Source organism: Hippoglossus stenolepis, chromosome 6 (genome assembly GCF_022539355.2).
Source record: "Hippoglossus stenolepis isolate QCI-W04-F060 chromosome 6, HSTE1.2, whole genome shotgun sequence".
In the NCBI taxonomy this organism is placed as follows: Eukaryota; Metazoa; Chordata; class Actinopteri; order Pleuronectiformes; family Pleuronectidae; genus Hippoglossus; species Hippoglossus stenolepis.
Genome location: NC_061488.1, coordinates 24,790,685 through 24,855,735, shown reverse-complemented (window position 1 = coordinate 24,855,735; position 65,051 = coordinate 24,790,685). Strand labels below are relative to the sequence as shown.

Genomic DNA, 65,051 nt, shown 5'->3' with positions numbered 1-65,051 from the left:
CAAAACAAACATTGTGCTTTTACTTAGAGGAGAAATTGCCAAAATGGAAGTGATTCTGTGAATGTCCCAGCCACGACGAAGATCTGCACCCGAGACTCCCAAGTATGTAGTCCAATGTAGTACAATAAAAAAATGAAATCATCAAAATGATCTGGGGGTGATTTTGATGCTGACCACTGCTGTAGTTTATCTGAGTCCATAGACTGAAGGCACACTGACTGCTACAAAGCGCACTGACTGCTACAAAGCGCTGGATGCCTGTTTATTCAAAGTATTATTATACTTATATAGTACAAAATATTAGGCATATCACATGCCCTCATCGCACCAAATTTGACACTGCACTTCCCTGGGACATGAACAATGCACATGCCAAGGGGGAAGCCGAAAAGAGATAGATGTGTTCCACATACAGACAGACAGATGTTTGTGGAATTAGTAGGTAGATACTTTTAAATGGATTTATAATGTTGAGACATTTGTTTTTACTGTACCTTTATTTTCTTTTGTTGGTGGGTTATAGTTATATACATATAAGGTCCTTACTCTGTGTCAGGTGGACAGTAACACTGATAAACCAGTGAAGACTGTATTGACTGTGTCCTCAGTTGGCTGCAGAGCATATTTAACTTTATTACTGGGTTACTGACTCATTACATAAATAAACATGGTTTAACCTTTTCCTGTTGCACTGACACAGTAACTTTGACCACGCTGATAAAGGGAACTGTCATTTCTGCTGAAGAACTCTGCAGGACATGTAATGTGTTGCTGAGAATCAGAGGCTGGTACTTTGTCAGAAATAAATACAATGAATATAGTTTCTCTCATTGTCTCAATGAGCTGTGTTATGTTAAACATTCTAAAGAGACAACATGGCAAATAACTGATTTCAACTAAATGACAGTGGGTCCAAAGTGGTCTTGTTTGGTCCCTCCTCTTCCATCTGGAATTATTCAGATCACTTAGGATGCCTGGTGCCCAACCTCCATGTCCAGGCCAAAACTCTTGGTGTCATCTTTGATCCAGCCTAAAGATTTGATAAACATATTAACACTGTTGTGAAAAGTAGCTTTTTCCAGCTCAGAAATATAGCCAAACTCAATCCACTCTTCTCTTTGAGGATTTGATTTGAGGATCGTCCTTACTGCCTTGATCTCCTCTCGATTGGACAACTGCAATACCTTCCTTTTGGGCGTTCTCGTTTGCAACTGGTGCAGAATGCTGCTGCTAGACTAACTGGTGCTAGAAAGAGGGACAGTATCTCTCACGGTTAGATACAGGATTGATTTCAAGGTTCTTCTAATTGTTTTCAAAGCTTTTCACAGCCTGACACCCCAGTATATCTCAGAACTCCTCTGGCCCCTATTCATCCCCAGATCTCTTACATCCTCAGACCAACTGCTCCTGGTGATCATGCGTTTGCTGTAGCTGCCCCAAAGCAATGCAGTAGCTTACCTCTTTCATTTAAGTGTTCCCACTCTGCTGAGACATTTAAGGCTGGACTGAAGACCCACCTGTTCTCTCAAGTCTTCTTTACTCATTCATTTACTTTGTTTGCATTAGGGGTTGCTTTGTGTACTCATCTTAAGCTTAGGTGGCTTTTACTATTCTTTGATTTTGCTTTCATTTGCTCTTATTCTATTGTGTATTTATTGTACAGCACTTTGGTCAACTGGTTGTTTTTGAAAGTGCCTTATAAATAAACTTGATTTGATGTTCTTACCTTAACCTCCCTTGATCTGCCATTCTCCATCTGCCCACCAGATATCTCTAGACTTTCTTCCTGTCCCCATATCCATCCGTTTTTCACTTTCAATCACTTGGGCCTCCCCATCTTCCACCATTCTCAGTTTCCTCATCACCCCAGCCAGCTTTAAAACCTTCCATTGCCACCAGCTCCTAGTTAAATCATCTGCTTATGTGTGTTTCTCTGTGTCTCTACTACCTGCCTGTAGCACCCTTATGTCTGTGCCTGTCTGTCTGTCTACATATTTTCATCCATTAATACATGTTTTAGAGAGATAATTAAGAAATGTTTCATTAACTCATCTTGAGGCCAAGATGCTGTTGTCACATCAGTGGAAAAAAACATCCCATATATACATTTAGCTTTTAATTAATATTCTTAACTTACTGTATTTTAATATCTGTACCACAGAGGACTAGGGCTAGGCGTTATTTCACCATACAGTAGAAAAACTGTAAATCCAGGCTTCTTAATCAGGATTGATGACATGTCTACTAGTTGTCACCTGTTCAACCAAAGAAGAAAGTTACATAAATACATAATATTGAGCAGCAGAAATACAAATAAACACTAGAGGTTGTAGACACATCAGTAAAATGATAATGTTCATAAAGAAAAAAATGATGAATAGTTTTTATTTAGTCAACTTCATAGCAAAGTGCAAAGTGCAAAAATGTGCAGTGACCAAACTTTGCTTTTAAGACAGCACCAGTTCTCCTGGAGAACTTGAAAGAGTTGTTCTGTGGACACTTTATTCTCCTCTTCTATGAAATGACTTTGTTCTGACTGTGGCTGCATGTTTGGGCTCGTCGCCCTGCTACACAATGAATTCGGGGACCGGTCAGATTCCTCCCTGATGCTACTGTGTGATTGATAAAAACCTAGAGTGCCTAAATCCTATTTGCACAGTGCTTTATATTATTTATTTCCTATTTGCAACCCTTCACCTGGAACATGCAACCCACTGTGAGACCCTGACCCCCAGACTGGAGGTATTCATGTATCATTCATACTGCTTTCAGACATGCACAGAACTCTGGAGATCTTCCAGACTTTCTCTGGAGGGGCTGTATGTGTGAATGCAAATATCCGAGTAAGAGCCTCCGGACTTTCTGTGGACTTTCTCCGTCCAGTCCACTAGTATGAAAATCACAGAATGTCTGGAGGAGCTAATGTGAGAACACCACAGGAGATACTCCAAAGGATTCACCATGAGCAAGGGGGTGTGTTGATGACGTTTTTAACACGAGACAGATGCAAAAATGGAAAAAAAACAACCAATAAAGAAAACACAAATATCTCAGGACTGATTTCAGGGAGAGCTGGACACGGCACGTGCACGCTGAGGAATGATCACCCTGCAGCTGGACGCCTTTGTGGAGGGTGTTCAGTAATGAAAGGCTGAAACACCTAATGACACAATGGCACACTACTGACGATGTGTCCTGTTCCCAGTTGTCCACAACCTAATTCAGGCCAAGATAACCCCACATAACTCTGAGAACCCCCACCTGTCATCATCAACCACTCTCATCAACATGGCAAATCTTGTGAAAAGTGCTCAGCAGCTATTGGCACAAGGTAAAGATTTCAACATCACTTTTAAATGTGAAGACAGGGTCGATATTAAGCCCCTGATTTCTAGTGTGCGGCCTACTGACCAAGAGAAGGCCTGTTTACCACTGAGGCGCTTGGACACCATTAAGGTCTTTAGAGTTTCTCAAGCTACTTAGAGCACACAGGCTGACGTTCAGAGTAAGCTCAAACAGATGGAGGACTCTGATTGGCTAGTAAAAACAACACCGTAAACACACACAAACATGACGAAATGATAAAATATTGTTGTTAATAAAGCTGTTCACATGTGCCCGTGTCTGTTTAGTGCGAACATGTGGTCCGTCGTTTGTGAAAACCTGGTCACACCAGCAGCAGCTTGAAAAGTGCTGCGCGTCTATTTTTGGTATTACGGTACAGGTGCATCGCGCGGAAAGAAAGGCTGAAAACAAAGGTTGCAAGTTTAATGTCATTTATTATAAACGATTGAGTTTGACAATTACAATGAAATGTAATATTTTACGTATGTTTTTCTCAGAAACTGAAATCGAAGTCATCTCAACTTCATTATAACATTCATAACTTGCTTTAATTAAATTATATATTTCTTTAAATGTGTAAGAGGTGACAACGATTTTCACCTCACTCATGCTCATGGTGACCCTTACTGTCTGCATGTGAACTTTCAGAGGATTTAACAGTAGAGAAATTGAGAACATTACTGAAAAGTCTTGTTACTAAGGCATTCATAACTTACTCTAAGCTAAACCCTTTTAAATAGTATTTATTCAAAATAAATCATTAATAGGTCACCTAAGGAAAGGTCTTATTTCTTACAATTTACAACTCAAAAGAGCAAGTTATGAATGCCATACTGAAAACTGAGCTTATTTTACATTTGATTATCTAAACATGTCTACAGTAAAATCTTCTGAAACTTGACATATACACAGGGGGGTCATCATGAACACGAGTGAGGTAAAACTTCTTTGTCCCCTCTTAATAATTTAAAAAAAATAATATTTAATAGAAGCTATTTATGAATTCCATAATGAAAATTGAGACATTAAATGTTTGTCTTCAGCGCCAAGCACCCGTACCGTAATACTACAAATAGACGCGCGTGGTGTGATCAGGTTTTGGCAAATGACGTGACCGCGGTGTCCTTCTGAAGCCATGTCGAGCTCCAACCAATCATCGGTTTTGTTGCTAAAACCTCATCTGCACGGTCAAAGAGGTGAGCCAATCAGAGGCAGCGTTGTGGGCGGGTCCTCGCGCACAGAACGTGGGCCACGCTCCCTCCTCCTGACCGTTATCTGTGCGTCCTTTGCGCGTGACGTCAGAGCGTCAGCTGGCCGAGTGTTTACATCCAGCAGTTGTGTTTGTGACGGATCCTCCTCTTGCTCCTCTTCCTCCTGTGTGCACCAGCAGCAGCTGAGAGGAGAAGCAGCGCAGACAGACAACACCTCCTCCTCTCCTCAGGTAGGACTGCGGCTCGCTGCGGGGCCGCAGGAGAAGCCGCGGGTTCGCTCGTTTTTAACAGCGACGCAACTCCGCCGTCTCCATTTCTCCTCTCGCCAGCGTCGAGGACAATGCGGTAGTTACCGACGGCGTTGACCTTGCCGCGGTGTGCCAGTGGGCGAGCGGGTGTACCGTGTTGTTTCTAGAGGCTCGCAGAGCTCCGCAGTGTGTTTTGTGCTTGTTGTTCACACTGGATCACCTGCATGGCGCAGACCGCCGCGGCCGCAGCGCGGAGCGGGCTGTGGACGTGTGTGGTTAAACCATGACTGTATATGAAGAGGGTTGCACTGATGCACAGCTCCACGCGGACTCCACTTAGCGACCACGTCAGCGACAGAACAGACGTGGAAACCTCGTGAAACCATAAATGAACTGCAAAGCTCTGATCTTAGTGTTTACAGGAAGTGTGTTCCCTAGTAAACCTCTCAGTTTGTCACAGAGCCACTCACAGCGCCCCCTGCAGGCATCCTGTGCTAATACTATCCTAAAGAAGCAGCAGGGGGCTCATGCTGGATTTCTTTCCTCCTGGAAATGAGCACATCTTAAATCCCATTAAGATGCCCATATTCACTAATATAATATATACCTTCGACCAGAGTGAGGACATAAAAAAAGAAACCTCAGAGAGCTCAGGTGAGGGATCCCTCAGGACGGACAGAGGTGCAATAGATGTCACGTGTAGCAGAGCACATCAACACAATAACAATATTTACAACATTCATGAGAAAAAATGTGTCGAACATAAATTGAGAGGTGTATCAATGTTTGAAGTATCTATACACAAGAAAAACTGAGGTGAAGGGAGCAGCAATGACAATTGTAATATAGAAGTATTGCCAATAGTTATATCTAAGCAGTCTAGATTTAATCATAATTCACAATCAGCGACCTACGATAGCACAAAGACTCCAGGGAGAAGGTCAAGTCAGTAACATGTGTGACATCAATGTGCCTGGCATTCTAGGCCTATAGCAGCATGACTAAGATCTGCTCCAAAACAGACATGAACTAGCTCTAACTGTTCGCTCTATCAAAAAGAAAACTTTTAAGACAACTCAAACATAGAGAGGGTGTCTGCCTCCTGAACTGAAACTGGGGGATGATTCCACAGGAGAGGAGCTTGATAGCTAAAGGCTCTTGCTCCTACTCTACTTTTAGAGACTTTAGGGACAACACGTACGCCTGAATTCTGGGAGTGCGGTGCTCCAGTGACATGCTGCTTCAACTCATCCAAGTGCCTTCAGAGGCAGCAGGAGGTCCAGACATTTAAATGCTCATAGAGCTTTGTTCTTTTACAGCCCCATGGCTGTGGCCAGCATTTGGCCGCCCTGGGATCTCTGTCTGTGGTGTTGCTTTTGACACGCCTCTGAACCACAGCTACAGCAGCAGTCATACCTGCAGCTTTGCTCTGCCACCAAAAGCCTTCTTTAGGCCTCCAGATTTGGCTGAACCGGTGCACCCAGTGAGCCTTGTGCCGTTAATAATGTCAATCTCAACCACTTCATGGTGTTTGTCTAATCAGAAATGTATGTGCGTTTTAAGTTATTGTTATGTAGTTCTTTATGAATATGTTAAAGGTTAAAGGAGACATGTGGAAATTTGAGGAGTGCAACAAATGAATGTTTTCAGTATTGAACTGAATAGTGATTAGTGAATAGTGAAGTTTTGAAGTGAAAAAAGCAGATTACAATTTAATTGTGTTCGTGCCCAGGGTGATGTCTTCATACTGATCAAAACCTTTAGGTGTTTCATTTTCTGAGAAAAAGCTCTGAAAAGGATGTGAACAGTCTTCGGATTTACGTGCTGTACAGTAACATCTGCTTCTCACAACGTGTGTGAGTGGGTGAGTTTGTGAGTGGGTGAGTGTGTGAGTGAGTGTGACAACATTTTGTGTTCCCTGGTTCCTGTGCGGGTCGCAGAATGGTCGTCACTGTGGGATAGTAAACCTTCTCTTTGTCTTCAGTCAGGATGGGTGGAGCTGTGAGTGCCGGCGAGGACAACGATGACCTGATTGACAACCTGAAGGAGGCTTATTACATCCGCTCCGACCTGGTGGAGCGAGCTTTTCGAGCCATCGACCGGGCGGACTATTACCTGGAAGAATACCGGGACAACGCTTACAAGGTGAGCAAATTTGAAAAGAAACCACCACACACACGGTCCTCTGGTTTGTGGTAAAACTCTGGTTTTGTTATTCGTCACTGGTTATTCATGATGTTTTTAAAGGGAACAGCTGTGGTGAGTTTTGATTGGCTGTAAGATTTTATCGGTGTTAATGGAAGCGTATACTATTGTGCTGGTTAGGACTTGGCATGGCGCCATGGAAACATCCACTTGTCGGCTCCGTGTATCTACTCTGAGGTGATGGAGGCTCTGGATCTGCACCCCGGCCTCTCCTTCCTCAACCTGGGCAGTGGGACTGGCTACCTCAGCACCATGGTTGGCCTCATTCTGGGTATGTTCAGTATCCTTTATTTCAACTTCATTCATTTACAGGGTTTTTTATAGCTTGACAAAGTGGACCCACCCCCCCACCCCCACCCTCTCAGAGCTTAAGTTTTGGTGTAAGTAAATAGGAAGTATGATGGTGATATCAGGGAGTTGGCTGTGGGTTATCTATGCTAACATTCAGTCAAGCTGGCACCATTGAAAGTATGTGGAGTTATTAACGGACACGGCTGCTGCTGCTGCTGCTTGTTAAATCTTGTGCAGTGTCACTGGCCCCCTGCACAGCTGGTATTAACATGTGGTTTTTGTGATCTGATCACAAGTGGACAGCTCTCAGGGCTTTCGTTCACACCTGGCATTAAAATGTGGTCCCACATGTGTCTCGTGATCGGATCTCAGATTGGATCTCACTTCACCTTTTCAGGAAGACCAAGTTACGTAGTTTTTACCCAGTCTGAGTACAAATGTGTGTGTGTGCGTGCGTGCTCTTGTACAGCTATCTTTGTGAAGACCAGTTTGAGTCTACTACCTACGGCGTGAGGACATTTTGGGAAAGGGAGGACCTTTTGGCCGGTCCTCACTTTGTGACCTGCCTTTAATGGACTATTTGGGGGTTAAGACATTTGGGTTAGGGTTAGAATCAAAGCTGTCCACTTGAGATCACATCACAAAAACCACATGTTAATACCAGGTGTGTACAGGGTCTCTGTCTCGTGTCTCCGCCGTCACAGTTTAAAAAGCTAGGTCTAGTGTGTAACTGAAGGTTACAGGTATACACTGGTGCACTGAGCATTGGGCACTATTTTTCAATTTTCCAATATAATTCCAGTTGATTTGCCAATAGTAATATTTTTGCCAATAATGAGGCTGAACCTGCAAGTTAGTTCTGCAGTCAGCTAGAGTTCTCCACAGCCACGGTCCACATGACATCTCGTAAACTCTACCTCCACGTCACCTTCCAGCATTAGGCTCTGAGAGCCCATTCAGACCTGGTATTAACATCTGTCCTGAGTGATCCAATCACAAGTGGACAGTACATGTGTGAACGCATCTGAATGCGTCCTGAGATCCGATCCCTCGGTCGCTTGAAGTTGGTCTGGGCCACGTGGCCACGTTCTCGTGAGGTCTCGACCTTAGTGAATGAGTGAAGAAGTGCCTTGAGATAATGTATGTTGTGATTTTGTGCGATACAAATGAAATTGAATTGAATTCTTACAGCTGTGTAAACACAAATGCGTCCTGGGCCACATATGAAGGTCCGCCTACTCAGCTGCCGTCCTCTGACCTACTACAGTTCCACAATGAATCAAATGTATTTTTATGCTTCTCAGTCTCCAAACAGCGACAGACCACGTCCACAATTTCAGCACTGTCAACCGCATAATGATTCACATTTTCTTTCAAATGGGTAAAATTGTAGTCCATAGCAGAGCTGTACACAGCTCATTGATTAATTCAGCCCCTCCTGACTTTGCTCGTTCTCTTGCTTGCAGCAACACACACACAGACACACAAACACAGTGACAATGGACACATCTGTAAACTCAAGCTAGGTAAAAACAACATTATTCAAATGACATACATGATTGTCTGCATATAGAGCAAGATCCAATCCCAAGTGGTCACAGGTGACACATTCAGGACATGTTATTTACTAACGTACAAATTTGGAGCTGTCCACTTGTGACTGGATCTCTCAGGATGGAGCCTGTATGCCTCTCTTCGTTTGCTATTTCCACTATGTTGCATTAATGTAGTGTATGTGGTTTATTTTTTTATGTGAAATTGTCTTGAACCAGGACTGCCTGGAAGAAGAGATCTTGTATCTCACTGAGACCTTCGAGGCAAAATCAAGGATTCAAAAAATTATGATTATAGTAAAATATATTTCAAACTCCACTGGCACAGGCCAGCACACTGGCTGCATTTGTGTTTGTAGCAGACTGGCCTCAGCGTGCACGAGTACTTGAAATGATAGATGTCTGTAAAAAAAATTGTAAATCTGAAAAAGAAATTGTTGTACAATTTGATTAATATAAATAGAAGACAGACCTGGTATTACCATCCGTCCTGAGAGATCCCAAGTGGTCAGTGCTAAGTACAGGTTTGAATGCACCTAAATGCATCCTGGGCCACATATATAGGACCAACTACTCAGATGATTTTCCTGACCTGCTTCAGTTTAAACCTCTATGGTTTAAACATATTGTTATGCTTCTCAGTGTCCATACATTGATTTGTTTTTAGCCCCGACACAATTTCTTTCTTTACAGCTGCACACATTCATTCATATAACCTCTTGTGACGCCGCTTGCACTCTTTCTCTCTCACACACACACACACACACACACACACACACACACACACACACACACACCAACATTGTCATCAGACACATTTGTAAACTCAAACTGAGTAAAAACAACATCATTTGGTCTTCATGAACACAACAGTAGTCTTTATTTGTCTATAGAGCGGGGAAGAGAGATCGGATCACAAATGGTCACAGGAGACAGGAGAACAGACAAACTTTAAGCTGACCACTTGTGATTCACGCCTTAAACAAAACTAAGAGCATAATCACTCATAACATACAAGCATGTCTTTGTGTCCATGTTAATGTGGTTAAAATAAAACTGTGGACTGTGTTGTGCCAACAGGACCTTTTGGGGTGAACCACGGCATCGAGCTGCACGCAGATGTGATCGAGTACGCTTACCAGAAGCTCGACTCCTTCATCAAAACCAGCGATAGCTTTGACAAGTAGGTCTCCGTATTTTTTTTTTTTCCCTTTTTTTTTTTTACTGGTGTGTTTAGTGTTTTCCATTGTTCCTGTGTCTCTATTTAGGTTTGAGTTCTGTGAGCCGTCCTTTGTTGTGGGCAACTGTCTGGAGATTCCTCCAGAGAGCCGTCAGTATGACAGGGTGTACTGCGGTGCTGGGGTGCAGAAGGAGCACGAGGATTACATGAAGAACCTGCTAAAGTTGGGGGGCATCCTGGTGATGCCTCTTGAGGAAAAGGTTGGTGTACCCCTCTCCCCGCAGCAGATTGTTAACATGTGTGTCAAAGTGATAACTGCTTAAAGTCCCCCTTGAATTTAATCAAGCTGCAGCAAATTTCACACTCCGGAGCAGGACCGGCGGCACTTCTGCAGCTCTTGGCGAAAAATAATTATACCGCCCCTCTATTTGCAACGTACCATACCAGCAACTGTCTTGTTGCGTTGTACTGCGGAGGTAGTTTTTACCGTAACCGACGGTGGTTCATCATCCTTACTAACACTCTCGGGATCAGTGTTGTGCCAGTTCACACTTAAAATGAACTAGTTCATGTTCATAGTTCATTTAAAATAAATTTGAACTATGTATCCAGCACGATACAAACCAACCTTCTGATCCTGAAGCAGCAGTGGACCAGAGAGAAACTCTGTATTTTCACTTTGTTCGTCAACTAAGTCACTTACCGGCTGCTTCCCGTTAACGCTCCCCTGATCTCACTGTGGGTGTCGCTCTGAGCGAGTAAGTGGGGGCGGCGCCCCGTGGGTCTGTGTGTGTGTGTGCTGTCTAGGAGGACACATGTTTTCTCTCACTCCTGGTATTTCACATGATGGCCTATATGATGACAAAAAAAACTTTAGCGGCGTTCACTCAAGCGAGAGTGTTGACGTTCATCATTTGTAAATTGATTCGTTCAGTTCAGCGTTCACAAAAAATATGAACGCGTTCATGCACAACACTGCCCGGGATCAATATATTTTAACAATGAACCCCTCTGATTTTGGAATGCTTTCCAGATTTATTTTTTCTTCTCAAAGAAAATAAACTTAAATAATCTTAAATTGAATCGACCACTGGCTCTTTAGAGCTGGGGGTGGGAGGCGGTGAAAGAGTCGGCTGCAGGTGCAGCGTGATTGACTCCTCAGCAATTCAGCCAAAGTGCCTAGGCAATTGTCTAGTTCGCCTATATGGACGCGCATGAGCTGTCTCTCAACTCAGTGGCCGCATCCTTTATCGCCCGGTCGGGTTTCTTATTGCATCAGCAGCTTGTCCCGCCCTTACAGCCGTCGCCTAGCAACCGAGCTACAGACAAAAAGTTGTTTGGTTGAGTACTAACATGTAAAACTTAATTATTTTTGACTTTTTCATCACGTTTCCTGCCACCATTACCTCTGAAACAGTTACATTTTCGGGGAAATCAGTGAAAATGTTGAAAACACTCTCTCTATACTCTAATGTTTAAGAAAGAAAAATCTTGGATTCCCCCAACGATCCAGATCTGCAAAACAATGTATTGGGTTCTTCCCTGACCCATACCACATCCTTCCACCAAGTTTCGTTCCGTTCAGCTGTTTAACGTAAGCTGCATTCAGGATTGGGTCCAGGCTTTTTACTGTCTCGTGTGTGCCCCTCAGCACAGACCGTCAGTAGGCAATCACTCTGTTGGTTGGTGAATGTATTGTATATCTACTTCATTAGAGAAATCTGTGAAGAGTGAACATTTCATAAAATCACACAATCTGTAGGACTGGCCTGAAAAGTAGTCGATGAATGTCTTCAAGATCAGAATCTTCAGATCGTCCACACCTATATTATTGTTATTTTCTCTTTGATATGTGTTTCTCTTTTTAATATGTTATTGGCTTTTATTGTTGTTATATTTTGTGGACCGCACTTAAAGTCTGTAAAACTTGTGGGACTGACGGACTTATTGGAGCACACACACTGATGATATGGACTCTAAATGCAAAGCAGTTTTTGAAGTCTGTGGAACAAATCAACTGAGAAAATAATTCAATTAAAAGGTTTCATCCTGTCGTATTTTCTGCAGTTGACCAAGATCACCCGTACGGGGGCGAACAGCTGGGAGACCAAGAAGATCATCTCTGTGTCCTTTGCTCCTCTGGTGCTGCCTAAACACAGCACAAATGGCAAACCCAAGACTGTCCCCCTGCGTGAGTCTCATTTCAAGCTTTATTTAAATTAAGACTACAGCTAATTATGAATATCATGACATCTGTTATTCACTCCTGGGTTTTGTTTTCTGCTTTCTTCTGGTTCTCAACTTCGCAGCCAGGTATGAGGTACGGACGTTACAGGAGCTGGCTCGTATCTGCATCCGCCACACCCTCAGAGTGACCACAGATGGAGGAGACAACCAGTCACGTGGCCAGGGCTCCTCTTTCAGCGTGGGTCGGGGTCTGGCAGTGGCTGGACTCCATAAGTACGGCCCTCGCTTCAAGCGCCGACGCGTCCACCGGCGCCACTGCAACATCCAGGTGGTCACTCCCCTGGACAGCAACAACAACCAGGGAGGGAGAGTGGCAGACGAGGAGGAGGGGGCGGGGGAGAGGGAGGCAAGGCGGCAGGCGAGAGGGAGCAGGAGGGGGTTGAGGGGAGCGGTGGCGGAAGAAGAGGAGACGGTCGTGGAGGAAGACGAGGAGGAGGAAGAGGAGGAGCAGGAGGAGGAGGAGAAGGAGACCGGGGAGCTCCTGCGACCCCAGCCGGTCGTGAACATCCTTAGGGAGAGGATACTGGGCCTGCCACTGCCCGAGCCTCTGAAGATGTACCTGCTGTTCTACAGGGAGAAATGAGCCACAGATCTGGAGTCCAGAGAACAACCCAGCAGGAGCTGAAGCCTCTGTTACAGCCCCACCCCCGCCTGCACAAGGCAGGACAACATGCCCCCTACCCTACTGACACCTAGCCCCACTATGGGTCTCTCTCTCTTTCACCTGTCTCCATCATCCATTTTCTGTCCATGTTTCCGCTCTGCCTCCCGCTGTTCTTTACCTCGATTAGTACACCTTAAAGAGTCAGTTACTGTGTCCAGTGGAGGGGGAGGGGTGGGGGGTGGGGGGATGCTATGCTACTCTGGGAATAGAAATGAAATAGGAAATAAGTACGTACACGGTTTTCTGAATTAGCTCTGCAGCTCTTTGTAACTCATTTAGTAATCAATCACTGCCTGACAGCAGCTCGACAGCCCACAGTAGCCTGAGTGTCCTCCGCTTATAAGAGGGGAAGTCAGTGGTGCTGAGGGGGAGCTCCATCATTGTCTACAGTATTGGAGCAGACATTGCTACAGAGTTCAAACGCTGCAGCAACAGACAGAAAGAGCAGCTGTCCCCCGAGCTGGATGTTGATTGTACAAGGTGTGTGGAAGCGGCTCTGTCCACAGGAGGAGGTGCTGTAATGTCACCTAATGGGTCTTGGTGTCATTTTTGAACAGAAAGATGTAGAGTAGTGTAAGGCTCAAGTTTTGTGGGCTAAGAAAATGTGCATTCAAAGTTTGGAGGATGTGAAAAGTGATTTTTCTCTTTTGACTTTATTGAAGCTGCAGCTCGTGACCACGATGGTGTGGCAGTTGTGATTATTTCCAGTGATTTCAAAAACAAAAAAGAGGGAGCTTTGCCTCGAGCCCTCTTCACTTAGATCGTCTGCTTTTCGAAGGCGTCGCTTCAAGCATTTCATGAGACCAGTTAACATAACAGAAGGTTGAGTTTTCCCTTTTTCTATGCACGTGTTTCATTGTACGGACGTCCAAATCCTTGCGTGTCCCACTGTTTTTCTCTACATCCCAATGTGTTCTCTTAAAGGTAAGAGAATGACCACAAAAGATTGCTTACTCACTTATATTCCAATCTACATACAGTAAATAAACCAGCATGACAAGAACACATAATTGTTTTTGATGATGACAGTGTCCAAGTTTTCTCTCACTGTGCTCACCCATTTTTCTTTTTTTGTAAAATCTTGATTTTTGAATTTTTTGGACTTGAAGTGTCGTGTACATTTTGTAAATGTGTGTATGTTTTGTTCTGTGAAACGCGAAAAACATGAAGATACTTTGACAGATAGTACAAGTATCATTTAATTAATATTTTCTCTTGTAGTTTATAGTTCGATGGGGCATTATTCCTTTGTACCTTTTTGCTTTTGTACAAAAGTTTCCATTCCCTTCTGTGCCAAACTGAAGTTGCATGGACTAAATTCTTGAAGAGTGAATTCTTGAGGACACAGCAAAACAATAGGAAGTCCTTCATTTGAAGAGAGAAGCTGACAGTTTGTTGGTGTCTTATCATTTCTAAAAACTGCTCCACCACCACTCAAACCACCTGTCGATGTTCTTGCGAAGCATCAGATTTCTCCCATTTAAAAGTTTGTATGCGTGTTGAATAGCAGAGTGATCTTTGCACCCTGTTATCATTAACATGTGGATGTGACAGGAGGGATTTGAAATACATGCAGCTGTATATCGCTCAAATACCCAACATGGAATGGGAGGATTGAGTCCAGAAAACAGGCCTGAGAGTAACATCATGCTTCACTGCTGCTGGGGCGTGTATTTAAACCATTCCCTTTTCAACATTGGTACCATTAATGTTTGGTTGTTGTGCAGTTGTATTTCTTTGCTGAATGTAAACGATCATGATATTTTTTGCACTAAACAAGGTTTTGGTGCAAATGGCTTGTTTTTAAAACTGAGCTGTATGATTGAGCTGATAATAAACTCCATTATATAAAAGAACGTGTAGGTGGAAATGAACTCATGAGTTTAGTGAAGGCCCCAGCTGCTGTTTTCAGTATTGATCCATTCACACATATTGTCTCCTCTTGGTCTAACACAAGAAAATAAGCCTCAGAAGATTTATAAATGTGGGTGTGAAAATGAATGTTACTTAAGGAAACTATTGGAATCAGTACAATAGACCACTGGCAGATGTGACATGTGCATTATCATGAGGACGGAGCTGCTGCACGGTTGTGAGTGAGACTTCTCGTTGAGCGATGTGTAATGTTGCCAGCAAAGAACCAGATAAACAATTCACTTACACACCCACATTTATAACACAGGGCCCAGGTTGAAAAATACCAGACTTCCCCTTTAAGGCCTTTTTTGGTTTCCAGAGAGAATGTTCTAGGGCACTTAAGTCTCTCTCACTGGAAGGAAAAGTAATCAATAAGCCAGTCAAGATAAAACATGTGGTTTATGTGATTTGTGATCTGGACATCCGGAAGTGGACAGCTCTGAGTGCATGCGTTCATACCTGGAATTAAATTATGGCACCACATGCGTCTCATGATCAGATCTCAGATCAGATCTCACCTCCCAGCTCTGTTCAAACAAACACGTACGTCATATCTGTTCATGAAGAACAACCTATGTTGTTTTTACCCAGTCTGAGTACACAAGTGTGTCCAATATCACCATGTGTGTGTCCAATATCACTGTGTGTGTGTGTGTGTGTGTTGGCAAGAGTGAGCGAGAGAGAGGAGTCAGGAGAGTCTGCGCTGTGTAGAAATATTTGATTGACCACCTCAGAATGTGGTCTGGCGGGATCGGATCACTATCCGATCGGAGTGCTTTCCCACCTGTACTTAGAGCTGTCCACTTGTGATCGGATCGCAAAACCACACGTTAATACCAGGTGTGTGCGGGGTCACAGAGGTGAAGCAGAGGTTTCCTCGTGTCTGAAGCTGGGCCTGTGACCTGAGCATGGATCATCTGTCACCCATTAACCAGACGCTTCAGATTCAACAGGGGCAGTTTGCTGGACAGAAGGCAGCCCAACCAGTGCACACATCAATCAATAACACCGATGAATCATGGAAAAACTAAAACAGTGACATCACATCCGGTGATATAGCTTTTAAACAAGAAAACTCAAGATGTTTGAAAGGACGATGTGTATCTCAAAGTGTTGCCTTCGGGGGGACCAAAGACGGCCAGTCTGGAAAAGCATATAGGTTGATAAACCTATAGTTTTGTTTTTAATAGGCAAAGGTTATGAGCCAAAATACACCAGCTGTGGAACATGATTTCGATTTCAAATGACAGGTTATTTTTCATCTTTTCCCCACAAAGAGAAAAAATAACTTGTGACAAATCTTCAACCACATGATGAAAACCAACCAAGCAGCTACATTGAAAGCTTTCCATGCAGATTAATGACACGGTAAACATAACATCAGGAAACATTAGCCGCTGTGCTAACATGCTGGAAAAGTCGTTATTGTAACCAAATCTACAAACCTTATGGAATTCCATCAGCTGTCACAGACGTCTTCTACTCGTCTGGTTTCTTCTCTGTGTATTTATTAGCCGGATCAACATTTGGAGCCGGTACTGTCGAATCTACTACAGCCTTTTCGCTTGTGTGTTACTTATATATCGTCCCGCCTGCTGATGACGTAGAAAGTGGTGTTGTAGTTCCTGGGGAAGATTTCCTAGCCCTCCCCCTTGTGGCTTGGGTTGGAGGGGACACTTCATATCAATGGGTAGGGCCCAGAGAGAGGAATTGGGACAGGCCCTCTCTGTGCCTTAGAGATGACCCTCACTTTATACAGGTGCCCATTCATTAAGGGAGCACCAGTAACCCCAACCTCACAGCAACACTTTTTTTCAAAATGAAAAACTGGTCACACCAGTTGAGAATTGTGCATCAGACTCACGATCTGTCATCTGCAAATTTAATGGCAAAATCTTGAAACAAAAGTCAATTTCAAATGACTAGAAATTCCATATTTTAATTATAAATGTAAACAAAAGCATGCAAATAAAAATTCATCAACTTTCTGATTTTCTTCCCCCATGTAACCCCTGACGTTATGTCAGATTAGCAGCAGTTCCGTTTACAGCAACACAGGAAATGTTGGGGTGATTTCTTTTTTGCTAACTACCTCCAGTCTACATCCTTAGTGTCTTTCAAACACCTCTGGGGAGAGTCCGGGGTCACAAGTCCCTGGTACTGATACTTTGGGGTCAGGGGCTTAAAGGTTTAGGGAACACATGTGTTAAGAAGTCAGGGAGCCAAATGTGTGTAATAAAATCCATGTTAACATTAGTTAAGAGCCTTTGGAAAAGAACATGTGGCTGAATACAATTAAAAGCTTTAATATTATGTTCAGGGGTTTTCCTTACAAAGGACACGAGGGCCATAGTTTGACCTCATTGTTAAGAAAGTCATCATCTAAGAAATACATACTGCCATCTAATAATTGAGTTGTCTTTAAAAATCTAAAAGGAACTAAACATGTAAAAGACAGAAGTGCAGCAGCAACCGTCATTTGGCTACAAAAGCATAATCAGCATGAAAGTTGGTCACTTAAATCTTATGGAAGAAATAATAAAGCTCGAAAAATAAAACAATCTATTTTACAGAAATACCAGGATAAAAATAAAAATATATATCTACATCTGTATATATAAAATTAAGTATTACAATAAGTAATACACACACACACACACTGACACACAGTTAGTGACAAGTGCAGCACAGCTGTCTTGTCTGTGTGTCTTTCAAGTCAAAACCTTGAGAGAGGACATCAAAAGCCAAACCAAGCACACATCTGGCAAGACATGAAGAAAAAGAACTGCATTGAAGATACTGCAGTCCATCAAGAGTGGGATTCTAGCACCCCTTCAGTTTTTTCTTATACATTAAGAACACTGTAAGTGTGAAATTTCAGACATTCATAGCAGCTAATAGCAGTGTGGAGTGATGTGAGGCTTCAGGCGTGGCTGCTGTCCTGGTGTTGTATTGGCTCACACTCAGGATGAGTGGGTTTAAATGTCCAAAGGAAAAAGCTCATGACAACAGTTAATAGTGGTGTGGCTACAGTTAAAACCTACAAAGCAGCATTAGTATTAAAGTTTTCTGTAACGTTTACAGAATCCCAGATTCTGTAGTAAAAATAAAAAAAATAGACTAAAACCAAACCCATTCTCTCAAAGTTGAGTCCAAGTGGAAAGGTGCACGAGAGAGGTTGTGGCAGAAGCGGTCACTTGGGCACCAGGCCGCGGCATTGTGGGTAAAGAGGAGGTCCTGGACTGGAGGGGCTGAAAGGAGACGTTGGGGTGCTCGACATCTTACCAGTTCTGGGTCGACTGAGTGACAGAGAGCAAAAACAGAGAGGTGAACAGATTGTGGGTGTTCAAGAATTTTTAACGCCACTATATACTATATATGTATATATATATATATAAAACATTACATCTGTACACCATTGGGAGAGTCGGGCCTGGTTCGTTCCACACATACTTCCTTCTCTCTCCAAGCAGTACCAGAGGTCAGGTTATAGATAAAGGACCAACCAACAGTACATTGTAGTGTCTACGTTTAGTGACTTTCATATCTAACTCAGATGCTCCAGACAGAGAGGCACCAACTTCAACTCTTTTGCCTATTTCACCAGTGGCAAGACGTAAGGACACAATGTGATTTAGGATTGCATACTTTAGACTTAACTATCCAATAGGATGTGAACACCTACATGTAACATAAAGAGTGACAGCAATTCTAGCCATTCATGGATGTGCTGTTAGAATGGGTGCTACAAGTAGAGGAAGATATGGGGAAGCTGTGGGAGACATCTTCAGACTTGGGGGTGATAATTGCTCCTGTTACTCTGTTAGTGTTTGTATATTGTTTCACCTTCTGGTCTCCTTGATGCATCAAGTCCACATTAAAATCTTCTGCATAAGACATCAGCTGCTGCCTGAGTTCAACTTTCACCAGCTTCCACAAAACTTCCATAACAGTGGGAATAACAGCAAAGGTCAAGAATCTAAACATTTGGACTTTTAATAAACGTGTTCTATGGTTTATTTTGTTTCCAGACAAAAAACTAATTATCCAAGATCCAGCCAAACTACAGGACAATACAGTAAGCTATTTTGTAATGTTGTGATTTGGTGCTACACACAAATTGAACTGAATTGAAAATTGAATTATTAAACAAGTACAACACGTGGTATTGGCAGCTGAAGGAGAGCCTACAGGTGACAGTTAACTTACCCAGACTTTGGTTTCTTGAGGCTGGAGATGGCACTGGCTGGTGGGGTTGGTCCTAAACTGCTGTAAAAGCCTAAGGCATCTACCTGGATCTCATCCTCATCCCTGAGAGCGTCCCTCAGAGCTGCTGCCACCGTTGGGGCGATTACCGGCTCCTGATAGTCTATAGTCGTCCGTGTTGGAAGGTCCATGTCCAGTATCTGGATGTTTTCAGCCTGGGGGCAGAGAAGCACAAAATATACGTACATTTTTGTATTCGCAATGCACATTTTTTAATTACAAGGATACATTTTTACATGTTCAAACAGCAGCATAAAACAGTAGAACATGAGGATTCACAGCATCACTCACCTGCAGCGGCTGTGAACAATACCAACAGGTCTACATAACGTTTCTTGTTACCTAGACACTCACTCATTTCCTTGCTTGTTTTTTACACTTCTCATAACAACATTAAGACCTTTAACTCAGTATCTTGTGATGTTGCTTCATAGTGGAGCTGTGCTGAACTCTTTGCCTCTGATTATAAACTTATGTATATGAAATTCACGTCTAACTATGCTGTTAAAGTTGCCTTGCAGTGTGAGGTTTGTATCGATTGTCTGCACATGTAGGTTCAGCCCTTGTGGTGTAACCTGTGAAACATGAGACGAGGATGACGAATGTACACTCAGTGTGTCTGTGGGTTTTTTATGCGTAGAGACATTGAATATGTTCATCAGTGAAACAGGTGAAGAGAAAGTGCTGCTTACTTTGTATCTCGTGTCAGGCTTCATCATCATGGCCACACGAGCGTGGTGACAGAGAGGCCTCCTGTAACCCACTGCAGACAGAGGCCTGGTCCTCATCCGCTGATCACTGAAGCAGACACACAGAGTGAATTTGACATTAGGGCTGGGCAATATGACATAATGAAATGATAGAAAAACATCTATCATTTCATATTTCGCTCTGTTGTTTATTGCACTGTGCCACAAATCACTTTACGTAAAAACATGCTAGGAATATTGTGTAACCTACTCCTCTAGACGTGTAATGGGCTGCATTTTCCAGTGCTCATCCTCTTCATCAATATAAGCTCTGCTGACTATTTTGCTCCTCTCCTCTTGGGGAATGAAGTTCTCAATGATCAGATGTCTGAAAGACAACAGACAAGCAGTTAGCAGGAGACAGTAAGAGACAAGATGGCAAGCAGAGAATGACAGCAAGACACAAACACTCAGATGTGTGTTTGTGACTTAGTTTAACCTCATATTCATTAATAATGACAGTGACATATTTTAAAGGAAAATCTGGTTGAACAGAACTCGTTCCTAAGTATTCAACCGCACAACTTTGTTCCTGTGTGTGTTCTCTCCTGGAGCAGGACAGATTGTGTTCATCATGGATATAATGCTGATGGCCAACAGAATGATATGCAAGCTCCTTACTTGAGTTTGAGGTCCCTGGTGAGCTCATTCTGGGTCTGTTCCAGCTCCTGACGCTCTCTGATGTGTGCCTCCTGGATGTCGTGGATTTCTGCCTTCACTGCCTGCAGCTTGGCAAACAGCTGAAGCACAAAGGAGGATTGAAACCAGGGTTTCCATGATGAGAAGTATATTCAGTCTTACATTACATTATATTGTATTTAGCTTATGCTTTTATCCAAAGCAACTACATTAGGTGCATTCAATGACTTAGAATTTGGCTTAAACAGTGACTGAGGAGTTTTCTGTCAATTAATCATTGTTGGACCAAGAGAATAAGAAGAGGATAGAGAGAGAACAAAGAACTGTGAGGGGGCTTCATCAAGTAATCACGTTTTTCCCGGACCGGATTCATCACTATGAGAGGTTGATTATATAAAAGAATTGCATAGCTTCTTTATGATCCCAGAGCCTGAAGGTAAAGTAACACACACACACACACACACGCACGCACGCACACACGCACGCTCTCTCTGTCTGTCTCTCTCTCTCTCTCTCTCTCAGACTCAGCTGACGTCTCTACTCGCTACAGTTTAAATGTTGTATGAAATAACACTTATCATCACATAATGATCGATACTTTTATTAATGAGCTAAATCTTTTTTCAGAGCAGTGCATTCATCAACTTGCTCTTTTCCTCACACACACGTTTGGCTTGACGCGGTTGGCGCAGTGCGAATGATAGAGACACAGAAAGGAGCAGTACATTACGGACAGAGCAGCTCAATTTCTTTCATTGTCTGCATAGACCACCTACTGTGTGGGGTCTATGTTGGCAGTGACCTAAGCTTTTACAAAGAATGAATATTTATATTTGTGATTACAGTGGCCAGGACTGGAGATGCATGCAGAAAAGTGAGTGTGAGTGGACAGGAACAACAGTAGGTTGGAGCTGATACCTTTTTCAGCTTCTTGGTTTTGATGTCGACCTCCTGCTGCAAAGAAGTGTAGGTCTCCTTCAGCTCCAGAGTCTCCTCGTCACGACTCTCCATCTGTTGCTGCATCTCTCGCTCTCTGTGTTTCTGCAAACACACATTTTAAACTTTAGACCATAGTGCTCTGTGTGATCAGGCTACACAGCGGTCCCTGACTGAAAGGGAGCTTGTTATGTTGTCCTCATGTTGTCCATTTTACACACGAGAAGAGACAGTAGAAAGAAAAATAGTCACTGTGAAAAAAATAATGCCACAGGAAGAGACAACAAGGAAGAAGACTGACGATTACATGAGTGTTATTGAGAAAGTACATATTTCACAAGTCAATCAGGGAATGCTTTTACTTGAGCCAAGTGTAACTACAAGAACTATCGGCGGCACTGCTATCACCATGTAAGTATTTTTTCCCCCTGACTGTTGTCATGTTGGTGACAAACTACACAAAGGATCTCAGACCAGGTGTATATGAGGCTTAACTAAGCTCTTGTTAAAACATGCAATTAACCCCACCATTCCATTGAAACATCAACATTATCATCCCACCAAGGTCTCGTAATGTTGCATCATTGTTTTACTGTAGAGCCATATTCCTAAATTTTGTGTCAGTGTGAATGTGAGTGTGAATGTGTCTTTCCAGGGTGTACTCCACCTCTCGCCCAATGTCAGCTGGGTTTGACCGCAGGCCTTCTTGTAACCTGCCATCACACTGTTGTTGACTTGAGACCTTCACACAGTTTACCACTACTTTTCAGATGTTTCACATACCTGTTCAGCGATTTCATGCCTCCTCTGCTGCAGCATTTTCTGTTGCTCATTGGTGTGATCCACTATGTTCTTCCCCCCAACCAGAAGCTTACTCTCCATTGCCTGGATGAGGAAGAATAAATTGATGAGAACACTTCAGATCACACAGGATATAAAAGGCAATTCCATCTCACGAGCAGAACAACATACAACATACAGATCCACTGGCCTGTGTGTGTACATTTTAGATGAATCTAGTAGTTGTTGCATCTGATGAAAATCTAATTTGTCATGTTAAGGCAACAGTAACATTCTAGCTGGACAGAAACACACCCTGTCTAGAAAAGTCTGCCTACCTTAACTTTAGCTGTAAGCATCTCTCCAGCCTCCCTCTCCCTCCTCAAGTCTTCCATTTTCTTCTCCTTCTTCTTTAGCAGTCGAACTTTCTCCTCAGCCACCAGACTGTGATCCTCCATGATGGCCTTCCTCTCTCTCTCCAGCTTCTCCTGCTGCTCCCCCCAGTAATCTCCTTTGTCATCTCCATCTTCATCATCATCCTCCTCTGTCTCTCCTTCCAGATCCTCACCATCGCTCCCTTCCCCAGCTCTCCTCCTTTGCTTACTCTTCTTTTTTCCCCCTGAGCGCTTCTGCAGCTGCCCCTTCAACCTGGCGATCTCCTCCTGAAACTCCCTCAGTAGTGCATCCTTGGGGTCCTCATTGATGCGTGGTTTATTCTTGATGTTCTTTGCCCTGTTGGAGTAGCGCAGTGTTGTCAAGGTCTCCTCCATGTTGTAGGATGCCGGCCCAATGTTGGCAACCATGACGGTGCAGGCGTTGCCCCCCAGGGAGTCCTGCAGCAGACGGGTGAGTTTTGAATCTCGGTATGGGATGTGGCTGCTCCTGCCATCCACCAGAGCTGATATGACGTTCCCCAGAGCAGAAAGTGACAGGTTGATCTTTGTGGCTTCTTTAAGCCTCTCCCCCTGAGCGCCAGTCTTGGCCTGCCTTTCGCTGCCAGCTAAATCGACCAAGTTCAGTTTGCCCACTCTGATATGGTTCTCCCCGTCCACACCCAACTCACTGCACTCAACAGTGATGACAAAAATGGCGTGAGATCGGGAGCTGTGTTCATTCATGTTTGTAGAACCCACAGAACGATTCTGGTTGCCCACATTCATGACATGCTCGATCTCTCGCACACTCTTGGTGACGAATGACGACAGGTCTTTGACATAAACGCCCGTGTCAGGCCTCTCCCTCAGCTCAAGGCGATGGGCTTGGTTCTTGGAAAGCAAGTCTTTGACCTCCTCTTGGTAAATTTCAAGATATGATGCTCTCACCAGGTACTGCTGATTCTGGGATCGTGAGATGTGTGTGAAGATGTGCTCAAAGGAGTTAGGGATCACCCCTCTCTTCTCTGGATCATTTCTCACCCCCTCCATTGTGTACGTCTTCCCTGTACCCGTCTGCCCATAGGCAAAGATGGTCCCATTGAAGCCAAGAAGAACTGAATCCACCAGTGGCCTGAAGGTTTCATCGTACAGATCTATTTGTTTGGAGTTCCAGTCGTAGACTGAATCAAAAGTGAAGACTTTGGGACTTTCGCTGGCTGAAGCTTCTCTGTGGTTCCTGACAACAATTTGGCCCAGTTTCACATCCACAGAGACGACCCTTTCAAATTTGTTTGCCTGTTCTTTTTCATTCATTGGGCGACATCGGACCACCACCTTCACTGTCTCAGGACTCTTGCTCTTGGACATGGTGAGGATCTGCAGCTCACACGTCTTCCAAGTGCAGTGTCAGGAACAGTTGGCCTGTAGAAATGCCCTCATCAGAATCTGCTGGAGAAGACACATGCAATGCTTAGTACCAACCTTCCATGACAACCTCGATAAAACACACTCTTACATACAAACTGGAAAACCTGCTTAAACTCAGCAACGCTAAACTATGAATAGACTTTAGCCCTGACATCTCTCCTGATGCTAACACCTGTGTTGCAGGTCAACATGTCCCTGGTTTGAAACACTTCTCTATGATACTGAGCATAGCATTAGAACTGGTGAGGTTGGTCTTAGTCATTAAACAGGAATTAGCTCCATGTCCATGACAGTGGTGAACAGCAGCATTAGCACACTGCTCTGGCTATTGAATGCCTCCACCCTAATTTAGCTCAAGTTAGCCGGTTAACCTGCAGCTACAAGCTGCTATGTAAACGACTCTATGGTGGAAGTTCAGGTTGTGAAGTGACAGCCTCTATGGGGACTTCACCAGCCGGAACATGTCGATAACCAACGCGTTTTACAGAACCTGTCCAACTGATGCTAGCACAGCAGCGGGTCAGCTAACCGACGTTAGCTAATGCCAACGACAACCGACAACGAGACCACAAGACCGGCCTAGCAACGGCAAACACAGCGGTAACCTCCGCTACAAGTCTGCTAGCATTACCTGGCTAACGCTAGTGGCGAGGACCAACATGGGTTCAACACGTCACCCAACAAAAAGTAAAAACTCGTTGGACTCGTGAAACCAAAGCGACACAAACACAACTTCACAGCACAGACACACACAGGTCGTGTAGCGTTCAGAGGAGAAGAACGTGAGCTAATCCATAACTCCCAGTCACCGCTGCTCATCATACTGTGCTGGGCTGGGTTGCCAGGTTCACCCACCACATCCCCCAACATAGACACTTGTGAAAAACATTAAACCAAGTAAATATTAGTGTCCAGACGCAGTATATATATATTACAATTAATTAAATAGTAATATTAAACTTCTTATTACATTTATACATGCAAACATATATACATACAAGCTCACATGCATGCATTATGAACAATACAAATTCCAAGTATTCTAACTTATCTGGCAACCGAGCGTCTCCCAGCTTGTCCCACGGGGCTGAGTATATCCTTCGGAGAGTGAGGAAAGCCAACACCACCCATTATGACACACTGCATCACTGTCTGGTACAGAAACTGTAAAGTTGCAGGCCTGACTCTGCAGAGGGAAGTGACAACGCAGAAAAAACATCATAGGTGTCTCTCCCTCTCCACAATAGCAAACATATACCAGGTGTGTCAGAGAGGCCCACAACATAATGGCAGACCCCTCTCCCCCCTGCCACCACCTCTTTGCACCTGTGCCATCTGTGAGGATCATGAAGTATGGTTAGGAGGCTGCAGAGTATCCGGGCAAAGTCTGTCAGACTCTAACAGCTTTCCCCCCCAAGCCACCGGAGCTCTAAACACACTCCAGATCAAGCCCCCCTCTTCGCCTGCCAGCATCACAGGACTGAACCAACCAACGTGCACTTTCTGTCTTAGGGTTGATTACCATAGAAGTACCTTCTTATCATCTGATTTGACCGTTTTTCTATTATCAATTATTATTTGTGTCTTGAGTGAGTGCACACTGTCCTTGTGTGACTCTTTCTGTTTTTATACATGTTGACTGAGAACAGTATTTCGCTCCTATGGTTCTTCCTCTTCTTCAAAATTGGCCTGTATTGATATGCGATAAGTGGACAGCTCAGGTGTGAACGCTCCGGATCTATGTCCGATCTGAGTGCGTTCACACCTGTACTGAGAGCTGTCCACTTAAGATCGGATCACATAAAACTCTGAATCTGAATGAGATGAGCCACCGAATTTGGACCTGAAGGAATTTCCATTCGTGTCTCTCTACACTAATCTGGATGTGAGTCCAGATTAAGGTTAACCCTAACCCTACACTGTCAATATCAAATAAAGCAGAATGACCTGAACAAAATAATCTAATAAGATTTGCACAAATTAACCATGAATGAATCAGATAAAATCGTAAGTTATTTCTTACTTACGGTATATGTAGTGCCACATGTGTTGCAGGTCCATGCAGCTTTTGACACTGATCTGACAGGGTGTTTAGGGGCCTTAAACCTCCATGTGTTAAATCTGGCTGGTGTCAGGGCAAGCTTTTTTTTAAAGGGTGAATGGTTTGAGGTTTGAGTTTGAAAAATAGGGAGGGTACTAATGAACCATTTACCTGATATCCATAAAGTTTTTCTGTCTTAGGCAGGCAGACCTCGACATGACACCAGTGGCCAGTGACAACAACTAACCCTCATTTATAAACCTGCAGCCAGGAGCGTCTTTGCCAGGGCGTGAGCTGGACATGCAGCCGGGATCGTTTCCACAAACCAGCCTGCTAGTGTGCTTACCCCTGCCCACTACAGACCAACCTTCAGTGGGCTCAAAATGCAGGGTTGAGCTGGCTGAGGCCTTGGTTTTAGCTCCCAAGACTATATATGGATCCTTAGCCTGACCAAGGGCAGCCCCCGGAGCTCCATTGGTTACGGCGCAGGACCATGGAATTGTGGTGTCGTTATCCACCGGTACTGGAGCTGAACAGTCAGGGGAGCATGCCGTGCTGGTCAAATCCCTTTCATAGTAGGCCCGCATGACAGCAAGTTGTTTAGCCTCAGCAGTAATGACAGTGGAGAAGTCCAGGACAAGCTTATCCCGCTATTTGACTTCAGCCTCCAGACGAGATGTTGTTTTATAACTTTGACAAGGTGGCAAGACACACGGCCATCAAGGTAGGGAATGACAGTTCTTAAAAACAATAGACAAAAATCCTGAATATTGTTTAAGGTTATCACATGCCAATATTTCAAAGGTATAGCTTAAAAATGTGGCTGATTTCCGCTGCCTATTTGGTAAAAATTTGTATTGACATGCAGCATTGATATGGCTTACTTGTGGCTTAGATCTGGCAGGAGTGCCATCATTCCACACGGTATGTGGGCCGGTTAAGAATATGGACTGTGGACCAAATCTGGCCAAGACTAAATAAGAGTGGCCCAGATTTGGGCCAGTTCTAGTTTATGTGGTTCATTCTTGGTTTACATAGGGTTAGCGGTATTGCTAAGTCTTACTTGTGGCCCAGATCAGGCAAACGGAAGCGGACCGCTGAAGTGCCATCATTCCATTCGGTATGTGGGCCAGATGAGGATAGAATATGAACAGTGGGCCGGATCTGGGCCAGATTATAAATGCACTTTAGCCAAGATTTTGGCAAGTTCTAGTTGATGTGGTTCCATCTTTGTTGACATATGGTATTGCTATGGGTTACTTGTGTCCCAGACCTGGCAAAAGGGAGCGGTCTGCCCAAGTGTCATCATTCCAGTCAGTACGTGAGCTGGATGAGAGAATTTGGTTTGGTCCAAGAAGGGGAACAGGGACAGAGGGGGCCTCCTCCACTTACCAGGAGTGGTCAGTTGGAGCAAGCCAGAGACTGGGAGATGTTGGTGGACGTAGGCCAGCGACTTCAAGTCCCATCTAATATTGTCACTACCAGCCTGAGACCAGACCTGGTACTCTGGTCCAACACTCTGCGCGTCTTCTTGACAATACTCTGGGAGGATGTTGTTAAAGCAAATGAGAGGAAAAAGCTGCGGTATGCATGGCATTTGAGGCAGAGCAACGTCGTTAGAAGGCAATGGTTTGCCCTGTGGAGGTTGGCTGCAGGGGTTTAATTGCAACATCCACAATCACGTTGCTCAGAGATCTGGGGATCTATGGACAAGCTCTGTGCCAGACCATAAAAGAAACATCACACACTGCAGAACGCTGCAACCAATGGCTCTGGATCAGGAGGAAAGATCCCAACTGGGCCCCAAGAAGTTAGGGACATGCACCCAGGTCTGATCAACCTGCGGTGGGCCTGCCTTAGGAGAGGGTGTCTTGTGATTTAAAGGCCGAAACACCTGATGACCTTTAAACGTACAAGGAATATTCACCATCTTGTCCTATGTTATAAAATCATATCTTTATTGGTGAAAAACATTTTAGAAAAAGTTGTGCAGAATGAAGTTAGAACATTTTATATTCAGCCTTCCTGGTTTATCTGCAACGGAGATCTTTTAGTCTATGTTTTACATAAATTGAAACAGAATTTGCATTATTATTGTTCACATGTAGTTTTTACCAGTTTGAATCATTTATTTAACTTACGAAATTAAAAAAGTAAAAAATAATAAAAGTTCACATCTTTTCAAAATTAAAGCTGTGTAATTAAGCTCAATATGAAGAGTATCCGAGGACGTTAAAGACATCTTCAACCCAGTCCACAGGCTGTTGACATATCCAAATCACCCCAAACTCGACACTGGGTTAGGGTTAGGGTTCCTAACCATTAGATGAATGGTTCGTGAGATATGCGTTCTACAGACAGACTTTTGTGCAATAGGTAGATATAGTGTTTTACCTACATAGGACATGAGGCTTGAGGTTTATTTTTAAATATGATCACATGTCCATCTTTTAAATATTCCAGAGACGGGACATACTGCCATCTTATCATTGAATTGTCTTTAATAATTAAAAGAAACTAAACATGTAAAAGACTTGAACACAGACAGAAGTGCACCAGTAACCGTCATTTGGCTACAAGAGCATCATCAGCATCATAGTTGGTCACTTAAATTTTAGATATGCAGTTCGATCCAGTGATGTGGCGACAGGATACACACACACACACAAAGGTTTTCAGTTAAATTAAGATGTTAACATTCTCCTAATCAGATTCCTGTGAGTGATGAATACACAACCATATGTATTCTTCTCAAGCGTGCTAAAATCATGCGCAAGGTACACAGCATTGCAGTGGTAGTTACAATAATGAGGTCTTATTTTAAAGATTATGTTTGTGTTCATGAAGATAAATGTACAGTCAATGTGTGAATACTCAGTAGTGACATATATCTACAGGTGACTCACGCTTTTATCTGTGGCAGACTCATCAACCAACACATTTAAACATGTACACACGCACACACCCAAAAAGCCTGCACCTTACTGTATACAAAAAAGGAAATAATACTTGTATCACATAAAAGTAAACATTAAATTGTAAAGCTCAAAAAATAAAACAATTTATTTTCAAGAAAATTAATACAAAATTATATCTACATCAGTCTATAAAAAAAAGAAATTATAATAAATTAGACTAGATTATTTTCCAGCTGCAAAAATGACTGAGGATTGCCTTTCAACCAGTCTATATTCACTGTTACATATCTAACTACATAACATATTTCTGTATGTAGGCGCTGGCCAAACAGCAGGAGAGAGCCTTTACTTTTCAGTACTTGTCAACTTTGAACTGAGCTTCATAGTGACGCCTCTACAACAATCCACTACACAAATCAAGTATTTGAGAGGATTTCATTTGCCATTTGACCCAGGCCTGTTGAAAAGTCACAGTGGGCAGTAAAAGCTAACTCATAGGGTTGGGTTGATGGACTATCCCATCATCCATTGAAGATGGCTGACAGCCGTGATGCCCCCCCGTTCAACACTGACAGATGGGTGCAGCCTGCCACGCAAAGACTATAATTTCAGTTTCTACTATAACGTAGAAAAACACTTAATCCTATACAAATGCTGTTAAAATAATTCAGTTATAGTGATCAAGTAGTCCGCTTACAGTGTTTATTTTGGGTCTTTTCATAAAGGTTTGGACTGTAAAAAAATGATGTTTTACAGTTTTTACCAGCTGTCAGTAATTTACTGCTCCTCTCCGTCTCCATCATTTGCGCTGTGCACTGCCAAACGAATCACGCTACACAAGTGCGCCCCACCATTTCCTCCAGGTTTCCATACATTGTCTAAATTTACAAATTCTGTTGTTTTTGCCCAGTCTGGGTTTGGATATGTGTACCTGCCTGTCAGCGCGCGAGAGAGAAAGAGAGTGAGCGGTGTCAGGACGGGCTGAATTACTAAATGAATGCGAGCAGCTATGAAGACAGATTTTACTCATTTAAGAAAAGTATCGGTCATTATGTGGTGATCAGTGTTGATATGGTGGCGGCATTTCAAACAAATCAACATTTACACTGTAGCGGGTCAGAGACGTCAGCTGAGTCTGTGTGTGTGTCTACGAGTTAATTAATATGTTAAGATGACCCCCCCCCCCCAATTTCATCTTCCATCACAATGTATACTGGTTCACTGTTCACTGTATACATTGTCATATGCCAATTTAGTTGACATTGCCCAACCCTACTCTGTAGCTGCGAGTGGACAAAACACCCCTCAGTGAAGAGGTTGGGGGGGACAAAGAGCAGCAGAGAGGCAGGCTGAACAGTGGAGGTTAAAGCTGCATATTGTTCACCTGTAGGCAAATGGAATGGTTCATGTTCAGATCATACTGTTTATAAAGATGGTCAACATGACAGCTCCCAAAAGTGAAGTCAAAACATCTTGATCGCCCCCTGGTGGCTGCAGTATGGATCATAAACCCCACCCCTTCCATGTTTGCTGAGGAAGTGGAGACCAGTCATCCATCTTCCTATTCAGTCAGTTTCAGATCCATTTAAGTCCAAAGTGTTTTGACTGAGTTTTGTGGCACCACCACAATACTGTGAAGATATCAACACTTCGCTGGGTTTTTAGTGTTCCGTTAGACCAACACAGAAGTAGAGGAGGTGAACATGACACCCCTCTTCTACCTTCTCTTCCTGTGGCCCGCAGCCTTAAACCTAGGGCCAGTTGATTGCTGTGCCCACATGCTCTGCCTCTCCATATATTTTACCTACAGTCCGACTGGAAATGTCAGGACTGTGCTGTAAAATAATTCCCTGATGAATGAGCAGACAAAGTAACACTGACAGAGAAGAACGTGTGAGTATGTGTGGGCGGCCTTAAAATGAAGGAGCAGAGCTGAAGGGCACAGGTTAAGGCATCGTGGAACCCTGATGAACCCTGAGCCACAGCCTTATTGGAAAAGTGTTCCGTGACTCAGGGTGTGCTTAGCATTCATCTCCCGCTGGGATGTCCGGTGGCCTACTGCAGTGTCGCTAAGCCCAGAATGTTTGTGTGAATGTGTGCAGCTCTCTCCCACCGCTCCTGCCTCCATCTGATGTGCCCCAGGAAGAACAGCATTTACTCTTTACAGCAACTGGTGACAGGCCAAGTCTGTAATGTGTTCGACTTTCTGGCCTTAACATTTACAATCAAACACAGCTCAAGAAACAGTCCAATGTTTTAGGAAATATCCTCACTTGTTACTCTAATGTCTGTACAGAGTATGAAGCCACAGCCAGTAAGTGATTAGCTTAACTTAGCATTAAGACTTCCTGGAGCCTCATTGTCACCATGAGGTTGCTAGGCAACCAGTGAAGGCAGCCAAGACAAGCTGATTACTTCAGGCTTTAATAGACACGAGAGTGGTGCTGATTATCTCATCTGGCAAGAAAGTATATTTACCAAAATGTGGAACTACTTCTTTAAAGACACAAAACGCCACACACCTGCACCTTAAAATCATCAGAATAAGACAGTGCAGTTTAACAGAAGGTTCAATAATCAGTGTGTGACAGAAAGACACACAGACATACAAATGTTCAGCAAACACAAAAACACCCCTTAATTTTTTTCTTATACATTAAGAACACTGTAAATGTGAAATTTAAGACATTCATAGCAGCTAATAGCAGTGTGGAGTGATGTGAGGCTTCAGGCGTGGCTGCTGTCCTGGTGTTGTATTGGCTCACACTCAGGATGAGTGGGTTTAAATCTCCAAAGGAAAAAGCTCATGACAACAGTTAATAGTGGTGTGGCTACAGTTAAAACCTACAAAGCAGCATTAGTATTAAGGTTTTCTGTAACGTTTACAGAATCCCAGATTCTGTAGTAAAAAAAATAAAATAAATAAATAAAACCAAACCCATTCTCTCAAAGTTGAGTCCAAGTGGAAAGGTGCACGAGAGAGGTTGTGGTAGTGACAGTAGTGGCAGAAGCGGTCACTTGGGCACCAGGCCGCGGCATTGTGGGTAAAGAGGAGATCCTGGACTGGAGGGGCTGAAAGGAGACGTTGGGGTGCTCGACATCTTACCAGTTCTGGGTCGACTGAGTGACAGAGAGCAAAAACAGAGAGGTGAACAGATTGTGGGTGTTCAAGAATTTTTAACGCCACTATATACTATATATGTATATATATATATATATAACATTACATCTGTACACCATTGGGAGAGTGGGGCCTGGTTCGTTCCACACATACTTCCTTCTCTCTCCAAGCAGTACCAGAGGTCAGGTTATAGATAAAGGACCAACCAACAGTACATTGTAGTGTCTACGTTTAGTGACTTTCATATCTAACTCAGATGCTCCAGACAGAGAGGCACCAACTTCAACTCTCACCAACTTCAACTCTTTTGCCTATTTCCGGTGGAGATTTTGTGCACGCATTTATTTTCTGCGGAGAGTAAGAACATTTCTGCGCACGTTAGTAAATGAGGCCCAATGTGATTCATGAATGCATACTTTAGACTTAACTATCCAATAGGATGTGAACACCTACATGTAACATAGAGAGTGACAGCAATTCTAGCCATTCATGGATGTGCTGTTAGAATGGGTGCTACAAGTAGAGGAAGATATATGTGGAAGCTGTGGGAGACATCTTCAGACTTGGGGGTGATAATTGCTCCTGTTACTCTGTTAGTGTTTGTATATTGTTTCACCTTCTGGTCTCCTTGATGCATCAAGTCCACATTAAAATTTTCTGCATAAGAAATCAGCTGCTGCCTGAGTTCAACTTTCACCTGCTTCCACCAAACTTCCATAACAGTGGGAATAACAGCAAAGGTCAAGAATCTAAACATTTGGACTCTAAACATGTTCTATGGTTTCTTTTGTTTCCAGACAAAAAACGATGAATCCAAGATCCAGACAAACTACAGGACAATACAGTAAGCTCTTTTGTAATGTGATTTGGTGCTACAAACAAATTGAACTGAATTGAAAATTGAATTATTAAATAAGTACAACATGTGGTATTGGCAGCTGAAGGAGAGTTTACAGGTGACATTTTATTGTAATTCCTTATTATCAGGCTCCAGCAGTAAGTCGTTAAAGACTCTGCAGCTTGTCCAAAATGCTGCAGCACGTGTCCTGACAAGAACCAGGAAAAGAGACCACATTTCTCCTGTATTAGATTCACTACACTGGCAAATCTAGAATAGAATTTAAAATTCTCCTCCTCACCTTCAAGGCCCTTAATAATATGGCACCATTATACCTCAAAGAGCTGATAGTACCTTATCAACCCACTAGAGCACTGCGCTCCCAGAATTCAGGCTTACTTGTCGTCCCTAAAGTCTCTAAAAGTAGAGTAGGAGCCAGAGCTTTCAGCTATCAAGCTCCTCTCCTATGGAATCATCTCCCACTTTCAGTTCGGGAGGCAGACACCATCTGTACGTTTAAGAGTCGGCTTAAAACCTTCCTTTACGATAAAGCTTATAGTTAGAGCCGGTCCAGGCTTGTCTTAGACCTGCTCTTAGTTATGCTGCTATAGGTCTAGAAGGTCGGGGGACACATGACACACGGAGCTTCTCTTCCCAGCTTCTCCTTCCTCTTCTCCCTCCTTATCACATCAAAGAAATTTATATCTCATCAATACATCTTACTGACTTGACGTCCACATCGTGGATTATGATGGTGGATCGTGTATCAGAGATCGTGATCGTAATGGTGGATCCAGTATCTAGCTGGCTGATTGTGATAATAATGGCGGATCCTGTATCGTGTTGGCATCTGATAATGGTGGTGGACCACGATCGAGGTGGCAGCTGATGATGGATCCTGATGGCGGCAGTGGACAATGACTGTGGACTATAGTGGCATCCGATCTTGATGGTGGATCATGATCTTGCTGGCTGCTGACCATAGACTATGATTGCAGCAGGACTGCTTGATATATAGTATCTCTCCTCAGATACTCGACCATTACTGACAATAATCCGTCAATTCACTGACCTTCAGTTATGCTTCAAAATGTTTACCCTTATCAATGCTGCTAAAACCTTTATCTTGATGATGTTCTCCTTTATACTTGACATCTATTGCACTTCTGTCCGTCCTGGGAGAGGGATCCCTCACATGTCGCTCTCTCTGAGGTTTCTACGTTCTTTTTACCCTGTTAAAAGGGTTTTTTTTAGTAGTTTTTCCTTACTCTTGTTGAGGGTTAAAGGCAGAGGAAGTCACACCTTGTTAAAGCCCTATGAGACAAATTGTGATTTGTGAATATGGGCTATACAAATAAAATTTGATTGATTGAATTAACTTACCCAGACTTTGGTTTCTTGAGGCTGGAGATGGCACTGGCTGGTGGGGTTGGTCCTAAACTGTTGTAAAAGCCTAAGGCATCTACCTGGATCTCATCCTCATCCCTGAGAGCGTCCCTCAGAGCTGCTGCCACCGTTGGGGCGATTACCGGCTCCTGATAGTCTATAGTCGTCCGTGTTGGAAGGTCCATGTCCAGTATCTGGATGTTTTCAGCCTGGGGGCAGAGAAGCACAAAATATACGTACATTTTTGTATTCGCAATGAAGTAGGGATGCACATGTACATTTTGTTATTCTTACTGATAACTGACATTAACCGCATTCATGTGTGTGTGACCAGAGACAGCTCACGGAGTGAGCTTGAATATGTTCATCAGTGAAACAGGTGAAGAGAAAGTGCTGCTTACTTTGTATCTCGTGTCAGGCTTCATCATCATGGCCATGCGAGCGTGGTGACAGAGAGGCCTCCTGTAGCCCACTGCAGACAGAGGCCTGGTCATCATCTGATGTTCACTGAAACAGAAAGTTAAGCATCATGAAAAAAAATTGGTATCTTACATGAAATTAATTAGGGCTTTGCAGGATGATGATATATCCTTTAACGATCAAATTCACTGTTTGTGTGATGATCTGAACAAAGAACACAGTTTCTGCTGGTGGCATTTCTAAGATGAAGAGTGCTGAAAGTGACTGTATTCTGTTCTTATCATTAAGTGTAAACAGAAAGCAATTTATTGTTTTTAAAAGAGCAATTAACATTAATACCACCTGTAACCATGGAAATGCTTGGGGGGGTTGCAGGATGGTTAGTGTGTTTGCATGGTTGGGAAATTTTCTGAAGGTCTGTCCGTTTGGCAATTTCCATAAGGACTTGGTCGTGCCTCCATCTTTACCGACCTTCTCCAAATGATTCAGGACAGCCGGTAAGGATGTAATGCAAGGTACAGATGGTTGCTCTGTACTGCTCCACATCTTTAGGTTGTTAGGAGTTGGCGAGATCTGACCATACGACTGACAGAGTGTTGTTATTACTCTTGGCTTCCTTAATGACTTGGCTGATCACTGATGTATGCTCAAGAAATCCAGAGTACCCTGGGGCTCGTTGGTGAAGATAAGATTTCAATGATGGACCAGAATATGTATCCCTTCAACATCTAGCAGGAAGATCTCCTGAAACTGTTTCAGTCTTGATGAGTTCAATTCTTTAGGATCAAAACAACCCTCAGCCAGTGTTCAGAGACGAGGCTCCTGCTTCTTCTTCCATGCCTGAAACACAACTTACACCATGGTCTTGAGCTTCATTGTTGCCTCTCCTTTAAGGGTGTGGTTTCCGATCAAAGTTTTCCAGACTTTCAGATAAACCCCTTTTTCTTGTACTCTGAGCAGGTTAAGCATTGATGTCTAGGGCACTGCTGGTTTTCCTCTTGGTCCTGGTCCTCCACCGTACTAATAAACTCGAAAATAGCTCTCTGGCCGATACAAGGTGCTTTGCCTTGCTGTTATTGCTCTTTGCACTTCAACTTGCCTCTGTGAATTTTCACACCACATTTGTTCTTGAATACATCTTCACAGATGTTGTATTGTATTTTGGATTCACTATCTTGTCTTGCCACATTTAATCTTGTAGTCCTTAGACCGTTGTCTGGGTCTTTGGCTGTGTGATTTGTCCCCAATGGCATAATTACACACATAAAGCGCTTCTACCCAGATGAAGAATTTACGTAAAAACATGCTAGGAATATTGTGTAACTTACTCCTCTATACGTGTAATGGGCTGCATTTTCCAGTGCTCATCCTCTTCATCAATATAAGCTCTGCTGACTATTTTGCTCTTCTCCTCTTGGGGAATGAAGTTCTCAATGATCAGATGTCTGAAAGACAACAGACAAGCAGTTAGCAGGAGGCAGTAAGAGACAAGATGGCAAGCAGAGAATGACAGCAAGACACAAACACTCAGATGTGTGTCATTTATGACACCAGGAGCTCTGCTTATTTGAGGATGTTGATTAGAAATTATACACTTAATTTAACCTCATATTCATTAATAATGACAGTGACAGAAATAGTTCCTAAGTATTCAACCGCACAACTTTGTTCCTGTGTGTGTTCTCTCCTGGAGCAGGACAGATTGTGTTCATCATGATATAATGCTGATGGCCAACAGAATGATATGCAAGCTCCTTACTTGAGTTTGAGGTCCCTGGTGAGCTCATTCTGGGTCTGTTCCAGCTCCTGACGCTCTCTGATGTGTGCCTCCTGGATGTCGTGGATTTCTGCCTTCACTGCCTGCAGCTTGGCAAACAGCTGAAGCACAAAGGAGGATTGAAACCAGGGTTTCCATGATGATAAGTATATTTTCAGTCTTAGAACTTGGCTGAAACAGTGACTGTCACGAGGAGTAATGGAATATCTGAATCCACCAACTAAGGCAATTGTGTATTCTTACCAGATGTAAGTACTACCTACTTACTTGCAAGGCTTTTTATTACCAGACACATAAATTCTCTGAGGCAGAGCATATCAGATTTGCAAAATTCAACAGAAATGCTGACCTAAGCATCTACAAATAATGAATATTTACGCTATCAGTGAATATGGCCGACTCAGAATAAATTCGTTGAATACAGTGGCCAGGACTGGAGATGCATCCTGAAAACAAGTGAGTGGACAGGAACGACAGACATTTAGTCAACCAGTCAAGGTTGGAGCTGATACCTTTTTCAGCTTCTTGGTTTTGATGTCGACCTCCTGCTGCAAAGAAGTGTAGGTCTCCTTCAGCTCCAGAGTCTCCTCGTCACGACTCTCCATCTCCTGCTGCATCTCTCGCTCGCTGCGTTTCTGCAAACACACATTTTAAACTTTAGACCAAAGTGCCCTGTGTGTGATCAGGCTACACAGAGGTCCCTGGCTGAAAGGAAGCTTGTTATCTTGTTCTCAATTTTAGACACACTCAAGTAAGAGATAGGAATATTTTTTTTGTCCCAGACTTTTGTAATGTTGTTGACAAACTACAGACCCCACCACAGCACAGAGACAGCCCTCATCAAAATCACCAACGACCTCCTCATCGCTGCTGACTCCGGCCACATCAGTATCCTCATCCTCCTTGACCTCTCTGCGGTGTTCGACACAGTCTCCCATACCATCCTCCTCAACCGCCTATCCAAATACCTCAGCCTCACTGGAACAGCTCTCACCTGGTTCCAATCTTACCTCTCCAACAGGAAACAGTTCATCACCATCTAGCCCCACTCCAGCCAACCAAGGTGTCCCACAAGGCTCAGTGCTGGGCCCCCCTCTTTTCACCATCTACATGCTCCCCCTTGGTCGTATCATCCGTCAACATGGCCTTAATTACCACTCTTACTTCGACGTCACCCAGCTCTACATAAGCACTCATCCATCCGCTCCGCTCAGCCCCCCCCAGTCACTAGTCAATTGCCTGCACAACATTAAAATCTGGATTTTAGGTTGGAGATCTCCTCCTAAACATCGACGGCTGCGCCATCGCCCCATCCCCCAAGGTCTGCAACCTGGGCGTCATTCTTGACTCCACCCTCTCCTTCAAATCCCACATCAAATCTGTCACCAAATCTTCACCTTCTTTCACCTCAAAAATATCTCCAGACTCCGGCCTTCACTCCGTTGCAGAAACCCTCACCCATGCCTTTTTCACCTCCTGCCTGGATTACTGCAATGGAGTCCTGTTTGGGGTACCTGACAACATCCTGAAATGACTCCAATATGTACAGAACTCCGCAAGGTTTTTCACCCACACTAAGCCCTTGCAGCACATCACGCCGACCCTCATTTACCTCCACTGGCTCCCGATAAAGGCCTGCAACTACAAACTCCTCCTGCTCACCTACAAATCCCTCCATGCTCTAGCCCCACTATATTTAACCGACCTCCTCCAACCCTACACTGCACTCAGAAGGCTACGGTCCTCAAACTTAGGTTTGCTCTCCAACCCCAGCACCAAATTACAAACTTTTGGAGACAGAGCCTTCTGTGTCGCAGCCCCCACCCTCTGGAACTCTCTCCCTGCTGAACTACGCAACGCTGAATCTCTCGACATTTTCCAAAAACTCCTCAAGCACCAACTCTTCACTAAGGCATTTGGCCTCTGTTTATGATGCACCCTGCTGCTAAATTCTATCCTGTTCTGTAATTGTATTATTACCTTTTTCTTTTCTCTACTGTTTTGTCCTCACAAACATATGCAAAGTGTCCTTGGGTCCCGTGAAAGGAGCTATATAAATATAAGCCTTTATTATTATTATTATTATTATTATTATTATTACACAAAGGATCTCAGACCAGGTGTACAGATTGCAAGATTAATGCACTTGGATAAATATGAGACTTAATTAAGCTTTTGTTAAAACATAAAACAAAAACTACATTCACTAAAACACCAAATGTATCATGACCTCCACTTGTTGCTCTTCCCACTACAGTTTCATTATGAACCCAAAAAAATATTTTACACTTCTCTTGTTATACTGTAGCCATTTCCCTAAATTGCCTATAGGTGTGAGCGTGAATGGTTGTTTGTGTCTGTCAGCCGAGTGATGGACTGTTGATCCGTCCATACTGTACCCCTAACCCTTTTTCTTATCTGTTTTTACTTGTTTGTTCAGGAAGTAGATCTGCAGTTTTTTTTTCTAATCTTAAAAATACAACAGTTGAATACACATGGCTAGTAGAGGTGTGCATCTTCACAACCCCTCATGATTCGATTACGATTCAGCAGTCAATGATTTGAATGCACAATGATGCATCTCAATGTTTCACATCCAGTTTCCTATATTACTGCACATGGCTGCTTTTTCATCAGTTAATAAAATCAGTCAGACAAATATGAACTCTGTTTTTAGAAAGCGCTTTATAAAGTAGTACAGACTGTTACTGTTGTTACAATTGTGCAGTAATTTACAAAATAAGGTTTTCAATTCAAAAATCAGAATACAACAGTAAGTCTATTACAGGGGTCAATGATCTCCACACTGATTAGACATTCATTCAGTTTAGACTTGTGTGCTGCACCTAAGGCTTAAAAGGACAAACTCTTGGTTTGTGGTGATTTAAATATACACTTGCAGCCAAAATTAGACTTCTTTAGTGGAAAAACTCATAGCGCAAAGTTTGAATACAAGAAAGTTAACACAGTTTTTGAGGATGTTGGTCTAATTTATATATAGAGAGAACTCTTTCCTAACAGAAGAGAGTATGCCTATTATTCCGCCCCCACTCTCTATATGAGAATAGCCTATTTCAAAACATTTGAAAAGGATACAGACAAAATAAATACCTGTGGAATTGGGACAATAGATTTTAGAAAGCCCAGAGACTGGGCTTTCCGGCATGCTAGAAATCTAGTCTGAGTCTGTGAGGCATCGACAGTTTACCACTACTTTTCAGATGTTTCACATACCTGTTCAGCGATTTCATGCCTCCTCTGCTGCAGCATTTTCTGTTGCTCGTTGGTGTGATCCACTATGTTCTTCCCCCCAACCAGAAGCTTACTCTCCATTGCCTGGATGGGGGAGAATAAATTGATGCTAACACTTCAGATCACACAGGATATAAAGGCAATTCCATCTCACGAGCAGAACAACATACAGATCCACTGGCCTGTGTGTGTACATTTTAAACAAATCTATTAGTTGTTGCATCTAATGAAAATCGAATTTGTCATGTTAAGGCAACAGTAACATTCTAGCTGTACAGAAACACACCCTGTCTAGAAAAGTCTGCCTACCTTAACTTTAGCTGTAAGCATCTCTCCAGCCTCCCTCTCCCTCCTCAAGTCTTCCATTTTCTTCTCCTTCTTCTTGAGCAACCGAACTTTCTCCTCAGCCACCAGACTGTGATCCTCCATGATGGCCTTCCTCTCTCTCTCCAGCTTCTCCTGCTGCTCCCCCCAGTAATCTCCTTTGTCATCTCCATCTTCATCATCATCCTCTGTCTCTCCTTCCAGATCGTCACCATCACTCCCTTCCCCAGCTCTCCTCCTTTGCTTCCTCTTCTTTTTTTCCCCTGAGCGCTTCTCCAGCTGCTCTTTCAACCTGGCGATCTCCTCCTGAAACTCCCTCAGTAGTGCATCCTTGGGGTCCTCATTGATGCGTGGTTTATTCTTGATGTTCTTTGCCCTGTTGGAGTAGCGCAGTGTTGTCAAGGTCTCCTCCATGTTGTAGGATGCCGGCCCAATGTTGGCAACCATGACGGTGCAGGCATTGCCCCCCAGGGAGTCCTGCAGCAGACGGGTGAGTTTTGAGTCTCGGTAGGGGATGTGGCTGCTCCTGCCATCCACCAGAGCTGATATGACGTTCCCCAGAGCAGAAAGTGACAGGTTGATCTTTGTGGCTTCTTTAAGCCTCTCCCCCTGAGCGCCAGTCTTGGCCTGCCTTTCGCTGCCAGCTAAATCGACCAAGTTCAGTTTGCCCACTCTGATATGGTTCTCCCCGTCCACACCCAACTCACTGCACTCAACAGTGATGACAAAAATGGCGTGAGATCGGGAGCTGTGTTCATTCATGTTTGTAGAACCCACAGAACGATTCTGGTTGCCCACATTCATGACATGCTCGATCTCTCGCACACTCTTGGTGACAAATGACGACAGGTCTTTGACATAAACGCCCGTGTCAGGCCTCTCCCTCAGCTCAAGGCGATGGGCTTGGTTCTTGGAAAGCAAGTCTTTGACCTCCTCTTGGTAAATTTCAAGATATGATGCTCTCACCAGGTACTGCTGATTCTGGGATCGTGAGATGTGTGTGAAGATGTGCTCAAAGGAGTTAGGGATCACCCCTCTCTTCTCTGGATCATTTCTCACCCCCTCCATTGTGTACGTCTTCCCTGTACCCGTCTGCCCATAGGCAAAGATGGTCCCATTGAAGCCAAGAAGAACTGAATCCACCAGTGGCCTGAAGGTTTCATCGTACAGATCTATTTGTTTGGAGTTCCAGTCGTAGACTGAATCAAAAGTGAAGACTTTGGGACTTTCGCTGGCTGAAGCTTCTCTGTGGTTCCTGACAACAATTTGGCCCAGTTTCACATCCACAGAGACGACCCTTTCAAATTTGTTTGCCTGTTCTTTTTCATTCATTGGGCGACATCGGACCACCACCTTCACTGTCTCAGGACTCTTGCTCTTGGACATGGTGAGGATCTGCAGCTCACACGTCTTCCAAGTGCAGTGTCAGGAACAGTTGGCCTGTAGAAATGCCCTCATCAGAATCTGCTGGAGAAGACACATGCAATGCTTAGTACCAACCTTCCATGACAACCTCGATAAAACACACTCTTACATACAAACTGGAAAACCTGCTTAAACTCAGCAACGCTAAACTATGAACAGACTTTAGCCCTGACATCTCTCCTGATGCTAACACCTGTGTTGCAGGTCAACATGTCCCTGGTTTGAAACACTTCTCTATGATACTGAGCATAGCATTAGAACTGGTGAGGTTGGTCTGAGTCATTAAACAGGAATTAGCTCCATGTCCATGACAGTGGTGAACAGCAGCATTAGCACACTGCTCTGGCTATTGAATGCCTCCACCCTAATTTAGCTCAAGTTAGCCGGTTAACCTGCAGCTACAAGCTGCTATGTAAACGACTCTATGGTGGAAGTTCAGGTTGTGAAGTGACAGCCTCTATGGGGACTTCACCAGCCGGAACATGTCGATAACCAACGCGTTTTACAGAACCTGTCCAACTGATGCTAGCACAGCAGCGGGTCAGCTAACCGACGTTAGCTAATGCCAACGACAACCGACAACGAGACCACAAGACCGGCCTAGCAACGGCAAACACAGCGGTAACCTCCGCTACAAGTCTGCTAGCATTACCTGGCTAACGCTAGTGGCGAGGACCAACATGGGTTCAACACGTCACCCAACAAAAAGTAAAAACTCGTTGGACTCGTGAAACCAAAGCGACACAAACACAACTTCACAGCACAGACACACACAGGTCGTGTAGCGTTCAGAGGAGAAGAACGTGAGCTAATCCATAACTCCCAGTCACCGCTGCTCATCATACTGTGCTGGGCTGGGTTGGCTGGGTTGCCAGGTTCAGCCACCCCATCCCCCAACATAGACAATTGTGAAAAACATTAAACCAAGTAAATATTAGTGTCCAGACGCAGTATATATATATATATTACAATTAATTACATAGTAACATTTATCTTCTTATCATATTCATACATGCATATAAGCTCACATAAATGCTTTATGAATACAAATTCGGAGTATTCTGACTTATCTGGCAACCAAGCATCACCAAGCCGATCCCACATAGCTGAGTATATCAGCTGATTCAACTACTCACTGCAACACTTCCAATGAGGACCAGACTGCTGCTGCTTTCAACATTAGTGTTCATACTTTATTGGTGAAAAACATGATAGAAAAAAACTTCAACATCATTGCATTCACTGCTTTCACATTGAGGAAGACAATTGGCTTGCAACACATTCCTATTTACATTTAAATCAATTCATCCAGCGCAAATAAACTCTTTTGTCTTTCTAAAACGTTTATTTCACATGCACTGAATAACAATGCTGTTCCTGTAACATTCACACACCTCATCAGTTTTTGGTCCTGGTAAATGATGTGGAAAGACTGTCTCCTTTCCCCTCCCCATAATTGTATGAACAGGAGGATCAGTTACTGTTCTCTCCTTGGAAAGGAGAAAAGAGGGAAGGAAAAGAGCAAGCTGCAAAGAGAAGGAGGGACGCAAAAGTAGTGGGGGGAAAAAAAGAGGAAGACGGCCAAAGAGATAGAGGTAGAACATGATCGCTGACACAGCAATTAGTCTTTTCCAGAGAACACTGAGATCATCGGAGGTCCTGCTCACATGTCTGTACTGTAGAACACGTTTGCAGCAGCAGAATGCAATTATACTAAAGGAAATGTAAAGGAAACGGGGTGTTTTCCTGATGGAAAGGAAAACTGACTTTACTTGAGTGAACAAAAGTAGAGCAGGAGCCAAAACTTTAGAGGGAACATTCAGATACTGGATTTTCAGACCAGACAAAAAATTGCATTTTAAATTTTTTGGCAGCAGCAACATTTTACAAACATGAATACTACCCATCTGCTACACCCTGCCCCTTCCTTCATTCTCATAGATTAAAACCCATCCTAAAATGGAACCTATCCATGACTCTGTTTCTCATCTTGCTTCACTCATTAAGAACTGTCATACATTTTCTCTGCTTTTCACATGTTGTCCTGCCTCCTCATGACAGTCATCCATCACCAGCGCCCTGAGGGCAACCGTGTAACACTCGTACTCATAGCTCTTCTTTATGATTTGGTTTCCCAGGCTTGTCCATGCCAAAAAAGGAGGACGGGAGGCCATGCACGTCCCGCTCCCTCTTTACAAACGCAGAGAAGGAGGAGACGCAGTTGCCGATGAAGTGGTCAGCTCGGCCTAGGATGTACAGGTCCAACTGGGCTGAGTCTGGTTGTAGAGTCACTACTTTAACCTGTGGTAGCCACAATGAAACACAGTGTAAGAGTATTTTTCAGTCCTCAACAATGTTAAAGATGATCAAAAGAAAAAAAACTTTTCCTATGCAGCAGTAAAATGTTCATATCACAAGAATGACGTGCACTATTCTGATACTTTGCCAAATGTGACAAAACCTGTTTTACGACTTGTCACTGATGAGACAATAAAAAAACTTGTCAGTCGAACTTTCATTTAAGGTTGCACATGCAAGAAACTAGAGTCCAAGTTAAAGCTGGAAGTCTTTCGACATACTTGTGAGTGCATGACAGAGGCTTCAATACCCACCTTGCCCTTGAAGATCTTATCAATTTCTTTACTGTGGGATTCTGAGTCGGTGGCAATGTAGACAGAGCTGGCAGAGGTCTTCTTCACCCACAGCTTCACAGCCCTGCGAATCTCCGCCAGGTCAGGCAGGCACATGGGCATGGTGAGAGGCAACGCTGTCTGGCGGTTGTAGCCGACACACTGAGGAGAGGCCATGAAGTGAGGCCCTGCATCTCCAGTCTTCAGCATTTTGCATGCGTTTTGCTGTAACGGTGGATGAGAGGGGAAAATTTAGATCTAACCACTCGCTGAAGAAGGGGGTGAGAACCAACTGAGAAATGCATTGCACACTCCCGCAGACTGTGATGGTGCAAATGTTGCCCAAAGTCTATTCTGGTTTTGAATAGTGACTGTGATGTTATTTGTCTTACAAGCGCAGTGCACATTGTAAACCTGCTTGTTTGGAACAGGCTGTTCTCTTGTCCTGTGTTAATGCTCCAGAGCAACTTCAGAATTATTCCTTGTCATTAGTGAGCCCTCCTCAAACAGTTCTACAATATACTGTCACTTTTTATTGTTTGTGTGCAGAGATATTTTATAGTCTATTTTGCAGAGAGATGTTAAAAATCTTTGCACCTCGGAGAGGGAAACGATCTGGCCGACCTCTGCTGTAGTTGATCCGAGGACGTAGAAGAAGATATATTTAACTCAGTCCATAGACTGAGGGGACACTGCCCCACCCCCACTGACTGCTACAGAGAGCTGGTCCCATGTATACTAAAATTGTATTATTTTGAACTTATCATGTGTCCATAAGATAAACAGTTTGCGAAATATTTGTTCCACACAAGCGTTTGTAGAATTATTAGGTACCTAGGGAGTGACAGTGTTGGAAAACCAGTAAGTGTTGTAGGTTTAGATTTTGTCCTAACAAAAAGAAAAATATAGAAGAATATCACCAGCCATGTACTTTTAAAGGTCTAATTCTTCCTCAGTACTGAATAGTTTAATACCATACACCTCCAAACCGCAAATTTAATTTTCAATCATCAACTGACATGAGCAATCAAAAGTTAACATTCCTTCCATATATCAATGATTCCATAAATTAAACATCTCACCCAGTCGATGCCAATCCTCAGGTGAATGCCAACATATGGCCTGGTCAGCCAGGTGGCGATTTGCTCCTCTCCCTCTTTCACCATCTTGTCCGACCACACTACATACCCCTGAAGGGCCACGTGCTCCTCTATCACTGGGAACTGGGCCGGAGCCCCGGGCAGCGCCAGGACAGGGTGTTCAGAGGGAGGGAACCTGTTCCAGCAGGATAAGCATGAAGAGAAGAAACTGAAAACCAATGGAAACCTCAGAAGTCCCAGCTGTCAATCAGTCATTATATTCAAAACTACAAACATAAGAAGGCGTCCCATTTATCTTTATGTTTTATCTTCAGTCCAGTGGGGCTGCTCAAACATGTACTCACTTTTTCATCCACTGAGGTTGGTGGTAGGCACTAAAAGAAATACCCCCGAACAAGATAGACTTGTCAAACTCCACACCAACGTAGTCCCAGAATGGTCCGAATGGGTTCCCATCCTGTAAACGAATCATACCCATCGGTACAGTTCAGAGCAATGGCACAGTGACACATGCTTCATATTCATGTGGTTTATAAATTTAAATTGATTAAAACAACAGTCTTATGGCCACCAGGAGGCAGCATTTCACCCTTTCACTTGCAATCATGCTTCTTCACCCTCACCTTTATTCACTATTTCAAATGTTTCAGGAGACAGAAATGGTACATTGTCGTCAGATAATAGTAAGTCCACATTTATGAACCAAATAATCTGTCCGGCGTGACTCTCACCTTCATAGGGCAGGATTTCTTGTCTGCACTCCGGTGTGCAGCAGTCTCAAAGCAGTAGGCATTCCTCTGTCCTGAGGGCCAGTATTTGGGGGCCAGCTTCTCCATGAAATCCTCCAAACTGATCACACGATGGTAGGCATACAAGGCCTCTAACTGGAAAAACTCACTGTAGGGAACATGGACCTGAATAGAAAAGAAAAGAATTGAATAAAACAGTACTACCCACAGCTGGTGATATCCTTTTTTTAAACTGTCAATACATCTGATGAAAAGAATAAACCAACAATGTGTTGGTCTGTCTCTTAATATATTGCAGCCTGAGGAACTCGCCCCATTTGTTCCTTCTGAAGATGTAAATCCTGAATAATGGGCCACAAATATGTTTGTATGATTAAGAAGGATCAGTAATCTGCTTTAGAAGCTTTTGGAAGCCTTAGCCCCTTTGAGCTGCACCCCTCCATGTATTATTCATAGCCGACAGATCATAGCAGCAAAATCTGTCAAAAGGGGAAAAACTAATAACATTAGATCCACCAGCACATAATCAAAGGCTGCACTCAGATTGGGTGTACCAGTTCTCAGGCCTTGTTACATTGGCACACTGACATGACAACTGTGCTGTCCCTGTTATGACAGATCAAAAATGTCTCCTGAAGACACTGATAACTTAAATGATTCAAGTATCAGAACAGGTTTTTACATGCAACAGGACGTTATTCCAGCAGAACATATTTAATAATTACATTAATTCATGATATCTGTTGTATGACAATCTTTTCCAATATCTTTTCTTTTGCATTTTTCAGACCCCAACATTAAAATCTAAGTACGTAAAGACTAACTTATTCATACTGTATACATATGTTCAATGAAGTGTTCATTCTGTTTAGGTAATATTTTGTATTTGTTTGAGCACAAGATATTGAGTTGTTACTTTGCACAATTTGTATCTTGTTCGCATAAGATATTAACTTGTTCACACATAATTATTTAATAAAAAATCATGTGTCTACTGACTTCAGATACTCACAGCCACGGCGATGGACAGAAGTTTTATTTTCAACTTGGAATGTCAAGTAATGAAATTCTTGTTGCTCTTATACTGAGACACTAGATAGCCATCAGCAGGAATACTTTGCTACACATTAAATTGTTCCCAAGAGGTAAATAAGTATCTTGTGGGAACAGGATACCTATTGTGTGGTTATTACAAGGACTTTAGGGGCTCTGTAGTATTTTAATATGTTTGTTTATGTATTTCTTACCTGTCTAATTTGTTTTCTGTGATTTACGTGTTCTCACTTGTGTGACTGCACCGTGTTGCTCACTGACTGCACTTACATTGGTGTAAGGGGGCGTGTGGTGTCGGTACACTATCCAGGGAGGGACGGCCAAGGTTCGGTTCAACATCTTTGAAAAGGCCAGAGTTCCCAGGAAGTGGTCCACCTGGTTCCCGAAGCGACCTGAACAACAGCAGAGGTCACTTCAGCAGCCTCACTGACAACTTGCAACACAACACTGCTCCAGCTCATCACATGGAAACACCCGTCTAATGTGTTGCAGCACAACAGCAGCTTTAATGTCCCGCGGACTTAAAGGCCGCTGAACTTTTACACTCGCTAGCTCCTGCAAAACAAATGTTGAATGTGATCTACGCGGAGTGAGTTACCCATGCACGGGCAGTACAACACGTAGCCGTTCACATCCCACTGCAGTTCCTCGGCTAAAGTCCGACAAGTGTGGAGCAGAAGGGATGAAACCAAACATGACAGAGTGAGGGCACGGGACACTTGTTGTTTAACCGCCATTGTGCTTCATGTCATGGTCCCAGCATGCACTGGCTCCTGCCTGCGCCTTCTACTTCTGTGTTTATTGGCGGTCAGCCAACCTTCTCTTACGCGCATTACCGCCACCGTCTGGACTGGAGTGTGGAGCAGTAGATTGGCAGCAAACAAAATTTAAGTAAACTAAAGTTCAATTATTTTTCATCAGTGCTTTTCGCTTAATTAGTTCATTAGAAGATGATGTAAATTCCTTGATGTCTTTCCAAACAAATGTTCTAATGTGATATTTTGCTTTTTTTTTTCATCCTGATATTAATTCCCTTCTTTGTTCACTATATATGTTAAACTCTATCAATACATTGGTGACAGTTTCTGTCCCAGTTTCATTTAATTTCATAAAATTTATTTTGTCCATTAATCCTCTATGGCCAGTTCTCAGACGGGTAATGATTCTCTCTCCTCTGCTCCTCTCACCAGTGCCTACATCTTTGAATTTTGTACAAATGTCTTCCTGTGTCATTTAAATCCCAGTATTCTTGCCATGTTTTGTGACTGTTAATGATAGTTTGTATTTGTGCTTTGCTTAATGGTACCTGTATGTCGATTGTTGAATGACTGTTTTGCTAATATGTCTGCCTTTTCACTGCCTTCCACTCCCACGTGAGCAGGAACCCAAAGGAAGGAGGTATTACACCCTCTCTGATGTAGTTTGAGGAGCACATGAAACATTTCGTAGACAATATATTGTCTGCATGAGGATTTGAGTTAATGCTGCTATTTGCTGACATGCTGTCGGATGTAATGATAATCTCATTGGTCTAGCCACTTTCCTCCGCCCACTGCAACGCAAACAGAATGATCCTGCCTCCTCCTCTTCTTCTTCTTTAGCTTTATAAAAGAATGCAGACGAGTGTCAGAGCTGCCTACACTGCCTCCTACTGTACTGGAGGTGCCCTGTCTCTCTCTCTCTCTCTCTCTCTCTCTCTCTCTCTCTCTCTCTCTCTCTCTCTCTCTCTCTCTCTGTCTTTTTTCCCCTTGTCTTTGAGGTTTTGTATTAAACAACAACGGTTGTCTTGAAAGGTATATAATAATAACAATAACAATAACTGCTTTGGGATTTCATTGAATCCAATTTTTTAAGAAATGTAAGTATACCAGATAATCATTTTGTGTTACTTTATTTACTCAGCCTGAAATTTTATTTAGGATGATTTCTTGTTTTGAGGAGGTTTATTTTGTTTGGTCACAACCATCCAGTAATCCAGTAATTAAAGACATATTGTTTTTTTCACATTGACAAAATAAATAGTTTATATATTGTATGTTAATAGACATCTATATATACATATATCTACCTTCTACGTGGTGTGAGACATGTTTTGTATAGGGTGTATCAGGGTGGATAAAGTGTGAAAAGTTGACATGAACCACTGAGACAACTTGAATAAAGAGGATGTGAGAATATCAGATGTTATTTCATTTTCTGCAGCCAGACAGAAGAAAAACAACCTTTACCTGAAAGCTCAGTATAAATCTAAATACTGATTCAGTGGACTTGACACCTCAAAGACTTGTGTGTGTCAGTGGCACCCAAACATTGGTTGGAACAAACAATAGAATCTATTGCTACAGCAACAACATTTACTTGAAATGTTGAGCTACCTCAGTAGTTTAAAAAAAAACGAATGGGTGCCAGCACAACATATTTAAAGTTTGAAAGTAAATCACAACTTTTCAGCAAATAAAACACTATTAACAACATATCACTTGCTTGTTCCCCTCTGATCTTTCCTGACAAACAAAGCGGTCACACAAAGTTCACAAAAAAAAAAAAAAAATGCTTTTGACCGTTTCTGCTTTGCCTCTGATTCCCTGGTGGAAGTCAGATGGAGCCAATCAGTGCAACGTCCAATGATAAAGACTCGGCCGAAATGAGGAGCGGCGTTCACAGAGCACTATCATTATACAGATTCTTCTTGAGATGTTCACATGTGTGCTCAACATGCCTAGACCCAATGAGCTGGGTAGGCATGGCAACATGTGGTCTCAAACCTTTGTTACTTTCATTTAGCCGTGTGGACTCTCTGCCAGCCTGAATCAACTGTTTAGATATGTCACAGTGAATAGTTCATCACCGAGGCTCAGTGACACAGCCGATCTGCATATATGATGTGATCTGCATTCAATTTCATTTTCATTATTAGTCCGGGGATAAGATCAGATGTACCTTTATTGATCGTCTATAGAGGAAATCCACAATTGACACAGCAGCACAAGGAGGTGGCAGCACAAGGGGAAATGTAGTAAGAAATACAAATTTGTAAAAAGGATTTTAGTGTCTCCAAATCGAAAGTGATAATAGCTTATTATCATTATTGTGATCTAATAAATAGTAAAACATCCCAACCGTATAAACAACACCTGATAAAGTCTGTGGACATGTTCACTTTTCTTTATTTATAACCAACTCAATGTCTTTTCTTTTTGTTTGGGAAGTTTTCTACCCTGGGCTTCACTTTGAAAGATACTTAATCCCTCCATATCCTCCAGCTCAGCCAACCCAGTCTAACATATTCTCTCTTTGTACTCAATCACTCTCCTTTTTCTTTTCTCTGATGCTCGGCAGCTGGCGGCTCTTTCCCTCTTTTCCTGTGTCGTTCTCTGCGTCCGCTCCTCCCCCATCCCTTGAACACACACTGTTTTTCATTGTTAGAGATGACAGCAACGATAACAATGCGAAGAACCACAACTCACAGCCGAAGTATGAGGCAGAGACAGATGGAGCGAGAGACAGAGAGAGAGAGAGACTTCCTTCAGGTGAAAAACAGACGACTTTCATCACAGCAACAAAATGAAACAAAACTCACACCTTATACTTTATCAAATATCTCCCCATTGTCATTCGATTTTTCTGGAGTAAATAATAAATGAATCAGTAGCTAGCACACTTTTTGCATTTAGTTTGTATGTATCTCTGACTCACTGTTGTAAAAATGTCATTTCCCTTTTTGAATCTATAAGTTCCTCAGACACCTAACTCTTAACATAGAGAAGCTGCAGAGTGAGAAGTTTTGCACTAAAGATGCATGTACGTCACTCACGTTTCCTCCTCTCCCCCCTCGTCTTCACCTCTGCCTTCCTCTTACAACAGGCCTACAGCACTGTGCCTGTGGCCTTTTCACAGGAGGGAAATAAGGCAGTCAACCTCAAACAACCCGCCCCCTGTTGACCTTTCTGTGTTGATACCGACAACCTGCATGGCTTTCAGTTCAGTTCAGGCTGGGAGTCTAGCATGTTTGGTGTAATGTACCAATTTCAGCATGCAGAGACCAAATGCATTTACATCTGAGTTAATGTTAAATCCTCCTAGTCCACAGGTTTTCTATAATGGATCTTTAGAAACAAAACAAAGTGCAATGTAAAGCATGTTCCTGAAAAAAAATCTTTATTAAGTTTTTAGAAAAAATCTGAAATCCGATGTGCTGAAACAAAAAAACTAACAAAACTGTCCATCTCTTGACAAAATCCATATTTTCAGTTTAAGTAATCTCTCATCAGGACTCCCCTTTGACAGCAGCGTGTCGTGTAGATGAACGAAATTACTCAACCATAGCAGCACAAAAAGTAACAAAGTCCCTTTTGGCTGAAAAGTCTAAATTATATATAGAACATAATTTAACAAGTTGAAAGTAACAAAACCAGCCATTTAAAAAGATCCTATTTTAATTTGTAGTCCTCTTCCTGTGTGGCATCAGAGTGTCTTCCTGAAATGGAAGGGAAGGAATTAATGGAATGAATTTGACATAAAATGAACAAAAAAGTTACATTGTTTTAGATTTATTTATGTTTAGATGTGTTAAGACAAAACCATAACTCAACGGACCTTTTTATATTCATTTTGATTTCAGCTCTAACTCTTGAACACAGTGAGCAGTTATCAGAAATAAATAACATTTGGATATGTAGAGAAAATAGACAAAATCTAGCAGAGCTAGATTTTAACCTCTATAGTTTTCCTCTCAGCTCGGATAACCTCTTTTTTCAGGCCTGTTTTGATGATGTGGCTAAAACCAGAATTTAGCAAAATGAAAAGTTAACGGCAAAAAAACAACTAAAGAATTTTTTAAAATATGAATACACAATATTTTAATGTGGAAGTGTTCAGAAAACTGAACTCAAAACTAATCACATTCCACAGACTTGCTGCCCTGGAATGATGGAAACATTAAACTCCATCACAAACATGGCTTATCCTGCAGGTGCCAAAGATACACATATGCATTTTCGCGCCGTATTCCTCACCCATGGAAAAGACTTCAACAAAACTTTAAGTTGATTTCATTAAAACTGTTGAGGCAGTTAATTAATGATGCGATTGATTGTAACTGTTGCTGCTTTTAATTCTGCTAGGATACTGGTTTAATTTGGGTTTTACCTCAACGTGTCTCTCGAGGTTTTAGATAATAAATGATGATGACACCTTTTTTCATTTAAAAAACATTCTCCACTTTGGGTGGGGTGTGCCTTAGCGACGTGGATAAAGACTAACCCTAAAATAGAACTAACACACAGGAACACTTTATCTATTTAGATTTATTTAGAGTTTGATCTAGCCAAAACAAAACTTTTTCAAACAAAGTGTTTCTCTCTGCTAGGATCCCCTGTAGAAGCATTACATGGATACATGAAAGTAACATGTTTAAACTTTGCTTGTTTAATTTAAACAGGAAATATACTCATTTTAGTTCTAAAGATTGAATTGAATTTGAAAAGTGGGGGAGAAACTCAACAAAAAGGTCTATTTTTATTTGTCCACTCAGGATAAAAACCGAATATGAAAATGAACAAGTAAAGTAACGCATATTTCTTAAGTGTAAATATTTTTGAAGATGCAGAGAACTATTAATCATCAAAACACTGTTGACAAAGTGCCTGTCCTCATTTCCAGTTCCTTCTCAGCGAGGATCCCCCCCCCCCTGGCAGCTGCCGTGCCCCCGTGACGTGGACGTGTGGCTGGACAGGGCCACTCCGCGTCCCACCCATCCACCTTATCAACCTGCCGCAGAGCACTGGGGCGGGCTGTCTGTGACCTGATACCCCACATCATCACGGGGAACTCAGTCCCAGCTGAGATAGACCTCCACACCTCTGTGCTCTACTCTGAGATTATCACCCACCAGATGCTCCGCAGTTGCACAACACACACAGGATGTCATCATCGGCTGCATATCTCTCAGTGCAGCGCCACTAACTTTGACATGTGTCTCACCAGGTATTTGCATTTTGTGTGACACTTTGTGTTTTAAACCGTGATCACATGGATTTTGAGGGTGTTTTTCATACAACTTCACACACTCTGGTGTTGGCTGTGCTGTGCCACTGGGCGTTTAAGGCTTGAATTACACCCAAAAAACTCAATAAAAAGATTCCTCGGCCTTGTCAGCCCATGAACCCAACAGAATAAACGCAGTCTCACACTGAGACACAGGCTCATTAAAACACACTACAGGGCAGCAACCTATTTTTACACAACTGTAATTAAGGAAACGCTCATGCCTCCGTCCCGTGTCTGTACGACTGGAACTCTCTTTGTGTCCACCACCAGCCGCCCCATCCTTTTCTAAGCTGTTTATCGCCCATCTCCGCTAATGTAAACCGCCCATCTGCTTTAAACAAAACACATAAAAACACACACATAGTCATTTCCCACCACGCCAAACACTAAAGGGGGAAAAAAGGATTGCTGCTTATTTTGGTGGCAGGGAAATACACTCCAGATGTGAACAAATTGTCCCTCTTTCTAATTTGCCATTGTGTTCGCTGAATGTGTAGACGGGGATGAGAAGTGTTTGCCAGAACTTGATGAGTGTGTGTATTTTTTTTTTGAGGCACGGATGTGTGTGACTATGAAGCTGATGGTGTTAAAAGAAGAGCCATAAAGGGAGGTGGGTGTTAAAGGAGAGAGAGAGAGAGAGAGAGAGAGAGAGAGAGAGAGAGAGAGAGAGAGAGAGAGAGGGGGGGGAATTGGGATGACACCAGAGGAATAGTTGGAGATCTTACTACTGTTAGACCCAGCAGGCATAAGCAGACACAGATGTTTCCGCTCAAGCCTGATGAAGGCTTTATTTAAACGAGCCCATTGCTTTCTTCGGTCCTGTCATCATAACTTCTGAGGGGCCGGCTCCCTCGTCCCTTACAGTGCATCTAATCAGGGCTGATTAGGTGTGTGGTAGGCAGAGACATGCAGGGGGGTTGGCTGCTGCTCCTGCTGCTGTGCTCTCAAGGAGGTTTCTGCACGCGCACGTTTCCCCATCGCCGGTCTGAACCCAGGACAGAGGCAGAGAGGACATCAGAGGAAGTGCAGTGCCACGGCATGGCGTTTAAATAAGACTCTGGTTAACAGACATGCAACTGCAATCAACCCCCATGTGGTCGCAGCAACCACACTGTCATCTAAATAAATAAACTGGGGCATAATAAAAGAAGTCTCCCTCGCCCCGCCTCGTCCATCTTCCACCGTCTGTTTCCCTCCATCGTTCCATCCTCGCCCTCCTCTGTTTGCCTTGCAGCATCCTCACATGAGAAGCTGCTGCTGGAGGAAAACAACTTTAAAAACAGGGCACCGGACTGTAGCTGGTCTGAAGAGAGAGGAGTTCTCTGAAATACATCACTGTGGTATTTCTTACATATTGATTCTCAGACCTATCATTTATGTTGGACATTCATAAGTCTCTGTGGCATTAATGTCACTGTAATAAAACACCACCAGGCTACATCTTCTCTGTGGACTGAACAGAGACAATGTGCAACTTCTATATAATTTTAAACCTCTTGTACCAGTTTACTATGTGACAAATTTTCACTTCCTTTGAAGGCCTACATTTTTACAGACAAAATAAGGATCTTTATTTGTTTTTGTTAAGATTCAGAAACGTTATGATTTACTTTCCTTCATGTCAATTTCAAGAAGTCAAAGACAGAGGAGATTAAGTAGATTTAGTTCTCAACTGATTCTTGAATTAAAAAGAGTGTAATAATTGTATAATAATGTTGAATTTATTAACCCTGTAATTCTACAAGAAATTCAGTGAGATGAGCATCAGTTTGAACAAATATTTGAGTTTGTCTGTCAATACAATGTATAAAGACTAATATTTGGATTTAAATGATTAGTTTTTCTTAAACTTTGTTTTTTTTAAAACAGCGTCATCATGAAATAATTTTTAATATTTCATTCTTAGCCTATTATTTACTTTTGGACAACTCTGTAGTTTAAATATGAGTAGTTATTTAATTGTTTTAATAATAAGTTATTTAGAACAATAAGAATGTGCCTTTAAATGTGCAAATCAGATTTTGTTATTTATATATATATTTAAGTTATTTGTAGGGAAATAATTAAAACCCTGCTCATATAACCATGCTATTCAATTCTTTGATTATTCTTATTTTTGTGTCAATGACAAATGAAACTTCTAAAATGTGCTCAAACAAGTCTTATTCTTTAAATACGTTTTTGAACTGCTTAAATTCATTTGTAATAACAATTTCAACTTCACCACTCAAAAAAGGTCAGGTGGTGCAACCAAATACTTATAAAGATATATATATATATTCTTACAATTTATTTCAGGGGAAATCTTTGGCAAGTATCCCTTAGATTGTCAACACTGCCTAACACACTATTACTTTGTGGCTCTGTTTTGTATTTACTCTAATTTAAGGTTTGTGCATTCTATTGGCCAGGTATCCAGCATTCAAATTTACATTTAAAGGTGAAAAAAGTATTACACAAATACAAACGACTAATGCATTCATTACAGTCACTATTTACATTACTTTTTCAACCATTTGTTTACTTTAACCTATTATTCATTGGTTTAAATGAATATTTTTACATGGTTGCATCACCTGACGATTATTATTTGTGCCACCTGACAACTGATAAGAAAAATCTTAAATAATTGCATTTTTTTCAAATACAGTTTCTATTTCATTTTATTTGAGAGCAAGACTTTTTTATTAATTAAATGTATTAAATTTATAGCATTTTTTAATCAGACTGCTTCGATAAAATTCATATTTGCTCTAAGAAAAGGCTTTTTGAAGAGTGATTGAAAGCTGAAAGACCCTCTTGTCCTAACAAGGTCCGGATGTGATTTTAGATCTACAGCACGTTGGATTCGGATCCTGGTTTTCCCCGACAGCTGCTGGATGTCAGAGCCTCGCACAGGCTCCATGAGGCCGGGCAGCGGAGGAGCAGAGCCGCGGTGTGTCCCTGCAGATGTTGGAGCTCACACAGGTCCATCCAGTGGGATCGGTGTCAGTGGTGCGGACAGCTGGACCTGCAGCAGCGGGCTCACTGACAGCTGCAGGTCCAGGTGAAGTCAGCTGAGGTGTCACAGGCATCCCCCCCCTCCCCCCAGGACCCTCCCTCCACCAACAACAGGAGCTTCTCCCACCACCTCTCTCTCCTCTGTATGGAACACACCAACAAACCGTCGATGCTTTCAGGTTCGGTCGGAAATGTGGCAACTCCGAGGGCGCGAATGGTTAACAAACAAAACATGAATAAGTATAACTGGAGTTCTTCACGGTAATTGTAGGCTAGTGTCGTTTTTATTAATTATTGCTGCAGAAAGTAGGTAAAGCGTATAGTTTGGGCTATTGTTTTTTTTATTCATCAATTTAATTAAAACACCAACCATTAGCTCTCCTAAAACAGGGGCTCTCAAAATGGGGTCCAGGGACCCCCAAAGGGTCTTGAGGGAAACATTTATTTTCACAATAATTTCATTTATAAGTCACACATTGACCTACTGTGTGACTATTTTGGTCTTGAATACCATATCCTTCCTGAAATCAAACATCTAAAAGTTTCTAAAAGTTTTTAACATTGGGGATCCGTGGTCTATATGAGTTTCGTGGTCCTTGACGTGCAAAAGTACGAGACCCACCGTCCTAAAACATGTATTAGGCTTTTATATTTCATGAGCATGTTATTAATTGACTAAATAATTCAGCAAGCATAACAAAGGACTGCGCCTCTTTTAAAATACTTTAAAAAGTATATAAATGCCCAGACAGGTGTTTTTCATCTATAAGTGTAAAATGTGAGGCGGCGGGCTGCACTTGAAGGCAGCACTAGTGAAGAGTCTTGCTCCCCCACCCCCCTCCCTCTCTCTCCATGCACAAACACACTCACCCTGCGGCCCTGCTGCAAGCCTGCGTGTGGAGGGGTGGGGGGCGTTTAGGGTGATGAGGAAGCGAGTTGATGTGCCCTGGAAGTAATTCTTCCTCCCGCCCCCCACCCCTAGGAAAGAAAATAACAATAACACAAGGTGGGAGAGAAACGGGACCACCACCACCAACACGTGGGGGCGAGCAGCCGCATTCCTGCTGATGGGCTGAACGTTTTCTTCCTCTGCGCTTTTACATTTATTAACCAATAAGTCATATTGAATTGCAAAGCGCCTGATATATACACATGTTTAGAAAAAATATATTTAGCCCATCGACAGTTTAAGCGATTTATTTTTCCGATTAAAATAATATTTTGTATGGAAGAAAAATGTGAATGTAACTCAAACAAGTGTGCGAAAACCCTACTATTGTGATACGATATATATAGAGACTTTTGTAATATACACCATATATTCCCTGTAGCCTACATATTGTCGATGTAAGTGTGTTTTTCACACTTTTCCGTTGTGAAAAATCGTGTGAATAAGCTGAGGTGACTCATTCATTCGAATTCACTGATTTCTTTCTGCGAGTAGGATTTTCTCTCCTCCAACTTCATTAAAACCGGCTTGTCCCCAGGGACGAAACAAACGCACCTCTCACATCTAATGAATGTTTGTATGAGGCTGACATGTCAGGACTGAAGCGGATTTATCTTTTTTTTACCTTTAAAGGATGACAACACAATCATTAATTCAAGTTTCAACAACCTTTCTATCTATCTATCTATCTATCTATCTATCTATCTATCTATCTATCTATCTATCTATCTAACTATCTATCTATCTATCTATCTATCTATCTATATAAATATATCACTATGTATATCACTATATATATATATAGTGATATATATATATCACTGTAAAATAAGAGACGAGGAAGCAATAATAGCAGCAAATAACTACAGATGATAGAATAAGGCATGTTTACAAAAATGGTGCAAGAATACATTTTTTTAATTTAAATTTGTATTTCCTTATATTAAACAAATGCAATAGCACTCAAGAGAGAAAAATAAAATAAAATCATCAAAATATATAATGGTATAATACATGTGGCTTTAAGCATCAAGAGGAAATCCATTCACATGTTGATGCCATAAGTTGTACAACTTACAGAACACATCGCATGTATACGATTATGTCTAAAGATATCGTTTTCACAAGAAGAATGTGTATAACATATACGCAGGTGTGTGTTTATACATGTATGAAGTGGATCTTGTGACTGGGAGGACTGGTGATAAACCAGTACACGGTCCCTGCCTGAAAAAAAAAAAAAAAAGTTTGTGAAAGTGGCCTGACGTCACACTCCCACAATGCTTACCGCCCCATAACTCTGCTGCAGCCTGAGGAGCCAGGCGCACTCTCAGGCCCGAATAGCGACTAATAACCGGAGGAGCAAGAAATCGGTGAAAATAATCGCAGATCGGATCGAGCGGAGCGGGGAGCGGGGAGCGGCGGCGGCGGCTCTCCCACGGCGGGTTTCGTGCTCCGGTGCGGGGGATGGACGTTTCCCGGGGCTCCATGTGAGGTTGACTAATGCGGTGCTGGAAACTTTTAGGTGGGTTAACTGCTCGCTTTTTTCTCCCTCTCTCTCTTCTGCATAATGCGACTGCACGTCCTGATGCGTGTGCACGGGAGTCTTTGAAACCGCTTTACGGGCTTTGTATCAACTCCCAGCTCGCGCACGCTGACACATCGACGTGCGCGACACTTGAATTGTTGTGAATGTGTTGTTACTGTCGCGCGATCCAACTTTGCGTAATTTCTGCTGTTTTTTTTTTTTTTGCGGCAGCCTGGGAAGGATCTGGACATTTAATTTTGAATTACGCCTCCTCTGCTGCTCGGGACATTTCTCCACCTCTTCTTCGCTTTTCTTTCGGTTTTGGTCGATAAATGTGCCGCTCGTGAGAAGTTGATCTTGACGGCTGATGTTCTTTGCGACTTTTCTGCGATCCGGTGAGTTTTTGTGCGATCTCCTCTCCGGGCATTGGTCCGGTGTGGCTCGCCGGAGGAGAGGGCGGCTCTGGGGACGTCCCATGCTGTTAGTGTTGTTGTGCCACAGCAGAAAAGTCTGATAAAAGTCGGATAGGTCCGTGTTGTGCCGCTCGGTGTCGTGCATCCTGAAGTCGGGAGGTTTGTGGGTGGAATTCAGCTGAAGCTGTGCAGCCATTGTCGGTGGCTGCATGTACATGGCTGTGTTTGGCCTTTTCACTGGGTTATTTACATGGCCTGTGTCATGTTTATGGCTGATCGGATGTTGTGTGTATCTTGCCTGCAAGTGTGTGTGTGTGTGTGTGTGCTTCTCCTTGGAAGCGGGTAAATAACAAGACCCCAGCAGAAAGGGGGGGGCAGGGGTCACAATGTGGGGGTTCGGTTTATGCACTTGTTATTGATAGCGGACTTCTTCCCTTCACACATTTGTTTTCAATCAGGAGTGTGGAAATAAGAGGAAAAGAGCAGTAATCTGAAGTGACAGAGAAACAGCTAGACACTGCTTCAATGGGAGTTTACATTGAGTGTTGTTTTTCTAAGCTTTCTCTATAACATTCATGTGGTATTTAGGTGTTATTGTTCCTCCACTGACATTGTATAATTGTTTTCATTACGTCAGTTGCAGGCTCTAAGCTATCAGCAGACTTCCTGTGGTTGTACAGGAGTTAAACATGTGGTCTTACTACACCCTATCAAATCTTCAACTTTGTTTATTGTTTAGGCCATAAAGCTTGAAAAAATTACTTTATTTATAGAGCACTTTTCAACACAAAGTACAAAGTGGTGCACAACAAGAGAGGAAATAGTTAAAATACAGAAGTAATAATAATAATAATAATAATAATAATAGAAAGAAACCATCAAAATAGCCTTGCACCCAAAGTAAATCTTGGGTTATGCGTTCAGAAAAAATACAATGGTGTGCCAGGTTTCCTCATGGTACAAATAACCTATAAACGCAACATTAGCGTGAACTCATCATTTCACTGACAGACAGCACAGAATGTAAAGAAAATGAATCCTCTACAAAGAGAATGATGTGCTATTGATGTGTAGGGATAAGAAAGAGACAATCAGTAATGTAGTGGTGAATACATTATGAAAGAGGTCAATTATGACCTAAAGGCTGCAACACTAATAAAGTGCATGCTTTTATATTGCACTAAAAGCCCCAAAAGTTCGTCAACACCTTAAAAGGATCAATGTCAAAGTTGCAGATCAATGGGGTCTGGTGAGGTGTGACTTTAGGGCCAGTTTTCCCTCCGCTTCGCCCCTGCAGGCGACCACCACACAGTTTCTGCTGCAGCATTTGTTTTGTGAGACAAGTGTGTTCCCATCAAGGCCTCCAGCTACATAATAAGGAAATGGAAGTGAGTTTGTCACGAGACAATGCCTTTGTTGCTGCCAGTTGAAGTGCAAGTCGAGACCCATGTGTTGATGTTTGCCACCCTCTCGCCGGAACAGCCCTGTTAGCTTTGGATCCGCTGCACGGACATTAGCAGTTTTAATTTCCTCTGGAGACTTCTCAAACATCAAGGAAGGCTGGTGACATGCTAGTGCACCTGTTTTATTTTTAGACGCAGGGACCGAGGTGCAAAGCCCTGGGAAGAGTTCCATCAAACTTTAAAAGATCAGAGGTGAATTTGTGAATGTCAGAACATTTTATTCATACCTGTGTCTTTCCCTGTGTGGTAAAATAGATCATTAAAGAAAATTACAGAAAATGGAGCAAACACTTAACGTTCCAGACTATCATTTTTAATATCTCATTTTTATGTAGTGCAAAAACCACAATGCAACTTTGTTTTCACAGCCATAAACTCCTGATGATTTATGTGTGTTCTCCTGGTGCCCGAGCATTCTTAGCTGCTCTTCTCTCCAAAATATTTTGCGCCACGCTCCCAGAGCCAGCTTCTTCTCATTAACTTCCATGCATTGCCTTCCATTACTTCCATGCCCCTGTGGTCGGAGGCAGCACGTTTCATGTTTGCCTTTGTGATTGAGTGAATGTGTTTTGCCTGTGAGAGCTCGCACACATGGCTGTTTTTGAGACGGTAGATGTGTGTGTGTGTGTGTGTGTGCCTGAGAGAGAGAGAGAGAGAGAGAGCGAGAGAGAGATGTTTTTGAGCTAGAGGGAGGTCTTCTTCTATGAAAAAAATCCCCCACAATTCCTTGCACCTCTGTAGGCAGCGACAGCGGTGGCAGTGGCAGCAGAGGCGGTGGCGGCGGCAGCAGCAACAGCAGGCTGATTTCCATGAGAAAAGAGCATCAGTTGGGTTAATGGGAGGGACAGCCCTCTGAGGGGGACAAATGGTAGTTAATAACCAGGGAAGAATCGGAAAAGCTCTGATCCCTTTCTTTGTACTTCTTCACCTTCCAGAGGCAGGGATGGAGAAGGGTGGGTGGGGGTGCTGAGGAGATGGGTGAGGGAGCAAGGGACACTGGGTTCATGCTAGAATGGATGTTGTTCGCTAAAGGGCTGTTAGGAGATTGTACTATTTGTTATTTTCTCAAGACAGCGGGAGGGGGTGCAAGCTGAGAGCCTGAGAACCTGAACGGAGTACGGGGCAACGCTGAAGCAGTGTATGTGCGCGTGGTTGTAGTTTGTGTATCTGAGCTTTCTGTGTACTCACATGGACACTGGAGTGTTAACACACATGTGTGTTCAGTGTCATGTGACAAGCAGGGAAAAAGCTATTTATTTGTAATATTTGAGGTCTCACACAAAGTGGCTGCTGGTCATTCAGGTCAGTGTGAGAGGAGGATGGCTGGAGAGGAAGAGAGAGATAATAGACTGTGTGTCAGGCGGAGAACAGAAGGGAGGAGGATGAGAGGAATGCTGGAAGCCAGGGATGCAGCAACAGACAGGAAGAAAGTAAGAACCTGAGGGAGAGAAATGCATTGGCTGTTTCAGCAGCTCACCTGCATTATTATGTGTAAAAAGTAGCACCACTTCAGAAGTGATTTGTCTTTACCTAGTGAGGCTGCGCATTGAACCACAACACTGAATGTATCAAGTCCTAAATACTGGCACTGAATGCTCGGCCAGATTTACAGTTTTTTGTTTTTTATTATTTATTCTTTTATCAGATATTTACCATGAAAATGTATATATATATATAGCATTACCCATTTCTATTCCCTCATAGCTGATGCATCAAGTTGGGTTTTCTCCCCTGTTTATTTCCTTTTGTTGTGTTTTATCCTTACAATTCTTATTTCAAGCTACTTGCAATCTTTTTTACATTATGTAGCCAAAAAGACTGTGTCACCATAGACTGTGAAAGTGAGACTATGTATCTTCCTAGAAACCACTCCCGTCAGTCCATGCAGGGGATTTGCTGCTCCAGACTTACATGGTCTGGTATGAACACTATAGCTTTTTACGGGGGCTCATGTTTGTTACATTAGCAAACTTTAGATTTGTATTGTTATGTTCCCAAACTGTCATTACCGAGTCTGTGACTCATGACTCTTCTGTACCTGTGCTGCTGTTACACCATGTTTAGCATGTAGCGCTGTTCCAATATGGGCAGACTAAAAACTGAAGTTGACTGCCAGTAAAACCCATTTCCCACTTCAACACACTCAGGAGTTTTGCTGCTAAAGCTCAAACTTGATTTGAGCACAAGCTTATCAAAGCTAACTTTAGAAAATAGAATTAAAAGATATAGAATTTAGAATAGAATTAAGTAGATATTGCTATTGATATGAGATTTACAGCTATTGTCGTATGTGGTCTGATAGCCTGAGTTGGCTAACTTATATAGGCTAATTCTAGCAAATAATTTTTCGTTTAAAGCCAATGTTTTCAAACAACAACAATCAAGCATTTTGGCTCTGTAGTAGTTTTAATGCCCGTTCATACTAAGGTGCCTTAAAGTTGATACACACAGGGCATGTGTGTGCCGGTGTAAACAGGAAGCCTTTGGTTGTTAGTTGCAGAGTTGTCACAGACTGCTGGAATAACAGCTCGTCTCTTCTGCATGTAAACAGTTGAATCATTGTAAAATACGGAATTCAACTGCACAACACCTTTTAGCAAACACAACAGGATCGGCCACCTTTGTAATTGATTATCTATGTTGTGTTCTACACTGGTAGCTGAGGTTAATGCTGTTTTTTTTCTTTTGGAAGGGGGTCATATGATAGGGGCCTTACAAATCAGCGAAGGCTACATTGTGATCAAAAAGATGCAATCAGCAAGCGCTTGTCTACGTCATCATTTCCAAACATCTCTTTTTCTGCCCACTGCCATCAAGCAGTCTCTGGTTCACCAGCATTTCCAAACTTCTCCATTTTAGCAGCTCTAAAACTCTGCAGTAGTGTGGAGGCCAGTTGTATCCATAGCAGAGTTGATGCGTTTTGGAATGAAACATAATAATGTGGATGTAGCCTTAGATAGAAATTGCTATGTAACATGTGTTACTGTGTTAATATGTTGATTTTTAGGCTGTTGAGAATCCAATTGTGGCTACGGAAAAGGTAGTTTGATCAGATTATCTGAACTCAAGGTCTACTTACTCTACTACCTTTTTGAACGGCACATAGTGGTCTTCTTCAGGAAATAGGATTTGGATGAATTTGTATTTGCTGCTAAAGCAGCTAGAGGCAGGTTTCTATCCTTGATCTGAAAATCAACTTCGGATATTAGATGTTTTTGTTTCCCTGTTTCACTTTAAATTAATAGGATTTTTTTATTTTAGGATAAAAATGTGCTGGGTGCACAAAACATCACCCTTTGCTCCGTTTTACATTAAATGCAGCACTTTATATACATTTACTAGTTACAGTTGGCAGCAGTGACATAGAGAAGAATGATGCTTTACTGTGTAATAGACTGATTGAAAACAGACATACAAATGTTCAGTGCAGCACACACACACACACACACACACACACACACACACACAGATATTTACAAGGCTAATTTAAGTAAAAAACCTTCACATTTTCATTTTTATTATGCATAAGCACAGTAATATTACTGGCACACATGCTCTCATTTACCCACAGTCTGGCAGAGGCTTCCTGGACCAGCACACATTCTGACGGGTCGTGCAGTATGCCGGTCAGAAATAGTAAGAGGATGCTAGATGCTTGAACCACATACTGCCACTTTTGCTTGTGGATCTTTTTTCTAGGAAGAGCGCGGCAGCTGTGGCTTTTCAGAACCTAGATCCATCCATCAACCGGCACCCATGATTTACACCACACGCACACGCATACGCACACGCACAGCCACACGCACACGCACACGCACACGCACACACCCTCTTTCCTTTTCCTCTTTTCCCTTCCCTGTTCCCTCCCTGCTTTGTCCTTTTCCATGTATCTTAATTTCTCTCCTTTTCTTTTTTCTTCATCCCCCTTTCTCTCTCATACTCCGTCTCCCCATCCCTCTCCGTTTTGCCCTTCATCCATCCTTCTCTCCCAAACTGAGTTTACAGCCCCCAGGCCACTTCCGCCAGGCTGTCTGCAACAGATTTATTAATAGGCCTTTCTCTCTCTGCAGTAAACACAGCGTCGGTGTTGGGGGGGTCGTCTCTCAGACACTGATAGACTTGTACTTAACCTTAAGCACTGACTGACTTGGGAAGAAAGTGCAGCCTGCAGGTTTCAGAGATGATCCACTGCAGATTAGGTCAAAGGGGGACTATGGGAAATAAACATAAGTAGGAAGATGAAGTGAGTTGCAGTAAAAGAGCCAAACAGATTTGTGGTATTTTCCTGTTTACATTTTCAGGACAAGTTTGGTGAGGTGAAAAGACCAGTGGTAGAAATGTTGGTGGATTTCAAACGTGCTGCGTGCACCTCAGCTTGCTGATCCACTGTTCCATGCTTACTGTAAGGGACGTGATAAAGCAGTCTCACCGCAAGGTCCAGTTCATTCCTGACCCTGGAAACAGCAGTTGACTAAACAGGTCGCTGTTCACGAAGCCCTGACCCCCTTTAGTTACTGTTGCTACAACTGTCAACTGTCTGTTCTCACAGTTCACTGTGGTACCAGAGGCAGATTTTCAAATCT

The 65,051-nt window shown here is 42.8% G+C and overlaps 5 protein-coding genes and 1 long non-coding RNA gene across 13 annotated transcripts in view; 2 read left to right on the top strand and 4 right to left on the bottom strand.

Moving 5' to 3' along the window:
* The first annotated feature begins 4,622 nt into the window (after positions 1 to 4,622).
* Positions 4,623 to 14,800, top strand: LOC118110432 (protein-L-isoaspartate O-methyltransferase domain-containing protein 2). Its single transcript, XM_035158159.2, has 7 exons — positions 4,623 to 4,786; positions 6,789 to 6,949; positions 7,130 to 7,280; positions 9,934 to 10,036; positions 10,122 to 10,293; positions 12,101 to 12,224; positions 12,343 to 14,800. Exons 2-7 carry the CDS (start codon positions 6,794 to 6,796, stop codon positions 12,861 to 12,863), a joined length of 1,227 nt encoding a protein of 408 aa, XP_035014050.1. The 5' UTR covers positions 4,623 to 4,786; positions 6,789 to 6,793; the 3' UTR covers positions 12,864 to 14,800.
* A 1,901-nt stretch (positions 14,801 to 16,701) lies between these two features.
* LOC118110428 (kinesin-like protein KIF3B) lies at positions 16,702 to 24,883 on the bottom strand. Of its 5 annotated transcripts, none has more exons than XM_035158148.2 (9): positions 24,665 to 24,883; positions 22,570 to 24,054; positions 22,235 to 22,336; positions 21,434 to 21,556; positions 20,498 to 20,616; positions 20,088 to 20,204; positions 19,820 to 19,925; positions 19,071 to 19,282; positions 16,702 to 18,160 (listed from the first exon to the last, which is right to left on the bottom strand). In XM_035158148.2, the coding sequence occupies exons 2-9, from the start codon at positions 23,971 to 23,973 to the stop codon at positions 18,055 to 18,057; spliced, it is 2,289 nt and encodes a 762-aa protein (XP_035014039.1). In that variant the 5' UTR covers positions 23,974 to 24,054; positions 24,665 to 24,883; the 3' UTR covers positions 16,702 to 18,054. The 5 variants fall into 5 exon arrangements, with proteins under 5 accessions (XP_035014039.1, XP_035014038.1, XP_035014040.1 ...); XM_035158147.2 differs by having other exon boundaries at positions 22,570 to 24,051; XM_035158149.2 differs by having other exon boundaries at positions 22,570 to 24,051; positions 24,787 to 24,879.
* A 3,674-nt stretch (positions 24,884 to 28,557) lies between these two features.
* Positions 28,558 to 42,419, bottom strand: kif3b (kinesin family member 3B). The gene is made up of 9 exons (XM_035158152.2): positions 42,188 to 42,419; positions 40,096 to 41,574; positions 39,769 to 39,870; positions 37,047 to 37,169; positions 36,517 to 36,635; positions 36,086 to 36,202; positions 34,739 to 34,844; positions 34,335 to 34,546; positions 28,558 to 32,112 (listed from the first exon to the last, which is right to left on the bottom strand). The coding sequence occupies exons 2-9, from the start codon at positions 41,494 to 41,496 to the stop codon at positions 32,007 to 32,009; spliced, it is 2,286 nt and encodes a 761-aa protein (XP_035014043.1). The 5' UTR covers positions 41,497 to 41,574; positions 42,188 to 42,419; the 3' UTR covers positions 28,558 to 32,006.
* A 287-nt stretch (positions 42,420 to 42,706) lies between these two features.
* On the bottom strand, positions 42,707 to 47,880 carry pofut1 (protein O-fucosyltransferase 1). Its single transcript, XM_035158160.2, has 7 exons — positions 47,666 to 47,880; positions 47,338 to 47,459; positions 45,997 to 46,179; positions 45,610 to 45,722; positions 45,248 to 45,440; positions 44,148 to 44,390; positions 42,707 to 43,836 (listed from the first exon to the last, which is right to left on the bottom strand). Exons 1-7 carry the CDS (start codon positions 47,802 to 47,804, stop codon positions 43,642 to 43,644), a joined length of 1,188 nt encoding a protein of 395 aa, XP_035014051.1. The 5' UTR covers positions 47,805 to 47,880; the 3' UTR covers positions 42,707 to 43,641.
* A 2,112-nt stretch (positions 47,881 to 49,992) lies between these two features.
* LOC118111344 lies at positions 49,993 to 50,934 on the bottom strand. Its single transcript, XR_004697083.1, has 2 exons — positions 50,882 to 50,934; positions 49,993 to 50,476 (listed from the first exon to the last, which is right to left on the bottom strand). It is a non-coding gene; the product is annotated as an uncharacterized LOC118111344 (long non-coding RNA).
* Positions 50,935 to 58,345: 7,411 nt separating this feature from the next.
* plagl2 (pleiomorphic adenoma gene-like 2) overlaps positions 58,346 to 65,051 on the top strand; it is a 42,170-nt gene continuing 35,464 nt past the window's right edge. For 2 of the 4 annotated variants that reach the window (XM_035158907.2, XM_035158908.2), the window contains exon 1: positions 58,346 to 58,589. The gene's annotated coding sequence lies outside the window, so the exon portion shown is untranslated. The other 2 variants (XM_035158902.2, XM_035158903.2) reach the window with 2 other exon arrangements.

Coding starts and splice junctions, on each gene's coding strand:
- LOC118110432 (XM_035158159.2), top strand. CDS start 6,794: ATGGGTGGAGCTGTGAGTGCCGGCGAGGACAACGATGACCTGATTGAC. Junction 7,281..9,933: donor CATGGTTGGCCTCATTCTGG/GTATGTTCAGTA, acceptor TTGTGCCAACAG/GACCTTTTGGGGTGAACCAC. Junction 12,225..12,342: donor ACCCAAGACTGTCCCCCTGC/GTGAGTCTCATT, acceptor TCAACTTCGCAG/CCAGGTATGAGGTACGGACG.
- LOC118110428 (XM_035158148.2), bottom strand. CDS start 23,973: ATGTCCAAGAGCAAGAGTCCTGAGACAGTGAAGGTGGTGGTCCGATGT. Junction 22,337..22,569: donor TGCTTACAGCTAAAGTTAAG/GTAGGCAGACTT, acceptor TTCCTCATCCAG/GCAATGGAGAGTAAGCTTCT. Junction 19,283..19,819: donor AGCCTGACACGAGATACAAA/GTAAGCAGCACT, acceptor CTCTGCCCCCAG/GCTGAAAACATCCAGATACT.
- kif3b (XM_035158152.2), bottom strand. CDS start 41,496: ATGTCCAAGAGCAAGAGTCCTGAGACAGTGAAGGTGGTGGTCCGATGT. Junction 36,636..37,046: donor AAACCAAGAAGCTGAAAAAG/GTATCAGCTCCA, acceptor TTTGTGCTTCAG/CTGTTTGCCAAGCTGCAGGC. Junction 32,113..34,334: donor CTCAAGAAACCAAAGTCTGG/GTAAGTTAATTC, acceptor TCTGTCACTCAG/TCGACCCAGAACTGGTAAGA.
- pofut1 (XM_035158160.2), bottom strand. CDS start 47,804: ATGGCGGTTAAACAACAAGTGTCCCGTGCCCTCACTCTGTCATGTTTG. Junction 47,460..47,665: donor GTTGTACTGCCCGTGCATGG/GTAACTCACTCC, acceptor GCTGTTGTTCAG/GTCGCTTCGGGAACCAGGTG. Junction 44,391..45,247: donor TGAGGATTGGCATCGACTGG/GTGAGATGTTTA, acceptor CCACCGTTACAG/CAAAACGCATGCAAAATGCT.